We start from the raw sequence: 72089 nt of genomic DNA, 5'->3' as shown, positions 1-72089 counted from the left end.
GGACCCACCAAAAGTCGAAGCCGTCATCTCTCTGCGTATACGGAAGTATCGACCTGAGCTCTCACGGCCCTCGCACATAACCCCTTTACAGATATCATCTGTGGTATACTCACCTGTAAGACTGAATATTTGGGATCTGGATACGGGAGTATATTCAAGTGGAGTGATACACAATTAAGTTTAAGTCTCTAAAACATTAATATCGTATCTCGAATCGATTGAAATTTGTGTTGAAAATTTAAGTGGACAAATATACTGACAATCTAGGCAAATTGTTTAGAACTTAGTATGTTTAAAGCTTAATGGTGTTGGTGATTTGTCTCAAAACTGATATGATCCTCTTGCACGAGCTCACAAAAAATATTGTTTGTAAATAGTTTATTTCTGCATTTTAGTTTCTTTATTTCAAAATACAAAAAGATTTTTGGTGTGTTTTAGCATAAATTTTTGAAAATTCAAAAAGATTTTCGACAACTGATGTTGAATAGCTGATTTTCAAAATTCTGAGTGCTAAACATGATGAGCAATACTTGAGGGGGGGTGTGTGTGTGAAATTAAATGTTTTCATATTCTAACCTTTTCAAGTGGTTCATCAAAATCTGTGTTTGTTTTGAATGAGAATCTGGATTGGTGCAAGTTCATATGTTTAAAATATGTATGTGAAAGAAATTTACTCTAAGGTAGAGTTTATGCAGGAAAGCCAGACGTCGATCCTGAAGATGTTGCTGAAGATCAAAGGAATGCCAGCAAATCGAGAGGGGGAGTCTGAAGATAGAGAGAGAGTAGTCCAAAGACTGTTAAAGACTAAAGTCGTTGAAGACTTGACACTTTAGACTCGTCAACATCTGAGGGGGAGTCTGTTGGTGCAGTCATCTGTCGACTAAGTCTAATGTCGAGTTCGGGTTGCGTTGCGGATCTGGTCAAGCATGATGTCATCATGCTTAATGATGACATCATGTGACATCATCAATCAACAACAACTAACGACAAAAAGGATATATGAAGTCAAAAGTTTTTATATCAAGATTGATGTTGATTGGACCAACATGAGGTCCAATGGAAGGTTGTCATCTTGAGGGCCAATGAAGAAAGTTTAATGTGTTATCTAAAGTTGTCTTGATGCATCGGTTTAGAGTATATCATGTGAACCGCCTCTATGTCAACACGTCAACATGGGAACCGTTTTAAGGAACATGTGGATCGCTTTTAGAGCATGACCTGGATCGCGTTTACGTCTCGAGCTGAACCGCTTTTCTGATCATGTCTGAACCGCTTTAACGTCAGTCCATTGGAGCGGTTCACAATGTATATAAATAGGTTGTTTGTCATGTCATTTGTAACGTTGTTCAGAATTAATACCGAGGTGTTGCCGGTATTTCCTCTTACTGTAATCGTTTGTAATATCAATATACAAGAGGATTAAAGTGTGAAACAAGCTGTGTATATGTTCGTTTCTTTGTTTCCGCCGCTGAAACGGATTTGAGCTCTTCCGAACGACTCATTTAGGTCGAAGTCCGATCCTACACGTTCACCACAATTAAAGCACTTAACAGCCTACTTATCGAACCCATACTTGGTGTCTTTCTTGCTTTCCAAGCTGGTTCTGCCCGTTCTCTCCATGAAATCCTTTGCTCGCCTAACAGCACTGGCGAAGGCCCACTTGATGTCCATCATCTCCATCTCCTCCTTATCGATCTGTTGATAGTCTTCTTGTGTCAGATTAATGTTGCCAATCTGACCTTCCACTAACCCACAGTACGCACTCACTAAAGTGTTTAGCAGCTCCATGTGTTCCTTTGCTACTTCCACACTAACTTTTGAAAAGCTTGAAGTGTCAAGCTGTACTGTATTTGGCTTTGATGGCTGACCAGCAGATGATTTGCTTCCATAACAAGCTTGTTGTTGAATAGGAGGTGGTTGAAGTGGATTTCCATACAAGTCTGTGGTGGGAGCTGGCTTAGCAGGAACTTGTATTTGATTACCATATAAGTCTATGCTTGTGACAAACGCCGTTTGAACTGGAGCATGTGAACCGGGTCTTGCAGACGAAGTACTAGAAGTTCCATAATACATTTCAGGATTTTGTGGCACTGGAACTCTTTTTGCCTTTAAGGTTTCTTCCTGATCTTTATTCTCTAAAAGCTGCACGAAGTCGTTGATGTTTGTTGTAGCCAAAACCCCGTTGTATTTCAGAATCTCCAAGAAGCTATTCCACTGGGGTGGCAATGCATCAGCAAACTTCTTTACTACCTCCACTGGAGTCGTCACAACCCCAAAATTACCCAACCCTGTAAGCAAATGATAGAACCGACTTGTCATGTCTCCCAACGATTCCTTATCCATACACGTGAAGCCATCGAATTCTTTCTTGAGTAGGTCGTGTCGCAGTTGACGTGTTGCTTCATTACCTACCCCTCTGGTCTTCAACGCATCCCACAACTTCTTCGTTGTTTTGAAACTAACAAACTGATGGTAGATATCTTTGCTTAAGGCCTGAGTAAGAATGGCGTATGCTTTCTTTTCCAGATCATACGTCTTCTTTTGATCTTCAGGAAGATTGGCAAACGTAGCAGCAGATGAAGCGGCAACCTCTATCGTTTGATCAAAATCTGTGGTGAAACGTAGCCATAATTCTGTATTTTGCCCTAGCACGTAAGTGTAGAACCTATCAACCCATCCCGGATATTCGTTTAGGTGCATCAACTTTGGAGGTCGATTCAAGCTTCCGGTTTCGCTCTCGCTTAATAAAATGCTTTGAATACTGGGCGTCTGATTTGATACAAAAGCCCATTGACCGGTAGTTATAGCATTTGCTTGCGAAGAAGTAGATACGGGAGATGCGGCCCACGAGGGAGATGAACTAGTATTCCTGTACTTTCCCTCGTCTGGAGACGGAGTTCCCCACCAACTTGGATTCATTTTAAATGCTTGATGATGAATACCTAATCAACACACTTGAAACAGACGGTTAAAACACTTATGTAACTGTATTTTTTTTATTATTTTTTTTTAAAAAATTTGACGAAACAAAGTCCCACGAAACAAGGATCCGACGAAATAGGTCTTGAATGTCGATGAAACAGAATCCCAAACAGAACCCCAATTTTATGTTGTGCGAGCCCAATACTTCTTGTGCGACTAATCAGATCTTGTGCGCGTAAACAAATCTTGTGCGATTAAAATATCTTGTGCGACCAGACAAAGACTTGTGCGATTAAAATATCTTGTGCGAGCAGACAAAGACTTGTGCGATTAAAATATCTTGTGCGAGCAGACAAAGACTTGTGCGATTAAAATATCTTGTGCGAGCCCACTAACTTGTGCAATTATATATCTTGTGCAAATAAATAACTTTGTGCGACTGGAGCCCAAAAGAAGTCCAACAGAAGCCCACTTGAAGGTCCGATATAATCAGAACCCCAAATCGGAACCCAGTTCTTGTGAGATCCCAATATCTTGTGCGACCAACTGAATGTTGTGCGATTGCATATTTTAAGCAACTGATTGTACTGACTTTCTATCCTCCTGACACAAAGTAAGGTTACTTTTTGTAACGCCCTAAAACGTAATACCTTAAAATGACGCAGCGGAAAATTTGGGCCTTTAAAATTTCTTTCTATCTTAGTCATGTATCATACTTGGGGTTCGTTACTAGAAATATTTAAAGTTAATTAAAGGATTTACATCGTTCGTTCTGAATTTTCACATCAATTACATATACGCGTTTGAGCTATGTGACTACTCTTCCCGTACAATTCTTGCCCTTGACTCGATCTTCAATCCTCCAATACTTTAAACCGACGATAGACCGTGTAACCTACATTCACCACAAACATGCACATCATTAAAATTTGATAATCTACATTCATAATCTATCATACATAATTAATTGACCACGCCGCAATCTATCTATGTGTGCCAGACTTTTCGATTATCCTTCCGAGTACAATCTTGCATTCCAATTCCTCAAAACTTCACGATGGACTACCATAGCATACCTGCAAATCTCATTTCATTCTCAAGGCACATGATTAGTAACTTAGTGCTCAAACATATTAAGGCTATGTACACATATATACAAGCCCCATTCCCTCATGTACAATTAATACTACAGCGTACCTACGCACATCCGTATGTGCACTTTTGGTCACATACTACACACACACATCCTACGTACGTACATACTTACATGTACCCGCGCTTACCCCCATACCTCAAAACATACATGCCTACATTCATTCGTATCTTCATATATTCACCAATACACTTCTACACATGTACCTACTTTCATGCGTTCCTACATTCATGTCTACGATCACACGTACTCCTATGCATACACTAATACACATTTGCATACGCACACACATTTCTATGCTTTCACATATATACATACATACACTTCCACATACGCACTTACATTCGTACATCTCTACACACATGCATACATACACATCTACATACGAACATATCTCTCCTACATCTTAACATACAAGCATATTCTATACATACTTTTATACATACATATATACACATCTACACACATACATACCCTTCATACATTGTTACATGCGTGCATATTCTCGTACATATCTATACACTTCTACATACGTACCTACATTCATATCTCTACTTGCATGCATACATACACATCTACATATGAACATACCTCCCCGCGATCTTTACACACATGCATATACTTATACATATCTTTATACACACGCACATACTTTAACGATCATGTACTAGATCACACGTACCTCTTACATAATCATATGTTATTAATATGGGTCTTAGTCTTAGCTTTTTGGCCTATCAACATTTAAGAACCATCAGAATCATGTTTGGAAAGTCCGCCGTAGTCCACGGATATCAAACCGAAGCCCACGGTACGTCAATTAACTTAAATAACGAAGTTTCAGCTTTTGGGACTTGGGAAGGCCGTCGCCGACGCCCCTAGGGCCGTCGGCGACGGGCCTTGCATTTACCCGTAGCCCAAAAACCCGTAGACAGGAAATTAACCCGTCAGCACAAAAACTGATTTTCTAGAGCCCGTCGGCGACGCCCCCATGCCCGTCGGCTACGCCCTCTAGATTTTGCATTTTTCTGCAGCTCCGTTTCGTCGTCCGTACGCACTAAAACGCGCATAACTTTTGAACCGTTTACCCGTTTAACCTCCCGTTTCTTCCTACATGCTTGTAAATTCATATTCTATCATATGAACTTAAAATCCCATATCCGGATTAAGGAAATTCTTAACTTACACTATCGGCTTATTATTCACTTATGAATTATTCGACCCGTTATGGGTATTTATACATTAAAAGGTCTATAACATACAAAACCCTATACTTTACTTTCATAATAGACAAAGACATTACCCTAATCGAATAACTCACTTCCAAATAACTTTTAAGGTCGTTTACCCGAAATACCTATCAAGGGTATTTTAGTCAACTATGCTCTACCCTTAATAACAAAGGATTTCCTTACATAAGAAACCAATTCCACTACTTAGCTACAATTTCTTAGTCACACCTACCTTGCTCGGATCAAAACTAAGATCCGTTTAATACTTCATTGACATCATAAAATTCATTCCTATTTCACCTCAATTATCACATATAATTAAATTGCATATAACATTACATGAACAACTAAGAAGTGATTACGGAATCACTTACCTTATGCGTCCGTGCTCGTATCCGATTCCTCGCCTTTTCTTGACCCGTTATCCCTTCATGCTTGAGTCCGTCTTGACATGATTCCTATACTCTCTTTTCATCAAGATCACACTCCTATTAGCATATGCATTCGTACATGATAACAATCATATCAATCACATATTTCACACTTAACCTTCATTAATCATTTCTAACAAACATAACTCATATAATCATATCCGTATACGTTTAAACTCATGTAACTCATCATGTCATTACATTTAACACGGATTGCTATAACATGTACCATACGACTTCCCATCAACCTACATTTACGACAACGAGTCAAATCATGTTTCTTATACTTAGTTGACTTTCTAGAAAGTCAACTATTAAACGTGCAAGTTCTCATCCTTATAACGATACGGTTACGTTGATAAAGTTAACCATACTAATAACACTATATGCATTTCATACTCATGTTCTAGGACACACGTATGCGCATATAATTACTTACACACACATATATGTAATACATTTCATTCATACTAGCATTTTCATGTCTCTACAACTAACACTATAACACATATTAGCTAAACCAATATCGTTCCAATATTACTCCTTTATACAAATCTCATATGCTTCACATTTAGTGTACATTTACTCCATGATTTCAATTAAGAAATTATTCAAACATATGATGAACATCATACCACTTCAGCCTAGAGTACAACCTTCTAATGCACACCTTTTTACCAAATCATATAACCAACCAAAAATCATACATGTATTTCATCTAAAATATATTTCTCATGTTCAATTATAACCAATTACATGACATCCAAATATTATACATTTTCATCCATTACATGGATTCAATCTCATCTAGAAATCTCACCTAGACATTTCATCAAACACTTGGTGTGCATACCACTATCTAAGCATAATGTACAAGTATTTCATGCCTCACTTCCAACTTCATGATTTCATTCATCAACACCACTAAACATCAAGTAACTCATATCATGCTCAATTTATCTAACAAGAATTCATCATATACCACATCATACATCAAAATTACACAAGAATTGAACATGGATAATTCATTCATATCACCATCCTTACTACTACAAGTGGGTTTTATGTCAAAGCATCAAATGACATCAAAATCTTGTATAATTCATGTTCTACATGATGCTTATAACATATATTCAGACCCAATTCATACTAATTCGTGACTCCATCATAACCCACTTCATACGAAATTACCAAATCATAAATTACAACTTACCAAGTGATTTATAGGGCTAGATGATCATGAATTCATGTACATGCATTAGATCCGAGCTGAATTTCCCTCTCAATTTGATGATTTTCTTGAATTAGGGTTTCACCCCTTTCTTCCTCTTCTCCTGATCGATCTCACGCACACACACTCCTTGTGTGTGTGTGATTTTTGTTTTAATTAAATTAAATTTCACATTTGGCAATTCTAGTCCCTCAAGTTTGTCACACCATCATAGTTGCCACAAGTTTCATTCCTTTACTTATTTTGTTAGGCTTTTAACTAAGTTTAATAACCTAGTTATTGTATTTCATTTAATTAACATGGCAACGTACCTACGTATTAATAATACGAGTTTTGGGGTGTTACAAATCTACCCCCCTTAAATTAGGTTTCGTCCCCGAAACCTTTCTCATTTTCGTTTATACACAAATCTATGTTTGACTTCTTCTTATCAAATCTATACTTTCCATGCCATACTTCCATGTAACCTTCTCATTTCCTTGACCGGTTAGTAAAAGTTCATCGTCCCTATATATTCAAACTTATACTAATGCTTACTTATAAAGGCAACCATTACATCCTTTTATGTTTTAAATCCGTCCCACGGATTTAAACGTAACTTCCATACCCTTCATTCCTTCTATGTTTGAATCCATCTAGCGGTTTCAAACATATCATTCGTACCTTTTCTTTCTTACATGTGTTTAACAAAAACTTAAGGTTTTACCTGCCTTCAGCAACTAGGTTTTAAGGTTAGTCATCTTAGTTGTCGAATCATAATTACTTCATTTTAGTTCTATCCATATATGAGTTTTCTTCTTCCTTACACATTCAACTACCCAAGTAAATGGGGTTCGGCATAAACACTCTCAATGAGAGTTAAGCATTCACATTCGACTACCCAAATAATTGGGTTTCGGCATAAACACTCTCAAGGAGAGTTAAGCATACACATTCCACTACCCAAATAATTGGGTTTGGCATAAACACTCTCAACGAGAGTTAAGCATACACATTCGACTACCCAAATAATTGGGTTTCGGCATAAACACTCTCAAGGAGAGTTAAGCATACACATTCCACTACCCAAATAATTGGGTTTGGCATAAACACTCTCAATGAGAGTTAAGCATTCACATTCGACTACCCAAATAATTGGGTCTTTCGCTTTTAATCATAACTTCTTCTTTCAATCCGTATAACGGATTAAGCTTCTAGCATTCATTAGAGCATTCAATATCACCCGTTCAAAACGGATGGTAGCTTATTCTTATTCGACTTGTTCGCTAGAACCGGTCGACTCGCATAACTTTTCATAACCTTCGTTAGCATAACCAAATCCGCAATGGATTTGCTATTTCGCACTCGCTACAACATAGCGCCCACCTGCTACCCAGTTCTACCGGACATACCTGCAATAATTGCCACGGTCTCACGAACGTCATATGCTTCTTGCGTACTGGCCAGGTGCGCAATTCACACACTAGTTTCGTGCCTTCGTGTAATCATCGACTTATGCCCGAGAATTGGGTTTCAGTTTCGTGCACATTTCTAAAACTTCCCCAAGACTACATCATTGTCTTTCGTTTAATAATTACCCTCCCAAGGAGACCCCTTCCTTTTTCTTTTGACATCGGTACTCATACATATTAGTAGTGTGTACCTGGGGTTAATTTGCCTATTTGCACCTTTGCCCGCCTTAGCGTTCATCCTATTTTGCATTCACGGATCATCCTCTCCCAATTCTTAAGCTTACCTTGCACATAACATACTATTAGTTCCCTTCAAATACATAACCTAACACATACTTACATTTGCTTTTGCCTTTAGGCCTCGATCGAGTCTTGGATTGTACGGGTTCTTGGTCACGAGAGCACACCGGTTTGAGTTCAAGCATTTGCCTCCTTTTACTTGATTCTCTCAAACCAGGGCTCTGATACCAACTTGTAACGCCCTAAAACGTAATACCTTAAAATGACGCAGCGGAAAATTTGGGCCTTTAAAATTTCTTTCTATCTTAGTCATGTATCATACTTGGGGTTCGTTACTAGAAATATTTAAAGTTAATTAAAGGATTTACATCGTTCGTTCTGAATTTTCACATCAATTACATATACGCGTTTGAGCTATGTGACTACTCTTCCCGTACAATTCTTGCCCTTGACTCGATCTTCAATCCTCCAATACTTTAAACCGACGATAGACCGTGTAACCTACATTCACCACAAACATGCACATCATTAAAATTTGATAATCTACATTCATAATCTATCATACATAATTAATTGACCACGCCGCAATCTATCTATGTGTGCCAGACTTTTCGATTATCCTTCCGAGTACAATCTTGCATTCCAATTCCTCAAAACTTCACGATGGACTACCATAGCATACCTGCAAATCTCATTTCATTCTCAAGGCACATGATTAGTAACTTAGTGCTCAAACATATTAAGGCTATGTACACATATATACAAGCCCCATTCCCTCATGTACAATTAATACTACAGCGTACCTACGCACATCCGTATGTGCACTTTTGGTCACATACTACACACACACATCCTACGTACGTACATACTTACATGTACCCGCGCTTACCCCCATACCTCAAAACATACATGCCTACATTCATTCGTATCTTCATATATTCACCAATACACTTCTACACATGTACCTACTTTCATGCGTTCCTACATTCATGTCTACGATCACACGTACTCCTATGCATACACTAATACACATTTGCATACGCACACACATTTCTATGCTTTCACATATATACATACATACACTTCCACATACGCACTTACATTCGTACATCTCTACACACATGCATACATACACATCTACATACGAACATATCTCTCCTACATCTTAACATACAAGCATATTCTATACATACTTTTATACATACATATATACACATCTACACACATACATACCCTTCATACATTGTTACATGCGTGCATATTCTCGTACATATCTATACACTTCTACATACGTACCTACATTCATATCTCTACTTGCATGCATACATACACATCTACATATGAACATACCTCCCCGCGATCTTTACACACATGCATATACTTATACATATCTTTATACACACGCACATACTTTAACGATCATGTACTAGATCACACGTACCTCTTACATAATCATATGTTATTAATATGGGTCTTAGTCTTAGCTTTTTGGCCTATCAACATTTAAGAACCATCAGAATCATGTTTGGAAAGTCCGCCGTAGTCCACGGATATCAAACCGAAGCCCACGGTACGTCAATTAACTTAAATAACGAAGTTTCAGCTTTTGGGACTTGGGAAGGCCGTCGCCGACGCCCCTAGGGCCGTCGGCGACGGGCCTTGCATTTACCCGTAGCCCAAAAACCCGTAGACAGGAAATTAACCCGTCAGCACAAAAACTGATTTTCTAGAGCCCGTCGGCGACGCCCCCATGCCCGTCGGCTACGCCCTCTAGATTTTGCATTTTTCTGCAGCTCCGTTTCGTCGTCCGTACGCACTAAAACGCGCATAACTTTTGAACCGTTTACCCGTTTAACCTCCCGTTTCTTCCTACATGCTTGTAAATTCATATTCTATCATATGAACTTAAAATCCCATATCCGGATTAAGGAAATTCTTAACTTACACTATCGGCTTATTATTCACTTATGAATTATTCGACCCGTTATGGGTATTTATACATTAAAAGGTCTATAACATACAAAACCCTATACTTTACTTTCATAATAGACAAAGACATTACCCTAATCGAATAACTCACTTCCAAATAACTTTTAAGGTCGTTTACCCGAAATACCTATCAAGGGTATTTTAGTCAACTATGCTCTACCCTTAATAACAAAGGATTTCCTTACATAAGAAACCAATTCCACTACTTAGCTACAATTTCTTAGTCACACCTACCTTGCTCGGATCAAAACTAAGATCCGTTTAATACTTCATTGACATCATAAAATTCATTCCTATTTCACCTCAATTATCACATATAATTAAATTGCATATAACATTACATGAACAACTAAGAAGTGATTACGGAATCACTTACCTTATGCGTCCGTGCTCGTATCCGATTCCTCGCCTTTTCTTGACCCGTTATCCCTTCATGCTTGAGTCCGTCTTGACATGATTCCTATACTCTCTTTTCATCAAGATCACACTCCTATTAGCATATGCATTCGTACATGATAACAATCATATCAATCACATATTTCACACTTAACCTTCATTAATCATTTCTAACAAACATAACTCATATAATCATATCCGTATACGTTTAAACTCATGTAACTCATCATGTCATTACATTTAACACGGATTGCTATAACATGTACCATACGACTTCCCATCAACCTACATTTACGACAACGAGTCAAATCATGTTTCTTATACTTAGTTGACTTTCTAGAAAGTCAACTATTAAACGTGCAAGTTCTCATCCTTATAACGATACGGTTACGTTGATAAAGTTAACCATACTAATAACACTATATGCATTTCATACTCATGTTCTAGGACACACGTATGCGCATATAATTACTTGCACACACATATATGTAATACATTTCATTCATACTAGCATTTTCATGTCTCTACAACTAACACTATAACACATATTAGCTAAACCAATATCGTTCCAATATTACTCCTTTATACAAATCTCATATGCTTCACATTTAGTGTACATTTACTCCATGATTTCAATTAAGAAATTATTCAAACATATGATGAACATCATACCACTTCAGCCTAGAGTACAACCTTCTAATGCACACCTTTTTACCAAATCATATAACCAACCAAAAATCATACATGTATTTCATCTAAAATATATTTCTCATGTTCAATTATAACCAATTACATGACATCCAAATATTATACATTTTCATCCATTACATGGATTCAATCTCATCTAGAAATCTCACCTAGACATTTCATCAAACACTTGGTGTGCATACCACTATCTAAGCATAATGTACAAGTATTTCATGCCTCACTTCCAACTTCATGATTTCATTCATCAACACCACTAAACATCAAGTAACTCATATCATGCTCAATTTATCTAACAAGAATTCATCATATACCACATCATACATCAAAATTACACAAGAATTGAACATGGATAATTCATTCATATCACCATCCTTACTACTACAAGTGGGTTTTATGTCAAAGCATCAAATGACATCAAAATCTTGTATAATTCATGTTCTACATGATGCTTATAACATATATTCAGACCCAATTCATACTAATTCGTGACTCCATCATAACCCACTTCATACGAAATTACCAAATCATAAATTACAACTTACCAAGTGATTTATAGGGCTAGATGATCATGAATTCATGTACATGCATTAGATCCGAGCTGAATTTCCCTCTCAATTTGATGATTTTCTTGAATTAGGGTTTCACCCCTTTCTTCCTCTTCTCCTGATCGATCTCACGCACACACACTCCTTGTGTGTGTGTGATTTTTGTTTTAATTAAATTAAATTTCACATTTGGCAATTCTAGTCCCTCAAGTTTGTCACACCATCATAGTTGCCACAAGTTTCATTCCTTTACTTATTTTGTTAGGCTTTTAACTAAGTTTAATAACCTAGTTATTGTATTTCATTTAATTAACATGGCAACGTACCTACGTATTAATAATACGAGTTTTGGGGTGTTACACTTTTACAACACAACTTTCGGCTCTCTTCACTGTTTCCAAGTAAACATCATGATGCCTTGTACACAACTTCCAACCTTAACATTATATTTAATAACTACAATAATTCAAACCCAAATCAGATCAAAACAAGGATAATGTTCACAAACAAATATGAAGATTAGATGAATACACGAGGAACAACCCAGAAAGTTTAAATTTTCCGGCAAAATTATGAGTTTTCCGGTGAACCGACAAATTTCCGAACACAAATTTTTGCAAGAAACTTCACTAAAAACCAACTTTTAACATGTGAAAATGAAGAATGAAGTGGTTTTTATAAGAACTTTCAGCAAAATACCATAATTTTCCAGATTTAAGACTAATTTTCAGAAAAATATGAACTTCAAAAATCTGAAACACACCCGAAAACTACTCGGTTTTAACAAGGAGAAGAGCCAAGGCTCTGATACCACTTGTAGGTCCGGCTAGGGGAGGATCTAGCCGCCTAATCCTTGTGTACAAACACACCCGGTTGTGCGGAATCCAACCGGAGATGCAAACCGAGTTAGAACACGACAAGAACACGAGAAGGAGACCGAGACTCAATGATTAACACCAATGTATTAATACTTGAAACTGTTACAAATCAATGTTTACAAATTAATCTTTGCAAACTCTCACTAGTTCACTCGGTTGGATGTTCTTCCTTGTGCACTCCTTCTCTTGTCAGTGTATCTCAACCGAAATCACTTGATCTCCTCATTTATATTTTCTTCACATGTGGTTTCATATGCGGTTCGGCCCATGTGAGTTGTATCAGCCCAAAATTAATTTGATTGGCCCAAATTCATTTCCCATGCACGTCTATTGTGATCAAATATGCAGATTGTAGATATTAGACAACACATGACATCATCATAATGATGTGATGATGATGTGGCAGCGGGAATCGGCTCGCGGCGCTTCGTGCTTCGTGTGTCGAACTCTGGGACGCAGGACGGAGGAATGTCGTGACGTTGGGCTTGAGTCGAACCGAACCGAGTCGTGTCCACATAATATGTATCAACAAGTGTCTGTATAGAATGGGCTTGTAGAGTATGGGCTTATTTGAGTTTTTGTTGAATAAATTTGGGCCATGTGCATGTAAGAGTGTAAGAACATCGATCCTTGAATCTTGTAATTTTTTATTTAGATGGCAATCAATATCAGGCTTGTTTATGTTCATCTTTTAAATTTAGTTATTACTAATTAAATTTAAAAATCTATTTAATTTTCTTTATCATCCCATAACTGGTTTTGACTTTCCGATTTCAAAACTTTCTTTTATATGATATTAATATATTTGATTTATATTTTCCAATTTAAAAGCAATATTTTCTATCATATGAAACATGAATTAAGGTTTACGTATATTTAGGTTCTTCTTCTCCTCTACTATTGCTATACAATTCAAAACCTTGTTCAATTATGTTCGTTATAATTTGTTATGTTCTTTTATTTTCGATTATGTGTGTTTGTGTGCGTTTATGTTCGTGTACCGTTTGTTTATACTTTTCGCGAACGAACATAAACGAACATAAACATGTTCATTTTCTTAACAAACGAACACGAACAAGAAAATCCGTTCATTTAAATGTTCGTGTCCGATCGTTTGTTCGGTTAAAGGTAAATGAACGAACGTGAACATGCCCCGTTCGTGTTTGTTCAGTTCATTATTAAGCCATTTGTGAAGGAGATAAGAAATTTCAAATTTTGGATAGCATTATCATTCCGCTTTATGTGGCCTTGAAATAGGTTCATTAGTTTTTTGTCCACTCGTGTAAAATTGCAAACCAAAAATTTGATTAATGATAAACGCCAACACTGACAGTTTCTTCAACAAAGTATGGTTAATTGGGATGTTAAATCTTTTTCTAAACCCTTAATTGGATATTTTTTTCTAAATTTTGTATCTACTTATGTTAAAGTTCAAACATTTTACTGTTTATGAGAAACTAAAACATATGACGAAGCTTTTTTAGTGGAACTGATTAAAACATATAAATCATTCACATCCAATGCAGCTTCATCACCTATTAAGATCACAAATTAAAGGTTGACAATCACCCTCTTTGGAAGTAGCGTCACTGATATTCTCATATCTCGTTAATATTTTGTTCTAAAAAAGAATCCAAGGCAACCAAAAATTTGCTTCTCATCTTCTTTTAGAATGGCATTCCTACTTTATTCTCTTGTTGTTGTAACAATATTTCTTACCACACCAACCATCTCTACTTCCTATGGTGGAAATGAGACTGATCATCAGGCTTTGTTGTCGTTTAAGTCGATGATTACCCATGATCCAAACGGATCTCTAACCTCATGGAACTCTTCCGTTCATTTCTGTGATTGGAATGGTGTCACGTGTGGGAAACGGCATAGAAGAGTGACTGTTATACAACTAGAGTCACGAGGCCTAACAGGCTCTTTGCCTCCTCATGTGGGAAACCTCAGCTTCCTTCGCCAGCTTAATCTCACGAACAACAGCTTTCATGGAAGCATCCCTGATGAACTTGGTCGTCTTTCCAGGCTACGCGTCCTTCGTCTTGGTGACAACAAATTCAGCGGAGTCATTCCAACTAATTTGTCCGCTTGTTCCAACCTTAAAGAGCTCTCTCTTTGGGGTAATAGGCTAGTTGGAAGTATACCCAAAGAGATAAGTTTTCTTTCTGAACTTACTGATATTGAACTTGATGATAATGATTTAACAGGTGGAATCCCACCATTTTTGGGGAATATCTCATCAGTGGAAGTATTCTCTGTTTCGGGAAATCCATTTGGTGGGAGCGTTCCAGACACCTTAGGTCGTTGGAAAAACTTAAGAGTTTTTACCGCTGGTGAATGTAACTTACATGGCTCCATCCCTCATTCCATTTTTAACCTCTCACTCCTTACTGGGTTTTCTTTAGCTGAGAATCAACTTACTGGTAGTCTTCCTCTAGCCATGGGTACAATGCTCCCTCATCTTGTCTTCCTTCAATTAAGGAATAACAATCTGACTGGACTTATTCCACCCTCTATATCTAACTGTTCGAAATTACAAGTTCTTGAAATGAGCATAAACGATTTTAATGGGAAGTTGACAATCGACTTTTCAGAACTAAAAGATATTTATGCAATATTCTTAAATGATAACAAACTTGGCGGACACGGAGAAGCTGATGAAATGAAGTTTATTGATTCTTTGAAAAACTGCAGCAAGTTAGAGATATTGAATCTTAATACCTGCAACTTTCAAGTAGAGCTCCCAATATCAATAGGTAATCTTTCAAAGCATCTCTCGTTTCTGAATTTAGCAATAAATCAGTTGCATGGGAACCTTCCTTTAAGTATAGGTAATCTAGTTGGCCTGACCGTTTTACATTTAGGAGGTAACAGATTCACAGGAAAAATCCCATTTACCATTGGTAAGCTTCAAAATCTAGGAGTTCTTACGATGTACGATAATCAATTAGCAGGTTTGATTCCAGATGCCGTCGGGAACTTATTGATGTTGATTGGACTTGATCTAAGTACCAATAGACTAGAAGGGCATATACCATCTAGCTTGGGAAATTGTCATCATCTATCCCTTTTGGACCTTTCTAACAATTTACTCGTCCGTAAAATACCTAAACAAATTCTTCAACTTCCATCTCTAACCATATGGTTAGATCTTTCTCAAAACAGCCTTTCTGGTTCACTCCCAACATATGTTGGAGACCTCAAGATGTTGACTTATCTGGTTTTATCTTTTAATAATCTATCTGGTAATATTCCTAGTAGCCTTGGCAGTTGCACTAGCCTTTCATTATTATTCCTCGATGACAACTTATTTGATGGTGAGATACCACAATCATTAAGTTCTTTAAAAGGAGTGGAGGGACTTGATTTTGCTCATAATAATTTATCGGGGCAAATTCCACAATTCTTAGAACGGTTTTTGTTAGAATTTATAGACCTAAGCTATAACGATTTTGTGGGCAAAGTGCCGGTGCTAGGAGTGTTTGCCAATAGAAGTAAGTTCTCGATTTTGGGGAATAGTAGACTTTGTGGCGGCTTTGTTGAACTTGGGTTACCCAAATGCAAGGAGATCAAGAAAAAAAATGGTTTCCTTTGTTCATTATAGTCATTTTGAGTGCATTCGCAATCTTCGCCACATTATGCTTTGTGTATTGTTGGATTAAGAAAAAAGGCAACACCCTAACGTCTCAATCATCAAGGAAAGGGTTGTTCTTGAAAGTCTCTTACAATCAACTTCTCAAGGCTACTGATGGCTTCTCTGAAGCGAATTTGATTGGACAAGGTGGGTTCAGCTCTGTTTACAAAGGTACCCTTAATGATGAGGATGGCAACAAAATATTTGTTGCAGTGAAAATTCTCCATCTCCAAAATCAAGGAGCTTACAAAAGCTTTATGAGAGAGTGTGAAGTATGGCGAAGTATGGCACCGGAATTTGTTGAAGATAATAACTTCATGTTCAAGTGTTGACTTTGAAGGCAACGATTTCAAGGCTTTGGTTTACGAGTTCATGCCCAACGAGAGTTTACATGATTGGTTACATTCAAGCACAAGTACACAGAGACTCAGCCTTCTTCAAAGAATAAATATTCTTATCGATGTTGCAATTGCAGTTAATTATCTTCACAATCACTGCCCAATAACCATTTCTCACGGTGACTTAAAGCCTAGCAATATTCTACTCGATGATGATATGGTGGCCCATGTTGGAGACTTCGGTTTAGCTCAAATCCTTGGAACAGATTCCAACAACAACTCAACTGGGGTTAAAGGAACTATTGGATATGCACCTCCAGGTAAAATTTATATACTCCAGCATGCCCTTATATTTGCTTTACAGTGTTACAATTTTTTTATTGAAGTAATTGCTTACATGTGACAGAGTATGGTCTTGGGAGTGAGATGAGAAGTAGCGGGGATGTCTATAGTTTTGGAATAACATTGTTGGAGGTGATGACCGGGAAAAAGCCAACAGACGACATCTTCAATGAAGACCTTAGCCTACATAAATTTGCATCAATGTCATTGCCAGACCAAGTGGTCAATATTATTGATGATGCTGCAATTGTTGAGCAAAGAACAGAAGTAAAAGCAAAGAAAATGGAGGAATGTTTGGTTTCAACCATACATATTGGAGTATCATGCTCTATGGATTCTCCCACACAGCGGATGAGTATTGAACATGTTGTCCATGAATTGCAGCATATTCTAGATGTTCTTCAAAGTATTTGAGGTGCACTCTTCTCTCATATTACTTAACATGTTAGAACTGTTTGCGTGGATTATTTGCATCTCTGGTTTCACTGAATCTTATTTTACATGTATACATACTCACTCAGCTTTAACCCCATGGTGCAACTGCAACAAGGAGTGGTGTGTGACGTTGTCAAAAAGTTTTTACTCTGTCAAACACGTTTATTTTCTGATTTTAATTCGAGGTGACATAAATGTATGATTATTGTCTTGTAATAAACTAAGTAGTTTAATTTTGTATTGTTGGGATTATATCTAAGTGCGAATTATCGAGATGCTTTTGTTTTAGTTTCAACATATGCATATGTTGAACCTCGCGAATTATCTAACTGTAAGTTGAGGCTATCATTTGTAGTTTATCTTATGTATTGTTAGTTTATTATATGGTGTCTCTAATGCCTGCATTGCTAATGTTTTTTTTTTTGTTGGTTTTCAGGCCCCACTCCACACTCACAACACACACTCTATCCACACACACTGAAACTCACGTAGAATGTGAATGTAAAATTGTAAGTGAAGAAGGAAGGCTATTATATTCTATTAAACAAAAGGCCAATATATATCCATACAATATGAAGTGCACGTGAGAATATAAAATGGAATAAACTAATATTCTATCCTAAAGAACCGTACAACCTCCAAACTCGGTCAAACCCATTTAACTAGGATGATCCATAACCATCACCCATGACCCGTTCGAACTCCTAACCAGCTGACCCGTACCCATGATCTGTTTTACGAACCGTAACATCAAGATTATTCCCAACATTCACCCCCATAATCTTGATGTTGGTTCTTGTTAGTTGCTTGCGTTCTTTCTTGCGGACTTGTTTTCGAAACTTGCCATTCTTGCTTACTAACTCTTGTTGATCTTGCGTCTTACTTGCTGACCATGCTACTTGCTACAAGCCACACATGACATACTTGCTACACGAACCTCGTAGGTTCGCTCTAGTTTCGGTCTTCTCTTTCTTTCTAACGTGAACTCTTTTGGTCTTCGGTTCACGACTCGGTCAAATGTGAACTCTCGGTCTTTGTTCACAATTTCGGTCTTGCGGTCTAAGCTTTCTTTCGATGAAAGCTTTCTTCGGTCTATCATGGTGCAAACCTCCTGTCACTATCACACCCACGGTCTCGGTCTGGTCTGATGTGAACCTCTTCAGTCTTGGTCTTTGGTTCACAATATCGGTCTACGGTCTTTCTGCAGCAACCGCCGGTCTCGATCTACATTGGTGTGATACTCCGGTCATGGTCATTATCGCACCTACGGTCTCTCTTCCGGCAAGAAGAACTGGTTCGGTCTTGGCCGTTCAATCTGTCCCGGCGTTGGTTCTTCTTCTCCGGTAACGGTCTTTCGTACGCCGGTATCTCCTTTCCGGCAACGGTCTCTCTCGTTCTTACTTTCTTTCGATCTGGTCGACAACCGCCACCGTCTTCTTTCTCTTTCTCGCGGCGCGGCTATGGCCTTCTTTCTTTCTCTTTCTTGCTGATCTAATAATCCAACTTTCTGACTTGTCCTTCTTCTTTCTTTTGATCACCGGGCGTGATCACCCTTGCACCTTCCTTCTTCGTTTTCAGCCTTGCAGCCAAAAGGCTGCTCCACCTCTCGAAGCGACTCTCAAAACGGCCCTCGTCTCTCACCCACTCTGATACCAATTGTTGGTTTTCAGGCCCCACTCCACACTCACAACACACACTCTATCTACACACTGAAACTCACGTAGAATGTGAATGTAAAATTGTAAGTGAAGAAGCAATATTACTTCAGAGAAAATGGAAGGCTATTATATTCTATTAAACAAAATGCCAATATATAGCCATACAATATGAAGTGCACATGCGAATATAAAATGGAATAAACTAACATTCTATCCTAAAGAACCGTACAACCTCCAAACTCGGTCAAACCCATTTAACTAGGATGATCCATAACCATCACCCATGACCCGTTCGAACTCCTAACCAGCTGACCCGTACCCATGATCTGTTTTACGAACCGTAACATCAAGATTATTCCCAACATTTTTCAGCTATCAAAGGATATATATAATGAAAATGAAGATATTTCTCACACGTGGGTTCGTGAATATCATTGAAATTGGTGGTTGTCTTATTTTTATTTTTTAAAAGGGTATTTTGGTGATTTAAAAAAATGTAATTGAGAAAATTAACAGGATTAGTAATTTGGACTCAAAAGGTTATAAAATCAAAATTCAGGTATTTGGGACGTTAAACTTTTTTATTTTGTACTCAAATTGTTAAAACCACTAAAGTAGAAGGACTCAAAAAGGAAATTACTCTCATACAACCAACTTCTCAAGGCAACCGATCGCTTCTCCGAAGCAAATTTGATTGGACAAGGTGGGTACAACTTTGTTTACAAAGGAATCCTTGATGATGCTAAGGCCATGTGTAGTCATAAAGCCCTTTGTGGGGCGTTACGCGATAAGTAGCGAAGCGCGTAAGAGAGGGGCTTTATATCACAAGAGAGTGTGGTGGTAAGGGGGTTATATAACCCATTCAATTATACATACATATGAATATATATATATATATATATGTGTGTGTGTGTGTGTGTGTGTGTGTTGGGTAAAATGGGTCACGCCGCTATGTAGCTTGCGGGGATCCAAAATTGAACCCCCATAGCACCTGCCGTAATGGTGTTCGGCGGCGCTATGGGGCGCTATAGCCCTTCTCCCGTGATGTGCCGCCCCATTACACAACCTCTAATAATAGAGATGTTGCAGTCAAAGTTCTCCATCTTAATGAAGGAGCTCACAGAAGCTTTATGAGAGAGTGTGAAGCGTGGCGAAGTATCCGACGCCGGAATCTGTTGAAGATAATAACTTCGTGTTCAAGTGTTGACCATCAAGGCAATGATTTCAAAGCTTTGGTCTATGAGTTCATGCCCAATAGGAGTTTACATGATTGGTTGCATTCAAGTACAAGTACATCCAGACTAGACCTTGTTCAAAGAATAAGTATCCTCATGGATGTTGCAATTGTTGTTAATTATCTTCACAATCATTGCCTAGAAACCATTGTTCATGGTGACTTGAAGCCTAGCAACATTCTACTTAATGAGGATATGGTGGCCCTTGTTGGAGACTTTGGTATAGCTCGGTTTCCTGGAAGAGTTTCAAACCAAAACAACTCAACTGGTGTTAAAGGAACAGTTGGTTATACACCTCCAGGTAAGATTCTTATACCCTATATGCCTTTATATATGCGAAAATTGTTTCTTTGTTTTAAGTAGTTTCTTATAAGTGGCAGAGTATGGTCTTGGGAGTGAGATGACAAGTAATGGGGATGTCTATAGTTTTGGCATATTATTATTGGAGGTGATGACTGGGAAAAAGCCAACGACATCTTCAATGAAGACCTCAGCTTACATAAATTTGCTTCGACATCATTTCCAGACCAAGTGATTGACGTTATTGATGGTAGTGTAATTGTTGAGCAAAGTACAGAAGCAAAGGCAAAGAAAATGGAAGAATGCTTGATTTCAATCATACAGATTGGAGTATCATGCTCTATGGATTCTCCGCCACAACGAATGAGTATTGAAGATGTTGTCCATGAGTTGCAGCATATTTTAGACGTGCTTCGTATTTGACATGTCCGCTTATCTTTTTAACTTAATATGGTTGAAACTCTTCATGTTATTATTTGTATCTCTGGTTTCATTGAATGTTATTTTACATATGTACACACTCTGTCTCAGCTCTAACGCCATGCTTACATTTATGGAGAGTTAATGGAAACTATAAGGTGTAGTGAATAACGATGTTAGATAACTTTTACTAAATCAAACATGTTTTTAATGCATGAAATGGATAAAATAACATTTTATATAATCATAATCCATCCCAATAATGTTACAAGCAAAAAAAAGGCATACAGGTAAATATTAAAAGGATTAAGAAGTAACAGATTGAAGAACCATAGTCAATGATACGGCTCGACCATGGATCAGCCTTAGTAAGATGCGCATCAAACTACAAGTTGGTTTTGTCTAGTTCTAAAATTTGGACCGGGTGTTGGCCGGAATCTACCCCAACCTTCTATCCACTAGAAGATATGCTTTTCAGGTTGTTTTCTTGTCAGAATGCACCTGGACTACCACGTGGCGTTTTCCTGTGTTGCGCCTCGCCTGAGTGCCCTGCGTGCCCTTAAAAACTATGGCCCAAATTTATAAGGTTTGTAAGTTGTTATAGCAAAGTTATTACTTATTCAACTCGTTGTCATCTTATAGTGAACATCAATAAGTGTCTTTAAAATTGATTTTTGGCTTATGTTAAATAATTTTGGCTTTTAGAATATGGGCCATGTGAGCAGGTCTCGGAGACCATCCTTGGATCTTGTAAATTTTTAGTCTAGGTTGACAGGCAATCACCAACTGTGAGCAACTATGAACGATTCTAAAATTTGTAAGTTTGAAAATTGAAATACTTTGACATGCTTACAAATATTACAAAAGAATATTAATATTAGCATAACCAATGTGACACACATGTGTTATAGATAAGTACTCGTTAATTTAATATAGTTTTACTATTTATGTAGAGAAATAACTTCTTATATCCGGCCATTTAACAAAATATATCACATGTGATTCTATTTAAGAAGAAATAAAATATGTTGAAGCAAATTTTTAATCCAATAACTTGATTGACAAAATAATCATGTTTGGTTTGTATGTTTGTTATAAAGTTAGATGTGGTAGTAGGGTTGGTGACCTCAGTTGTGATGGCAATTGTGTTGGGCCGTTGGCGGCGGTTGTGGTGTTGGAGAAAATGGTGGGGATCGGCGGCACGGCAGTGGTGGTTGTCTGTGTATGGTGGTTGTGGCAGCAACGATGGTGATGGGAACAATGACGATGCAAACCACGATTGTTATTGTTGTAGTGGTAGTTATTTTAGATGCGATTGTGGTGGCGATGGTGTAGAAATGAAATATACCAAATTGATTGAAATTCTTCACTTTGTAAAAGTTGTTAACTAGAAAAGAAATTTGAGAGAAATTCTTAGTTTCACTTTTCTTTGAGAGAAATTCTTAGTTTTAAATTCAAACAAACTACTATTAAGTTTCCCAACGTTGCGATGGGGTGTAAAACGGTGCCAAATAGCACCAATGCAATATCATCATCAACGACCACCAACGTTCAAGTTGCGGCGTGTTAATGCGTATATATTAGACCGAACCATAAAATATAGAAAATAAACTAAGTCAATCTAAGACCCATGCGTTGCGACGAACATGTCAAACGGGAAAAATAGATGACATAAAAATGTTGAATCACACAAGCACGTTGTGCCATATAAACTCGCAAAATTTAGAACGTATGAAGCGTAAAACGAAACATAAAAACATTGGACCACACACACGTGTTAAGTTATGTTAATTTACAAAATTTAGAACCAAACGTAAAACAAAGAATTTGCAAAAAATGAAAAGTATAGGAGACGAAAGTTGAAAGTAAAACGTTGTGAGGTTCAATTGCAAAAAATGAAAACTTTTAAGTTAAAAGTAAAAAATCAAATAGTTTTGGTAAAAATTAATAAAGTAAATAGTTTTGAGTTAAAAGTAAAAAAACAATTTTTTTTAAAACATCCCTAAGCATTAAGTACAACATCTTTATGCACAAAAGTGTTCTAAATTTATACTATGTAAAACGTAAAACGAAGAATTTATAAAAGATGAAAAGTATAGGAGGCGAAAGTTGAAAGTAAAACTTTATGAGGTTCAATTACAAAAAATGAAAACTTTTAAGTTAAAAGTAAAAAAAAATCAAATAGTTTTGGTTAAAAATTAATAAAGTAAATAGTTTTGAGTTAAAAGTAAAAAATCAATTTTTTTAAAACATCACTAAGCATTAAGTAGAGCATCTTTATGCACAAAAGTGTTCTAAATTTATACTATGTAAATTTTACAAACCAAACAAATAAAAAATATAACTCTTACTTGGGAAATTTACTAAGTTTTAGGGACCCAATTATACAATTTTAATATTTACACAATCAAAATAAAAAAGTCCGGTCGGGTAAGGCTACAATATAAAATTTAAAAAAAAAACTTTTTCTGGTAAATAAATAGTTGATTGCGTCACGTATTACTATTCTGTGAGTACAAGATCTTTTTTCCGTTTATCTTATTTCACCCCTTCAGATTATATTTCTTAATTTAAAAAATTAAAAAAAAAAACAGAAGTAATAAAGCATAATATAATATAATATATTAAATTTATTAGTTAGTACTTAGCTATACATAATTTTAATTGTATTTTGTATCTCAAAATAATATTTTTATAAATTCTAAATTTCCATTACTGACTATTTAACGTGTTAGTTATTCTATTAATATAATACATGGGTTTCTAACCTATTAAATAATAAAAAAGATAATAAATTTAAGTTACATAAATTGAAGCGTAGATAAAGATATCTTCTATACTATATAATAAAAGAAACCTGATTTTGAACACGTGTCATTCATTGAAGATGTCTACATTTGTAATTTTCTACCTTTTCATACTTAATATTATTATTTACCAAATTGACACTTTTTTATTTAGTTTACCCTTATCTCGTATTTTATGAAAAAAAAAATATCGATTATTCTGTCTCTTATTTTCATATTGCATTTTTTTTAAATTTAGTTTGTACTTATCTTTTCCGTTCAAATGAGACAGAAGTAAAATTATTGGGTTTCACATTTGTAATTAGTTAATTTTTTTTATTAAGATGCTATCGTTCTATTTGCCCATGTTCAAAATGATCAGAAAAAAAAAACTCAGTTGTTTTTGTTTCTAGGAAATCATAATTCTTTTATTTGATTCAATCATTCTAGAAGTTTTAAAACTAAAATATAATCTATCATAATCAAATTCACATTTCAAAACCCTCAAAATTCAACCATTCAATAATCACAATTACTCCCACGTATAAGCCCATATATAATCTAACCTACTTTTAATAAAGGATTCCAATTAATTCTACGTGAAATTTATAAAGACTTTTTTGTTATACACTTAATTTCATATATAATCTAATCTAACTTTTAATAATGTATATATGTGTGGACGCCCGGAAGGCAAAAGTGAAATTGCACTAATTTTAACCTTATTTCACTAAATTTGTGAAAATAACGTTAAAAGCGGCGGACGGTTAATCATGCATCATCATCATGTGGTGGCGTTGATAGCAGAAAGACAAAAGAGAACATGCACTAATCGGTCTTTGTCCCGATTGCTAAGTGTTATGTGTCTTATGTCCAAAGCTTGATGCAAAACTACTATCGAGTCGCGGGTCTTACTGAAAGCAGCCTCTACATCTTACTCTCCTCAGACTCTACCTTAGCTTTGCTATTTGTGGTATTTACTGAGTATGATGATGATGATGATTTAGTATATATAATTAGATTTATTCAACCCGTATAATACACGGGGTTTATAAAGATATAATTTTTTTTATTATTTAGTTTATAAAATTACATTTATCCAACCCGTGTAATATACAAGGTTACAAAATTATATTTATTTAACCCGTGTAATACACAGTGTTTTTAAAGATATAACGTTTTTTTATTATTTAGTATATATAGTTAGATTTATTCAACCCGTACAATACACGGGTTTTTATTATTTGGTATATAAAATTACATTTATTCAGTACAATACATGAGGTTCTTAGAGATATAATTTTTTTATTATTTAATATATAAAATTACATTTGTTCAACCCGTGTAATAAACGAGATTCTTAAAGAATAATTGTTTTAATTTAGTATATAAAATTATATTTATTCAACCCGTGTAATACACGGGGTTCTAACCTAGTTATTTGATATAAAAAGATAATAAATTTAAGTAAAAAAAAGGTTAGAAGTTAAGTTGTATCATTCCATTGTTTAACCCTAAGAATCTAAAAGTTAACTATTATTTGATATAAACTTTTACTATAAAGACTTGAAACATATAGTTATCATCTAGAAACAATGTGACTTTCATTATGCTACCCCTAATATACTTGAACATATATTGACGTTTGACTTTAGATTTCAATTGTTGGGTTCTACATTCTAACATCCAATACTCATGTATCATGTATGTTGTGTTTTTTTATTAGACTAGTGGGTATGGAGAGGCTCATTCCCATGAGGATGGGTCGTCACTTAGGCGTCACATCACCATCCCATGGAGGATGGGCCTCCTCCATTTTTCAGGGGGGTGGAGGATGGGGCTACCCCACCTAGTTATTTAATAATTTTCTAAGTTTTTTTTAACTTAATAAAAACTATATAAAAATTAAAAAAATACAACATAAAACAACATAAATAAATTCATTTCATAACATAAAAAAGAATTATATTTCCTAAAAATAAAAATAAAAATACATTTCCTACAAATAAAAAGAAAAAACCTACGACGCCCATTTTTTCTTCACATCTTCTTTCATCCTCCGATACACCTCTCGTTCATCCTCCGGAACCGAGTCGAGATCCAACCTCATAATCCTAAAATCCTCTGCTCGAGCATAGTCAGCCGACACGGTTTTCTTGTGACTATACTTTTCGGCCGCGAACTCTTTCAACGAACGGAATTCGTTTATCAACTCGTCCATTTTCGAAGACGCCTTCGAGCCGCCCTCTCTACCCGAGCCGCCCCCTCCACTCGAGCCGGCCCCTTTGCGCTTTCCGGCCGCCTCTTTTTTTGCTTTGTCCCTTCCGGTGGGACGTTCCGACTCGTGAACGAGCAACACATCCTCGTTATATATCGGGTCGTCGTTTATGTCGATTTAACAACGAGCGGTGGAGCCTCCCGCACTATAACTTCCGGACTCGGAAGTTTTAGTCCGTTTGGCGGTTGCGACCTCATTTGGAACCGGCATCCATTTTGGTTCTTTCTTTAAAACGTTCCATGCTCGGAGGTGCGGGAAAGGCGCCGGATTTTTTGAATCTCATTTAGCCATCGCAAGGTTAAGAATGTCCTCGTCGTTGCTCCCACTAGGAGGACAAGCGTAAATTGTGTTATGATACCCGCAAAATTCATTGACGATCTTGTTCATTTTCCGCCACTTGCCCGATACAGATTCGATATTACGCATCGGGCCTTGCCCCATAAGCTCGTTAAATCTATCCGTTGTCGCCTTCCAAAAACTAGAACCCGTTTGATTGTTCCCTAAAATTAAAAAAAAATGCATTAGTAAAACTAAAAAATAAATCTTTTTAAATTTTAAATTAAAAAAATAAACTTTTGTTCATACCAACAATCGGGCAAGTTGAGGACTTAACATACGTAATTGCTAGCGTCTCCTCCTCTACTTTTGTCCATTGTCTCGGCTTTGCTCTCGAACCGCTTTTTTTTGCGGTTGGGAAGTTGGCGATTCGGGGACGACTTCATCATCATCGTCAAGTTGAACCGGGGGTTGCGGTTGGGAAGTTGGCGGTTGCGATTGGAATTGATCAAGTTGAACCGAGTTGCGTTGCATGAATTGTTGGAGTGCTTGGTATTGTTGCATTTGTTGAACTTGGGACATATGGGAGAAGGCGGTAGGTGATTGTTGGAAACCCGAAAACGTAAATTGTGGAGACACCCACGAAGGATCTATAGTCGGAGTGTAAGCGGGTTGGGGTTGTTTGGGTTGAATGGATTCATGATTGTATAAAAAATGGGGAGTGTTTTTTATAAAAATGGATAAGAATGAGAGAAGAATGGAAGAAATATTGAGGAAATGGTATAAAAAATGGATGAAAGTGGTATATATTTAAAGTGAAAAGGTTTATTTTTTTATTAAATCTAGCCGTTACCAACGGCTATTATTTTGAAAATTGGCCCGTCGAATTCGTCTATGAGGAGCCGGAAAGGACGGGACGGAAAGAGGGGGCGGTGTGGGGGACCGGCGCCAGGCCTAAGCCAGCCCCCATACCGCTTGGTCTTAGAGGCATAAAAGTCTTCCATATATCACATGTTTGACCTTCTGCCAGAAATAATTGACTTTATGTAGTTAACTTTGACTTTTCTACCTTCAAATTTCGTTGTACTTACATTATGTAAGTTACATATGTGATATTGTAATAAAACATTGACTTTTCTACCTTCAAATCTCCTTTTCTCAGAATACTAATCGCTGAAAACACTACTAAAATCCAAAAGGTAAAAACTAACCATATCTTAATACGATTATAAGGTGTTTGTTTAGATTATGGTTGGTATATAAGGTTGTGTAATTATGGATATTTTTAAATGCATAGATTCGCTTAGCATTGTACACTATTATTATATATAGTATAGATTAGGTTATAAACTCATTTATTACATGGGTTAAATAAAAAAAAATATTAAATGGTCAGCTATATAGATTTAGGAATTATCAAACGATATTTTAAGATAAGATATGATTAACTTTTTTTAATTAAGAAATAAAATATGATGGGGTGAAATAAGAGGAGCAGCAAAAAGAATCTTAGGTGTTATTTGTTTATTTAAAAAAAGATTTATGCAGACTCTTCTGTCTGCGTCGCGTAGACCATGCGCAGACATTGTCATCAGCAGACTGTTTGTTTCTCCGAAGACGTTTCATTAAAAAGCGTTTGCACGAGCTCTTCTTGGTGCAAACTTGGCCCAGTCACTTTTAAAATCTTCTAAGGACTGCAGAGGGTTAACAACACCGTCCACGTCTACCACCCAGCACCACCACCACCACCCACCGTCCATTTCCACCACCCACCACCACCGTCCACCACTCAACCCCACCGTCCGTACACCACCACAAATTTATTTTAGAAGTATACATACCTTAAAAAACAAACAGTCTTCCTATTGTATACTGCAGATGTTTGGTCAATCTCTTCTTCTACAGATGTCTGCGGATATAGTCCACAGACTGCAGACATTTTATCTCTTAAAAAACAAATTGAACCTTAGGCTTATAGAATTGTGACACATGACTCCTTAGTCTTATAGAATTGTGAAGCATGACACATCTAACTAATTATTTATTAGGTACTAGTGCTAATACCCGCGAATTTCACGGTGTTGAAAAATGATATATTTGTTACTTTTGGAAAAAAAATTACGTTATATAACATAAAGAAATTGTACGCGTGAATTTATTATGGCAATCTGAAGTTAGAATTTTGGATTTATAGATTGTAGATTTTAGAATTTTTGTTTATTATCATTATGTCTTTTATTTATTATTGTGTATTTTCTATATTTGCGTCATTGTGTCTTTTTTGCGACTCATTGTATCTTTTTTCTTGACATTGTGTTATATTATTCGGCATTGTGTTATATTTTGCTCGACATTGTGTCAAATTGTGCGATCCGTTGTGTCTTTGTACACTTTTATTTTTAGGAGAGTTTGTAGAATAATTTAACCCATATATAATATTAATCACAAGATGAAAGATCCATACAAAGATTAACAAATCAAATTATACTCTTATACAATTAGTAACTTAGGGTGCGTTTAAACAATCATCGTATCACTTCATCACAAGTCACCGATTGCATCATCCCACCATGCACCGTTTACATTATCCCGCTGTTAAATGTGTGGCATTAAAACCACATCGTTTGATGTATCCCACCGTTTGCAAGGTTGACAACATAAAAAAAATATTTTTACAATAATGTTTCCATGATCCCACCTTTTGAAATTAACCTTTCCTCCATTTTCTACTCTAAATAATCTACATATATACCCTATTAATTAATAAACTATAATCTGCCACATATTTTCACGTATACCATATTAATAATCATACTATTTGTTACACCCTTTAATATTTGAAGGAATTTGGGCGACGGAATACTCGGAACCGGCAGACATGGCAAATTGCAAATCGGCGCACACATTTTCCTTTGTGAATTGTCATACATATTAGAACCGGTAGAATTTCCTAATCGGTACTTGATTCCCACAAGAGTCGCAACGATTTGTGCAAATGGTCAACGCGGATACCATCACTTCCGTCAATAAACAGACGCGGCCATTGAAAAAATAAAATACAGTTACCAACAGACCGACACAGATACGGAACCGACAAGAAAACACAGTAATGGAATCGACACTATGTTCCATTTCAAATACCATCGCCATACCGTTAATAACAAAACCGCCGCATTTGTTGCACACCATATATAACCCCAACAGCCACCAATCAATCAAATGCCAACCGATAACATCCTTCGTTCGCAACATACTTTGAATGGTGCCTTTTTTTCCTTCTATCCAGAGAAAAAAAAAACAGTGGTAGGATCTAGCGGTGGCAATGGTCCAGGTGATGACCATATACGACGACAAATGATCCGGATACTCAGATCCGACGAATCGACTGCATCCGGTTCAGATGGTTCCAAATCCAAACGACGTAGAATTATACCGGTAGCATTTTGGTGTTTATATTACGAAATATGTTATTTTTTATTTAACAAAGCATTTTTTTCTTTCTTTCTTTTATTTACAACTTTTTTTTTCTTTTGCAAAACGCTAAACTTTGTCACGGTTTAAGATGCCACAACGACTCTAGGCCGATGAAAGTTGCGTTAGTGTTTTAAAATTTTCAATCACCATTTATGGGTTGTATGCGCTCATCTTGCCTGGAGTACAATGATTGAGAAACGTACAACCCTCTTTCCTTGAAAAAGAGAGAAATACAGAGAGAGATAAAGCAATGCTCATCATTAACAATGTGTCAATGTGATGAGAGGGATAGAGAGAGTGACAGAAAGGAAGCATTTGTTGATTCAGTTCTCTTTAAACATAATGGAAAACATGAATACATACCTTTGATTGCATCAGTACAGGCCAGCAGAGAATCCAGATGTAGATGCAGCAATAGTGTTTGACATAGTTGTCAGTTTGGTCTGGTTCCTCCTTAGGGTGCAATCTAATGATGGTGACTAAGAAAACCGAAAAGGGTATCGGCCGTAGGAGAGGGAGGTCGAACATTATGATGTTATGGCTAACAGGGTGTCTGATTGTGTAACTGTCTAACCCCTTAACCTCCACATAAGTCTCCTTATATAAGCACCCAGGAGGAAACCTAATTAGTTAATAAGGGTAATATGGTCCATCAACAATTACCAACTAATTATTAATAGGTTGTTATATATTTTGATCCATATAATGTAAATGATTATAATGGCTACTAGATTAAATATTAAATCATAATATATTTAATCTTACATTCTCCCACTTAGCCGAGTAATCATTTACTATGAGTATTAGATAAGCCTGGTCAGGAGTTAACACTCATTTTAGCCTTAAACAAGTACTATAGCAGAGAAATACAGCCGTTGAATCATTATGCGACTCAGGACCCCCATTAATCATACTATAGCCTTAATTTAAAACCTAATCGTCATGATCAAAATACGCGTAAGCCCTTTGTTTAATTTGTAACTATATTTGTCTATATGCCATTATGCTAGCTTGACATATTCTTAGAGACATACAAAATCAAACTGATGAGGAAAATTAACTAATACTTAGTCATTCATAGTACGATATGCAATTGCGCACGACCATTAATTAATACTCGTCTATGAGCTCTCTTAATAAGACTTATGGGTAATAGGCCTTCAGTTATAGGATCCTTAAGCATATCATGAATGTATTCGATACAAAACTTAGTTTCCTCAATTCGTTCATAAACGAATAATTAATTGCGTATCGAAACTTAATGCAGCACCTCTTGAACTATTACTGTTCAATGAGTTATGGTAGCTGACTTTATCACACTAATTCTTCAAAACATTAATGATATGGAGTTAATAAACTTATGAGTACACTGATAAATTTCCAACAACATTTAGTGACTATATTATGTCGTTATAACTTAGGTTGTTAATATCAGTGCATTATGACTCCTCCATGAAATAGGTTTTGTCTGCTGACATAAAGATATACCCGAAATTACATTTTATCATCTTTGAATATCTCAAAGTTAGAGTAATAAACCGGTTTTAATTCTCACTTCTTCTTTAAATTGTAGTCTCTCGTTTCTTTTAAAGATATTGTAATACTCCATTAGATGCTACACATTAATCTAGACATATCTAGTGTGTTGCAATGTGAGTAATATCTAAACGAGTATAAACTTAAACTTACATAAGGCTTCTAATTAATGAAGCGTAAGGAAATAATCTCATTTATCCTATTATCCTCTAAAGGAGAGCAAAATTGTTTGTTACATGTGTGAGGACCCATTTAAGGTTAAACTTATGGAACGGAACTAATATCCCATTGGGTCTATCTCAGTATGTTATGATATCAATCACATAAGAGATATCTCTGAGATTTATTATATCAAAGTTTGTGTTAACAATGCTTTGACTTATGTAACATATACTTGTCAAGAGAATATCATCTATATAGACAAGTTTATCTTAGTTGCTCCCACTCATCTTGAGGTAGGTACATTAATCCACTTGATTCTTGATGAAAATAATTACGTTAGCTTTTCATCACATTATGATGTTTGCATTAACCCATACATGGATATTATTGGCTTACAAATAAAGTGTTCTTTAACCTTCAGTTTGAAACTTTAGGTTGTTATCTAATGAACATGTAAATGTGTCAGCCATTTATTAGGGAAAATCGTTTTTAATGTTCATCTAATGTAGCTTAAAACTATTATAAGCTACTAGAACAGTGATGATCCTCAAAGAAATCTTTTGTTAGATATGTAATAAAGATTCTTTAATAATTTATCTCTTTCTGAGTACAACCTTTGACAACCAATCATGCCTCTTTGTGTCTTAACGCTTATATTAGGATTTGATTTAGTTATGAACACTCTTAGGTAATTCAATCAAATCTCAAACGTTACACGAACACATAAAATCAGTTTTACTAGAAAACTGTTTTATTCCATTCAAATGATTGATTGACACTAATGGCTTAATTTGAAGAGATAGGATCAGTAAACTTTTCCAAAATCCATTTCAACTTCAATTAGGGAGGTTATGTAATCATCAAAGTTAGTAGGCTTTTAAACCTAGATGACCTCCTGAGTTGATTATTGGGTTCATTAGAAGTTTCAGTTTTATGGATTAGCTCTTGGTTAGGTTGCTATCATTTTCATTCTAAGTTTGTAAGGGTTGGTGCAGTATGGTATACAAGAGGTGTAATCGGAGTTAAATTCGGAGTGAAATTTAATGACACTCTTCCCCCCGCCTCTTGTATTCCTTGCAAATCATGATAAGGACTTTGTCTGCTCCCACCGAGCTTAGAAATCTTTAGGAACTCAGCATGCGTAGGGTCAATATGTAACGACCAACAAATTCTAATAAAGAAACAAGTTAATGACGTTAGTCGTTGTAGTTTCTCTTGTTGAGGATTATGTTAGTTTAGGTAAGAAATCTAAGTGCACCCACAATTAGGCAACAATGAAACTTTTGTAAGAGTAGCATTAGGTTTAAGGAGATAAGGTTTGATAGAACAGTGTCGTGATGGAGCGATGTCTTGTACAAGAGGTGTAAATTTAAAATTTTCACTCCCCCACCTCTTGCAACTATTGCAAGTTATTATTAAGACACTTAATGCTCCCACTGATCTTTAATATCTCTAGAATGCTACAAGAGAAGTTTCAATGAGCTACGTGACGTAGGAACCTATCACATATACGTTAGACTTTATTTGATTTCTTTAATGTCCAGATATCAGAAGAAACTTTAGGGACATATCTAATAGAAATCTTATTAAGTATATATATGAATAGATTTCTTCTAAGACCGTGTGCCATATGCGACAAAAGTTAGATATAAGTTGATAGTCTTTCAAATGATAAATGAATTATGTCTGAATATTCCATTTGGAATAAGTTCCACGAATGTCAATGAATGACTTATGATGGACCCATACTTATTCCTTAAGCCAAGTCATATTTTAGGGCTTTAACGTCATGATTTAAAATCACTTAAAATGAGATTAGATGAAAAAATCATCCTCATTAACCATGTTATGATTTCTCATGAATTTTGGTTATAATGGATGAAATTTATAAGTCTCATTTTCCTTTTGTCAAATTCTCATTTGCATGATGACAAAAGTTGTGAAAAAAAAATAAGGTATCATCTAGTTTCATCTTAGTAATGTTTCTATCCAGATATTTAGAACAAATAAGAGGAGAGTTTAAGATAAGTGTGACTTTATGTTGACTATGCAAACCTCACAACCTTCATAACATTGCTTAAGCATGATACTATATTCTGATTAATCTTCAGAATATATAAGGTATCGAAAGGCGTTGTTAGAAGACTGCTTATTATGGTTCTTATAGCCTTAACAATTAATTTTGTCACTAACTCTCATGTTAGTTATTTGTCGAATTCTGGTAAGGAAACGTATGGAACTAGAGTCAACTAATCATGTGTTAATTGGAATATTAAAAAATTATCAGACTTAAATATCATTAGGAAATGACTACATAATTAACTTTTCCAACTGTTCTTTAGAATAATGGATAGTCTCGTTGCTTATGCCTAGTCTAATGGCATAATTATGCAGTGAGATTTTTCCCTTGAAGAACCTTAGAGGTGGAATTAACACTTGTAATTTGTCTATGGACCTTAGAACAATCCTCTTTTAAAGTTTTAGTGGTTGTAAGGTGAATAACATCTTATTTTCCAGTTTCAAACATTTATTTCTATGCACATATGTTGCTTATCAACACACTCGTTATACTTTGGTACTTTTGAGTGTTATAGCTGATTTATAATGCATCAAATTGTACAAATGAAAACTTAGTATGTAATGTACTGGAAAATGTACTTATTTCCATGCGTAAGCCCTTAACTTTATGGGTCATGGTATTGTACATTATAATATATTCACATATACCACTTAACCTTATAATTTATAATTTTAAATGAAGACATGCACCTTAGGAGTTCTTGTGATTATTCCACAATTATAGATTAGTCTTAGGAAAAACTTAATCTGGAATAACTTTAGTGATAGCAATTATGTTAGAGAGTTCTTGATTATCATAAGAGACATCATGTTCGATTTATCCTAATCATCATGCTCTACTTTTCTTCTGTAGTGCCTTATCAGAAGAGAGCAATAGGGTTATCGTGTCTTAAGAGATAATCAAGGATTTAATTTAAGAGCTAATTCTTATAGAAACTTTAAATAAAGCAAAACATTTTAGGCTTAGGAATTAGAGTGGATGAGATATAGATTTATAGAAGAAAATTATAGTGAGTAAAAAAATTATGGGTACTAAGAATAAGGCAGACAAACTGATCACAAAAATTAATTAAGGATCATTAATATAAGGATCATTATGTGAAGATGTTGTGATATGTCTATTACTAACATCAAAATAATAGACTACTTAAAGTTCTACTTAAACGAAGACAAAACAGCTTTGGCCAGAAGTGTAATCATTTAAGCATGTGTGCAAAGTGGTTGTAACAAATCAGCTTTGGCCAGAAATTGAGACAATCACTTTAGTTATGCACTTGTTAAGTATGCCATCTATGAAGGAATTAAATCAGCTTTGGCCAGATATTAAAACATTCATGCTTATGATGCACATATAACATAGCTTTCGTAATACTTGAACGATAAGTAGATGTATCAAGTCAGCTTTGGCCAGAAATGATATATCAAAAACTCATTCAAGTTAAGCCATTTTGGTTTTGTAAAACATTATTTGATCCTCATCAATTAACTAAATAATTACAAAACCAATCATTTAATAGCAAACCACCTGTTAGCGCGGATCGAACTGAGTTATGAGATCTCGAGTCAGGTCTCGACTGAGTTATGAGATCTCGAGTCAGTTATGAGGTCTCGAGTCGCAACCTTGTTGTCACGAGTCGGAACCATGGTCTCGACTACTATATCTTATGAGATCTCGAGTCATGATGAGGTCTCGAGTCGCAACCACGGTCTCGAGTCGCAACCTTATGGTCTCGAGTTATGACGTTATGGTCTCGAGTCGAGACCTTTGTCTCGAGTTGTAGACCTTTGATGCCCTTATGATTTCGAGTCGAGACCTTATGGTCTCGAGTCGAGATCTGTTGGTCTCGAGTTGTGAAGGTTTAAAGACCTGATGATTTCGAGTCGAGACTGATGGTCTCGAGTCGTAATCTGATGATCTCGAAGCTTCCTGTTAACAGCTGTTTATTGTGATAACATAACTGAAAATTCGAAATCTAAGGGATTATGAGATATTATTTCCTGTTTTAAGATGATCTAATTTTATCAGCATATTTCGAAAATTATAATTGTTTATCTAATAACAGTTTTCGAATAAACTTAAAAGATAAAATTGGATCAAACATGGAAAAAACACTCATTAATCCTAAAACATTCCAAAACATAATAGAATTTTCGAATTTTCCTAAGAACATGATAAACCCTAAAAAACATAAAACATAAATTCTGGAACCCGAAACCTGAATTTTAATAGTTTTTCTAGACAGGTTTCGGTTAAAACATAACCCAGTTGAAATCGAGTGAACATATAATTAGAGAAAGTATAATGTACTTCAAGGCTTAACCTACATTAACATACATGACAAAAAATATAACGTGCGTTATTATCATAGAACGTGCGTGATTATAATCCCATGCGTGATTATGTGGTCCCATGCGTGATTATGTGGTCCCATGTGTAATTATGTGGTCCCATGCGTGATTATACCTCTGATCCAACGGTTACCATTGTCTCCTACGTGATGTATGATAAGGCTTTTTGTATGTTAACCTTACTCCATATAATTAATCCTTTTTCCCGAAAACAGAGATCTCGAGTCGATCTTCATGACTCGAAACCGGCTGTCACCGTTTTAAAGTTACAAAAAATCCGTTTTCCAAGTTTCAATCCCAGAATTATGGATACGAAAACAGAACTGACTAATCGACATATGCTCTGATACCACATGTTGATTCAGTTCTGTTTAAACATAATGGAAAACATGAATACATACCTTTGATTGCATCAGTACAGGCCAACAGAGAATCCAGATGTAGATGCAGCAATAGTGTTTGACATAGTTGTCAGTTTGGTCTGGTTCCTCCTTAGGGTGCAATCTAATGATGGTGACTAAGAAAACCGAAAAGGGTATCGGCCGTAGGAGAGGGAGGTCGAACATTATGATGTTATGGCTAACAGGATGTCTGATTGTGTAACTGTCTAACCCCTTAACCTCCACATAAGTCTCCTTATATAAGCACCCAGGAGGAAACCTAATTAGTTAATAAGGGTAATATGGTCCATCAACAATTACCAACTAATTATTAATAGGTTATTATATATTTTGATCCATATAATGTAAATGATTATAATGGCTACTAGATTAAATATTAAATCATAATATATTTAATCTTACAGCATTGACCGAGTTACATCAGTAGTGTTGTCATCAACTTAGTTGGCACTATCGTTGACTCAGTTGTCCCGCCGCAACGCGCGGGTTATCGTTAACTCGTTCAAGATGAAAGACCAACCAATCATTTTTTGAAAATGCTTCTCAAATGGTATTAGCTTACATGTGACCTTTCTAGATGCTTTAAATCAATGTTTCCAAAATGGAATTGCGTGTGATTGGGAACCTTAACCTAGTGCATACCGACCATTAAGTTGTGGTCCTTGTTTTTGTTTTTGTTTTTCTATAAATTCAACATCTGTCCATACTTAACACTAACATCCGAAAAAGGAAAATAGGGTGAGTGAGAAAATAAGAAGAAATATAATCAAGAATCATGAATTGATTGATAGAAAAGGGAATCGTACCTTGTTGAAGGGATTCATTTTTGAGATGAATGAGAGGGAGATATAAGATTGAAGATGTAGAAACCCTAGATGCGAACGAACTCTGTTTTTGTAACGGGTTATAACGTATAAATACCCTATATCGTTTTTTACCCGAATTAGTAAAACGGGTCCTTCAAAGTGGTTGCACCAAAGGGAATTGTGTTGCGTTTTTGGTGGGAAAACAAAAAATTGAGGCTCTAAATGGATGTTATGTGTTCCTTAGGTATGAACTTTATTAAGTATGATAGATGATAGATGTTGAAAATTATAGTATTTAGTAATTAGTAATAATGAATAAGATATGAGTTTATGAAAATTAAAATCTAGAAAAATCAAGAAGAATGATTGTTATATAATCAACCTTATATTATACATTTATACGTGTTAACACATCACAAAATGTACAAAAACATTACGATAGTATTAGTAAGAATATTATATGATATGTGTTGACTATTGACTGGTCCAACTATATGGCTGACCCCCCAGGCGCAGGCGGCGGCTTCTTCATTGCCATGTGGATACCTCAAGCATGCATTCACCCTACAAATGGCTCAAGCCACGTGAAAAATATTTTTCTTTTCTTTTTCTATTATTATTATTATTATTATTATTATTATTATTATTATTATTATTATTATTATTATTATTATTATATATAATATATAATGATATCAAAAGAAAGCGATGGGGTATGATGCATGGGATGGTACTACTAACATTTGTTCGAGATATTTAATTTTCCGTGGACGATGAAATTGTCTTTATATAAAATTTATTTTAAGTTATTAAAAACACGTATAGGGGTTGTTCTACATGATAAGTGTATTTGTATATCTTATACTAGGTTATAACCCGTGGTATCAACGGGTTGCTCTATTTTTAAGGATATTAATATTTTATTAATTTTATTACAAAGGTTCGTTTTATAAAATTTGTGAGGATATATAATATGATTCAATGTTAATCGTATATAACAATATATGCAAACAATGTGATTTACAATGGTAACAATTACCATATAATTTTCAACATATTACCAGATAATTTTCTACGTATGTAGAATGATTCAGACCAAGATGAAAGGATGATAGTCCGTCTCGCCATTCTCCGGATACAATTACCTGATGTGTCAAGCTATTATATATAGTTTTGAATTTATAACGCAATTTCCTTCATTAAATAGCCTGTTAAGCTTGTTACCTCTAATGTTTCGAAATACCCATACAAAATTTTATATTGTTTGTTTTTAAGTTATATTATATTATTCTTTTAGTTGAATTTTCAACTAATAAAATTCATAAACATATTATAAACAACGTTTTTTTAGGAAATTTTATATATTTTGTTTTTTTTTTCTTTTATTAAGACTCATCGATTAATGTCAAACTTAGTACTTTGATCATTGTGATGAAATCCTTACACGACAAATGATAAGTTGCTTAAGTTGGATTTAAATCATAACCCAATGCTTTTCCTATTTTTATATAAAAGTAGTTATCTCTTACCTAAAAAAAATGTTTAAATTTACATATGTATGCTAAGGTTTGAGGCAATTTCAAAACATAAATAGTTGAGGGAAATAAAAATTTAAGAAAAAAAAAGTACATAAACAACACTTTGAACCTCTAAAGTATCCTCTTTCCTTTCTCGACCACAAATTTTTAGTTCGGTTTCATAAGTATCACAACTTTGCCTCCATATGTATTCAAAGTTTTCATGTAAAGCTAATTCCTTATAATTCATAATGAGACCTTTGTATAAGAATTTTTTCGAAACCCATACGCCTAAGAAGACACGCCATGGTGGATGAATAGCCAAAGGAGACTATTGCCCATAACTTTTTTGGATCACATCAATTATTTAATTCAACGATATTTTTCCGATCATCATCAAAAGTAAAATAACTATATATGAAGTCAAACTTTATCATAATAACAAAATTATAAAACTACGGTGTTAAATGAGCATCACATGTAAAAGAACCCGTAGAATGTCCAGTTGTAATACACCGGTGGCTCAAATTAAATTATATTAAAAATTCTTTATATGTCACATTTGTTATTTTATCTATAAGTTTATCATCGTTTTCTAATATTAGTAATTTGACTCCATCTTTTGTTTTACCTTTAATAAAGCGACATACAACTGTCCATGGGACAATGGGTGACAATGTTAGACTTCTTCAAAACGGGTTTAATAACGAAAACAATATAATCATAACTATGTGAATATTTCTTTTGACTTACATTATATATAACATACCGAAAACTATGTGAATATTTCTTTTGACTTACATTATATATAACATACCGAATAAGTATCAACATGTATAAGTCTATAAATAAATAAATGTTGCATTAAATCTATTAAATTTAGAATTGCATTTAAATCATAATATACATAATATCATTTAATCAATAAACAGAATGAAGCTGATTCTCAGTTCCATTCCATGCTATGTATATATATATGTTATACCAACTAATTCCCGCACGCATACAAAGTAACATTTGGGATATGAGCAAACACAATCGAAAAGGGAGCAACACTTATGGGCTCTGAAGAATCCACATTCACAGGCTCGAATTGTGGTATCTCGCCATTTGAATTTACTCCTAGTTCTTTACCATTAAGAATGATCACTTGACTGTGTAGATCCCCGTCTTTAGCGGTTAAATGGTATTCTTCTTGTGTTTTTGTTCCACTAATCTTGGAATGGCGCGGTTTGTTTGATTTATGACGATGATAATGAACATGCGAGTTTAGTTTATGTAAACTCCAAGCGCTATCTAGAGACAAGCTTACATCAACTGTAATTTTGCTGTCTAGATTGATCAATAGTAGTGTTATTCCCTCCTGCAATAGATATTAGAAGCTTCGTGAGAAATGACTTTATTACCCTTTCGAGTTTCGTTGCAATTTTCATAGATAAATGGGACATGTCAAGTTGGGCTAACCCGTCAACATTTTTTGCAGGGGTGACAGGTCGTGTTCGTAGGTTGGTGGGTTCAACCCGACCCGAACCTGAAAATTTTAGACAAACCTGAACACGACCCGTTCAACATGAATTTTTTATCTTTTAATTTTTTTCCGCAAATTAGTATCTTAATATTAAAATTTACTACAAAATACACAATTGCATATAATATGATTACATTTAAATTATAAATTTTATGTCAAAATCATTTTTAAGTTATAATTACGACATAAAGTACACACCCAATTTAATTTATGGCATAAAACGTATTGTAAAAAATATACTAAAATATAAAAGGGTTAAACAGGTCAACCCGCCAACCCGACTCGTTGAACCGAACCCGACCCGTTTAGCTAAACAGGTTCGCGGATTCAACCTAAAAATGACCCGAACCTGTTTAGACTAAACCCAAACACGCAAATTTCGTGTTATGTTCGTGTCGTGTTTCCCGTCATGTCAGAAATTCAAACCCCTAATTTTTTGTTTTAAAAATAAGAATAGAAAAACTACAGTATTCAAATACTATAGGAAGCTTACAGATTCTTTGGCGCAATGCGCATACAATCGTATTTTGTTTGTCCCGTTAAAGTTTACAGAAAGAACTTTTTGACCCATCAAACGATGCCAAAGTAGAGCGCAGAAAAGAAAGAACAAAATCCCATCATAATATATAACTTTGACCTCAAAAGTCAAAGCATAATGCAAAAATAAGTTATATAAACCTGTAGTAATCCGAATTTGGCTCAAAAGTTGTAGTATTAAGCAAACCATAGTTTCCTCCAATCAACATCTGCCTGGAGTACGTTTTCGTGTCATGAACAGATGACATTCCGAGCTGATCCAAGTACCTATACCAAACAACATCCCATGACAGTTATCCTTTTGTAATTAAAGTGCAACTTGCTTAAAAAATGATCACCCGATCTACTCATTTTAGAAATCATATGTTATATCGTCATCCTTTATCCTTTATGGGACCATCATTTTCATCCTAAAAATCACCGGCAACCCATAATTTTACATTGGCCCCTGCAACATAGTACTCTTATTTTAGAAATCATCTGTGTTGTTGCCAACCTTTATTCTTTCATAACCCCCCCCCCCCCCCAAAAAAAAAAATAATAGTAATAATAACAACAAACAATAAACAGATCAAGGTCTTTTTTATTTGTATTCTATTTTTGTTGACAATTATATACATAAGAGATTTCATACTCACCTTCAATGTGATAACTCACTTGGTCATCTAAAGAATTTCTCTGCTCTTGATAGCTTTTGTCTCCTATAATCAAATAGTATGTACAACTTAATACAAAGTTTCTTACCGAATACCTAAGGTGAACCTATAACCGTATTTATACTCTGCTCCCTTTAACAACAACAACAACAATAATAATAAATAAATAAATAAAATATATATAAGTATTTTTATCTAATAAATAATGACACACACAGGTGGATAGCTTGGAAGTTGACATCACACCAAAATATATATCATTCTTGTATCAGCCACCATATTTAAACACCATATAGGTTTCTTTCCATTTTTGAACACGGTATAGCCACCTATCCTGTAAACTATGACCAGTAAGCATAGGAAAGAAACAAATGCCAGTAAGGACGGGTCATTCCAGTCACTTTTCATGCATGCAGATAGAGCCAACATGTTTATGATGGCTGTTGGATTAATCGGTGCCGTTGGCGATGGACTCGGGACTCCAGCCATGTTGTTCTTCACCGGCACCATCATGAAAACCATTGGAGCCGCTTCTTCTGTATCCGCCAACGTCTACACACACAAAATCAATAAGGTTATTAATATTAGATATAATCAACCTAGTACTGATCTAAATGGCTTTTTTTTTATTTCTTGTTCACAGAATGCTGTTTGTCTCTGTTACTTGTCTATCGCAAAGTGGGTTGCATGTTTTCTTGGTAGGATTTGTTTTGGTTAATAATCATTTTTTATTAAAGGCATGTAGGGACATGTGTCCCAAACCTTATTCACAATAGGAATACTCACATAGGAATATCTCGTGGCTTATGATCCGAAAGAAGATCACGTGCACGTGTGTGAATAGGCTTACAAGTACAAGAATCACTTGAGTGTTTTTTGTTACCTTTTTCTTTTTCGCGTATTTATTTGACTGCTTTAATTTTAGTACTTTAACTCGTAGCTTTCCCGGGCTGTAGCCCAAGTTGAACTTTACTCCAGCTAGCCTACAAGCAGCCCAGCTGTCCCATGAACACAGCACCTCACAACGTAACAAAAGTAAAGTAACATAAAGAAAATAAGAAATAAAATAAAGTACTACATATGAAAGTGACCTACATATGTTGTCTTTAGACCAAATAGTTTAATCAGGTTAATTTCATAGTCTTTTGACCAACATATATGAAAGTGACCTACATATGTTGTCTTTTGACCCAATTACCAAATCGGCCGATCCCATGTGGAATTACCTGGGGGCGTCCAGGTTTCCCACCCCTCACCACCCTAACTAATTAACCAATAATGTAATCCTGGGCAGCAACCAACTTTACATATAACAAAAAAAGATGTTATCACACTATATGTGTAACAAAACACACATTTTGATGAACCACACCCTTTTAGACTTGACTCAGCTATGCAAGCCAGGAGGTCTTCACCACTCAAAATAAGAAGAGGGTTACCTCCAGCGTCATCATACTCCACACGGAATGTTTGGTGTTCTAATTCCAGAAATCTCTTTTTGACTTCCCTGTGCAGGTCTGTGATATCAGCTAAAAGGGGCAGCGTAAACCTGATCAAATAACTATCATATTCAACTTTTATCGTCTTCCCCATATAACCGGATTTTAAGCCCTAATCCTGCAAAAGCTATTAATCTTACTTGTCATCATTAACATAATATATACATAGAAGCTATTAGTGTTACTTGTCTAGTAAGAGCATTACCATAGGTTAAGGAAGTTGTTGCCCTTGTTTGTTTTTCCTCACAATCTATAGAGGGGTCTCAAAATATGTTAGTTTTCATGCAACTACGAAAGTACTACTTGTTGCATTCTTCATATTAACCACACTCAAATTCTCTCACCCCATCAACTTCTGCCGCAACACCACCACTTACCAGCAGCCACATACTACCAACATTGTCGCTGAGAGAATAGTAGCTCCATTTCCTTACGCCGCACCAGCTTTGTCACTGTCGCACCTCCGTGCCACCACCGCTGCTAGTCACCACTGAATCACACCACCTTTACTATTGTTGTGTTCAACCACCGTTTATCGCTGCCGAACTTAATTCCGTGACCACCACACTTTTCGGATCACCTGTGATATGTCATCACGTATTAGTTCACTAAGAGACGATGGGTCCATGTCAAAAACAATTTGTGCCTCATGACTGAAAATCTGTACATGCATTAGGAAGATGCACAACTTTTTTTAAACAAATTTTTACACCTAAGATACTGCGCATGACAAAATAATTGCATATTGTATGACAAAAACTTGTATAAATGTCACATGATAGCTTACATGAAAGTAGGAACCGAAAGAAGCTCCTTTGGTATCCATCCACTAAAATGATGGTTTGCAATATTTCTATGATAAAGACAAAGAGATAAGATGACTGCCACAAATCACGCTTTTAACCAAAAAGAGAAATTTTTAGTGTAATACCTATTTATGTCATACGATCCACAAAAGAACAAACATCAAAAATCATGATTTCAGCTATACAGTGCATTTTTTTTCTTAGAATGATCAAAAAAGTTGAACGAATGGATTTAGCCCACTTCATGAGTTTAATCAAGGAAAGCAATCAGTTAACCCATTTCACTTAGTTGTCATAAATTTTACAGATTGATGAATCAACAAAATTAACATGTTTCTAGAGTTCTCATATGCTATCAGTTTTCATCATTGTAGCCATAAGGATGGTTCCAATAGATGGATAATATCACAAACCATATAACTGAATAACGATATAAATGTTAATTACCTGAGTCTCCCAAGGCAAGTTTTCTGCGATGCTCCATCGTGGCACTATTTCTAGTTGTGAATCACGCTTGTTTGATCTGATTTAGATTGAATTCCACTGTAGTCGTATTGTAGTATTAGAATAAAATGGTAATTTCCCATTCCACTTACCTAAAAAGAGTATCAACAGATAAATAATATCATAAATCATATAATTGAAGAATTTTTGCAGTTCACTCATTAAAATATACAAATTAGCTAACCTGATCCATGAAGAGGAGTGGATGACTGAGTTGTGTGTGGTTGAACTGCTGCCGATCGCACGATAACAAAACAAACAACCAATTTATAAGTTTCGATAATTATATTGCATCACTTGAACCACAATTACTAAATTAAATGTTTTGTGAAGCAAATCACATAATAGTATCCTTCAATGAACCAGAAGAACTTTTGATCGCCTATTTCTTCGATTTCTCTGTCAAATTGTGAGGTTAAATAATTTCAAGATTCATTTATACTTACTGAAACATGCCCATGCCCACTCAATGAAGACTATTGCTTATAACATAGAGTCTTTTTATTATTTCCTGACCAATCCATTTTCATCAACTACTGCCATGCCATCATGCCAAAACAGAACAAAAAAGTAATCCACACTGTTTCATAGCTTACCAGGCTGAAATACTGGATATTTCGCTCACAATCAGCTACAAACTTCCCAAGCCCCACATTGAGACACATATACTATCATGACACATCAATTTGCACGACCTGTAACCTGTCAACACTTTGTTGGGGCAAAAATTAAGCCTAACTCGATGAAAATATCCGCACTTCATTTTTTTAGGTTTGAATATTTGAAATAAATCAGTGGCCACTAATATCGTTTTCTCAATCAATTTCTTAAACCTCGACATTAAATTCGGTTCCACCATTTTAACAATTAACAATAAAATGATATAAATAGGTAAATAACATTATCCATTTGTTTCATGAAGAAGATTAAGATTTTATAAATAAATAAAAAACTACATGCAAAACTCAGACATAAATCAAGAATGAATACCACGGAAGTAGGCTGTAGGTCAAGAAAAAACATAATCAAACCCAAATGAAATCGAGCAATTAACAGAATCCAAAAGATGATCATTTTACACAACACACAACCAAAATTGAAGTAACCTGATGCAACGCCCTTGTCTGTGCTTCCCACTACTGGTGCTACATTACCCTAAAGAAACGAAAATACATCTGAAGCCGAAAATACATCTGAAGCAACTAACCTTCGGTGGCCTGGGCTTCATCTTTAGACTACATCGGCTATAAAAATGCTGCCTGAATCACACCATCCTCCCAACACATCCCTCTTCCGACACTACACATATAGACGCTCGTTCAGGACATAACCAGTTATATGTACAGAACCCTTACAAGAAATACTTACAAAAAATAGCCTAATAAGTTGATTAAGTTGGATTTAAATCAACCAATATCAAGAGATACTTACAAAAAATTCATTCTCGGAAAAATTGTGGTCATGTATCTGATTTGTAGCCACAAACCCTTCAGCGACAATCATAGAGTGAAAGACACGAATCCAATCAATTCATAATCAAAATCAAGATCAAACATAATCAGATCGACATACTGAAATAATAAAGGGAAAAGATAAACCCTAAACTCTGGATCAAAAGCACCCCAAGCCCGTAGAAAGATTGAACGTACATGTTGAATTCGAATGAATAATAAAATGGCTATAGATTTTAGGGTTTCCAGAGAGAAGAAACCGATTAGGAAGAATAAATAGTACGTGCAGGAGGCGATTAGAAATTAGGGTTTGATTGCAAAAAGAAGAAAAAAACTCAAACTTAGGAAACGTGAAGGTGAAGATACAATCTAGGGTTTGAGAGCAAGAAGAATCGAATAAAGGTATAAAATCCATATCAAATACAAAATCAACATACCTGGAAGAACTGAGATGTGAATGAGAAGAATGAAGCGGCTGAAGAATTTAGGTCACAAAGTTGCGGACCATTCATAAAAGGAAAACATTTTGAAGAGAAGATCAGTTACTTGGAATGGAGATGGAGAATGGAGACGGAGGCTCTCTAGGGTTTTGGAAAATGAACACAGATATCGTACAAATGGAAGTCGGGTCAAAATTAAAGGAAATGGATCCCGCGTTAACCCATATACACGAATTTTTATGACCCGAATTTTCGAGCCAAAACCAATTTCTAGAGTGCCTATGGTGATGCCACATCATTTTCCAAGCCCTTATATCATGACACATCAGCCCTTATTTATCATGTTTATATATATATATAGATTTGAGTGACGCGCTACATATTTTCGAATCATATATTTTCAGACGATAACATTGTAAGTTTGAAAGAAAGAGAATCGAGAGGATTTAATAATTTTTTTTTGGCTTTTACCGTAAGTGTCACACCCCCAAAATACCACCTAGGGAATGTCCCTGTTAGGTGTGTGACGTACCAACAACGAGCCACTAATTACATGGAACCCATTCAAGTTTATAAATAAAATCCCCAATTATTAATGAAAAATCTCATCAACAAGTTTAAATGAAAACCAACATGTTCAGCGGAAGCAATTAATAAACTAAAGTTAAACTGTTTCGAAACCAATGTATGGTATTAATAATTCCATCACATGAATTCTTCCAGTCGACCCATGACCACTCCAGCTACTCCAGACAGCAAGTTCCCAAATCCAAGATATCTAACGACCTGCAAGCATGCAGACAAGTGTGTCAGACGACGCTGGTGAGTTCAAAGTTTTGTTAACACGTTTAGTTACCAGGTATGTGTTTAAAACAGTTCAACAGTTCAATAGTTTGATTTGATGTTGTTATTAACTCGATTACCGTATGTGGCGACTAGATGTGAATGCCCAACCCCAATGCCTCCATTTAGGCATTGGTCATGATGTCAAGGTATCAAACAACCTTGAATAGATGTAAGGGGTCTTATATGTACACGATGTGAACGCCCAACCCCAATGCCTCTAACTAGGCATTGGTCATGAAGTACAGGTAATTAGTTCACGCCCGTCCTTTCGGCCCGGTGTGAGGGTGCCAAACCTAATAGCGCTATCAACTAAATACCTCGTTGCTTCTTCAGCAACACGGTAGATGTACGGGGTCTTACATGATTTATACTGTGTTCAATAACCAACATCCCAGTTAAACATTTTACCCAGTATTCCCTTCAGAAACGTTTACCAGATGTCCCAAACCACCGGGACGCATGCTTAGAAAAGTGCAGTGAACTCACCTTTGCTTTGCTCGGCAGACAATTTACTTGTGTTACGTTGGTCAACCATACCCTATTATGGTTACCAATATTTGTTAGGTTTTTGGCTATGCAAATAGTTCACGTATTTGTACACATAATTAACAAATAGCACGTAGTCATCATGTATTACATATCAAAGCATACGGATTCGTTTTTAAGTCCGATAACTAAACATCAACATGAACAGTCTAAGTGCATTAATAGTACGCGGTTCAATTATGAAGTTAGTCCATTCGAAGTGTGCGGCCCAATACTTTTAACGGCCCAATAAGAGTGTGTGGTGTCCATTTGATCCAAACAGTAGTCAATCATGTTCATGCGACTAAAATACTCAAACACACCATCTTTACATCATTCCCTAATATGATATTCCTCATACATCCTCCTACATAGGTAGGTCCGTACACATCATCATCAGGCAATCATCAATACAGGCTCATTCTTAAATATTCTACACCTTTTATCATTGTTTGACCAATACACAAATCAGATTTAGGATTCCCAAGAATTATAGTTTTAATTAATTATCATCAATCAAATTATTATATTTTTTATAGACTCCACCAACATATAGAATTCGTCCAACTGAATACGTGATTTAGATTATATTATTAATACCCATTTTATCATCTCACCAATAATCATCACATAAGTTACGGAAATCATCTATACATCTAGTGATATGGAAACTCCTATTTCTTTAACACTCAGTCAGTCAACAACATGGAAACAAGGTGTTCAAACTTGTATATATATTCAAAAACCACAGAGATTCCGAGACAATGGTGATGTTAACTTCTTACCAACCGGTGAACTACGAACGAGCTGGTGTATGCTGCCACCACTTACGGGCCTGAATCAGCACTCTGACAGCCGCCGCTGCCGTTGGTTGCACCACCACCGATAATCATTGCTTCGAACACCACCATCGTCGCAACTTCTAGTCGCCGGAGAAGCCGGCGCTGCCGTTACTGCCACTCGAATCTAACGTGAACCTCCACACTTCCTCCGCCTCGATCCACCACCGTGTCTGACACCGCATTCTGCGACTGATGTTGTCGTGCGCCGCCACCACCCACCGGTGGTCGGCCGTTTCTTCATCAGAGAGAGAGAAGTGAGGGTTGGAGAGAGGGAGATGGATGAACGGCTTGGTTTTGTTGGGTGTGACTTGCCGGAAAAGCGGCGCCGGAAACCCCTTCTCTGGTTGCCGGAAAGTCAGATGAGGGAGAGGGTGGGGGAGCTGGTGTATATGTGCGACTGATGAGTTGAATTTAGGGTTTTTTTTTTCTATTTAATAATGAAGGGGAATTATATTTATATAAGTTAGGGTTTAGGTTTAGAGAGTTGGGTTGGGCCTGACCCATGTGCACTAGCCCGTTGAGTGTTCGTGTTTTATTTATAAGCTCGGTTCGTTTAAATCACATGAATAAACACACTGTTTATTATATATACGTACGTATGCGCGTTAAATTAATTACATTATTTTCTATTTATTAGTTAAACAGTTCGATTCTCTCATCGCGTGTTATTATTCTTTAGTAAATGATAATAGTAATAATAATAATAATAATAATAATAATAATAATAAATTTTCGATTGGGATCGAGAGCACGGGTTGTCACATCATCCCCAACTTAAAAGAAATTTCGTCTCGAAATTTGATGAGCAAACCAAAAGTGACACGGTATACCAAAAGTAACACAAAGGGGCAAAGTGTTAGATTAGGATATTAGAAGTTCCCCAACTTGAAAAGGAATTTCGTCCCGAAATTCGCCAATGATATTAGAAGTTGATGCAACCGCTTGAACAACTGAGGATGCTAGAGCTTATTCCGATCATTGTGTTCCTGCGTTAACTCCAGTCCACGTCTTGAGTTCCTACGAACTCCCATGATTGGAATTCGACTATGCTAACGAATCTTGACGTCTTGGTCCAAGATTTCAGGGGGTTCTTCAACAACTGCTACTTGTCTTTAACCTCCGACTCTAATAAGGGTATTACAAGCTTTCCATCGAACAACACTGGCTTAGATTCGAGACATAAACATCGCCGCGAGCGTTATCCAATTCATCAATTAACTCGAGTTTTGTGAGCCGTGTCACCGATTCGTTCCAGAAATCCGAATGTCCCAACGCATCATAAACTTAGCTTGCCACGTTTTCTATAGCGTACCACACCCTCCCAGGGTGAAACTTTCGATTATGACATGTTCGCCTACAGCGAACTCCTAGTGCCTCCTAAGCTTACCATCTCTCCTGAAGGTCTCGCGTTGCCGCCAAGCGATTTCCAATCCAAACATCCTTCCCAATAGTTTCGAGCACAAGTCCTGGACATGCGGTTAGGTTGTCATCCACCTTAATCCAACAAGGAGGTTAGCGTTACTGTCCGTGCAATACCTTAAACCGAGCTGTATGTATACTAATACGGTAACGGCTGCAGTGGAGCTCACCCAAAGATAAGTGTCCTTCCGAATGTTTACTAAAGTCAACACGCACATGCTCGCAGCATGTCTTTGTGTGCCAGGATGGTTCGTTACTCTGTTTAGTTGTCCTATAGTGATAAGTAATGCTCATGTCTAAATGTGAGCCAAGGGTGTTATGTATTGCCTGTCATAAATCAGGTATAACTTAAAATCAAAGGTAACAGGAGTTGGCACCTCGTGCCTAAAAGCCGCCTCTCCCAGAGGAATATTCACAAGCTATGACGACTCGTCAGTTTCCTTGATTGCAATAAAGGGTGCTGGTTACGTGAGACAATTCAACGATCACCCAGATGATATCGTTTCCGTTTCGAGTTGAAAGTAGACTAGCGACAAAATCCATGGCAGTCTGTTTTCATTTTCATATGGGTGTTTCTGGTTGCTGACACAAACCAGAAGGTTTCTGATATTCCACCTTGACTTTCGCACAAGTCAAACATCGCTCACATACATGAGGACCTTCATGCCCGGTCACCAGTACAAGATCTTTAGATCCTAATATCTCTTATCAAAACACAGACAACTAGAATATCGAGGCTGGTGTGCTTCGCTCAACACAAGTTCACTACGGTTGCCGTATAGTGGGACCCATTTTCGTTCCATGAAGTAGCGAATATCGTTCGACTTGTCAAAAGTTGATTTTCCATGCCCCGCATGGATTCAACTTGAAAATTCTCTTCCTTCAGTGCTTCGGTTTGGGCAGTGCGAATCTGATCAGGTAGGCTAGAGTCGATGGTGAGCTGCAAAGCTCGTACGCGATTAGGTTTTATAGTCGTAATCGTTCGAGAGTTCCATCTAGCGATGCCATCACATGCTTAGCTTTCTCGAAACAAAGGTACACGGGAGGCCCTTGTGATCGGTCTAAGTGGTGCATCTGGTACCGTCCAAGTAGTGCCTCCAACTTAAATCCAAAGACCATGGTTCCCACCGCAGGTTGTGACTCATGCCACTCTTCTTGTAACTCCACTATGTAAGCCATCACCATCTAGTGTTGCATCGGCGTGTAACTTGGACTCTGATTCGAACCATCATGGTATACCTCTAAATTACCTGTACCCTCGGGTAAAGACGATGCTCAGCGCACTGCAGCGTTGGGTTTCAAAAGCTGAAAAGATGTTCTCCTATTTGTATCCCACGAATACATAGCACCCTGATGTGCTAAAGTGATTGAAGCTGCGAAGTCCTCGAAAGTCCTGTGATGAATCTACGATAGTAACTAGCTAAACCAAGAAATTACTGTATCCCCGATGGACTATTTGGTGCCGATCAATATCTAAAGAAATGGATCTCTAGCGAGATCTGCATGTGTCCCCACTTTGTTGACTACGTGACCAAGAAAGTGTACCTCCCAAATCCTGAAGTCACACTTTGCTAGAGTTCGCGTGAAGTTGCTCCTCCCCTAGGAGCTCTAGGACAAAATACAGGTGTCGTTCATGGTGTTCCTTTCCCCTGGTAGTGATTCAAAACGTCATCAAAACACGGTCGATTCATGTGATCCGTAAAGCTGTTGATGTGTTGATTACCCTAAAGGTCATGGACTACAAAGTCATATGGCCATACTGCGTTTGATATGCCGCTTTGGGAACATTCTCCCCTTGGACTTCCATCTGATGATAGCCCGTTCGTAAATCAATCCTCGAATGAAAGCTTGTCCCTCGCAACTAGTCGACAGGTTGTCACTACATGGTTGAGGCAAACGGTTCTTAACTGTCACCTTGTTAAGTTCCCGATAATCAGTACACGCACGAAAAGGCTAGGTCCGTTTAAACTTCCGTCCAATAGCTCCTGAAGTTGATTAGGCAGCTCTTGCAACCCTCCTGGTGCAAGACGGTAAGAGTATGAGTATTCAGAGCGGCATCTAGCGTGAAATCAAACTGAGATTCTGCCTAACAGTTGTGGAAGTAAACCTGGAAGTTCCTTGGGTAGCACACCGAAGAATCACGAATGGTTTGTGGATCCTCAATCCGCTGTCTCCTTAGCCCTAACATCAGTAACGCTTGCTAGTATGGCGGAGTAATCCCTCCGTAGACACTTCTGGCCTTCATAGCTGAAATGACGCTAACCTTTGCACCACTCTGACGCTTTAGAACAAATAACGATTCTCCACGCAAGATTTTCCCCTCACTGGTGTATCTGCGCGATCTCTGGATAACCAATCCACATTAACTACTGTATTGCAACCATCAAGGGTAGTGGAAGGAAGGTCGATGTCGAACACCTGTCCCCCAAGGTCGAGTTTGCATCCCAACGAACATATAAGGCTTCAATTGACTTGCATCAGCCGGCTCCACAGCAGGTTCGGTTTCAAGAAGCATCAGGGTTAAACAGAACAGAGACGAAGCGAATAGCTACCCATCCAAGCTATCGTGTTGCTATTACGTCTGGTATAGCCTATGCCAATACTAAATGTCCTTCCATGAGCTTCATTTCCAGTGTTGTTTTCGTCACGAGAATTTCCAGTACTGCCATGGTTCCCTTGGTTGTCGTCACCTTGACTTAACACAGTCAATCCTTGTCGAAGTCACCTTCGCTTCCATATTGTAAGCTACGACCACGAGTACCTTGTTGTTTCCGCAACTGTTGCCTCTAATATTGTTTCCTGAAAAGGTGTCCTGCGTCCTTTCACCAACAAGGTCCATCTTTTCACATTCCGTGCCACGTCCTAAGGCAATACTCATGGTGCGGGCGGTTACCCAGTCCGCTCTACAGTCAATCATCATCGATTTTGTCTCGATTGGTTCGTAAGAGTCGACTCCCATGAGTCGCTGGCTGGGGTTAAGGATTCGATTGGAGTCAAATCGCTGTTGTTCGTTGTCGGTAACTAGGGTCGTTCAAATGCCGAAGTCGGTAAGGTACTACGTTTACCCTCTTGTCCATCGTTCTTGCAAGTTGACCGAGTAATACACGGTATGTCGCGAGAGTGTTGCAGAAGTGATTGCACTTCGGGATCTAAGGCATCAACACGCTAAGTTCCAGCAAACAAAGATAAGTGAGGAAAGTATAGTCCAACCATTTGATGCTGAGCCATCCAACTCAGGGTCGTTCATACTAGCACCTAACATTCTACACAGTTCACTAGGTGTTCAGATGTGTGATCAGGTGATACTCGATAGCATCGAGATTCGTAAGGATTCAGAAAGGGGTGAAAAGATCATGTTCGAGTAGGAGACAATCACTGCTATGATTCCTATAGATTGTTGTGTTCTAACATAACATTAATTAACAGAGCGGAACCCCTCTCACACTCGTTAAACCTCACTGGGACTCACATGCACCCCACATTATTATTATGTGTGCACCCATAATAATAAGGCAATTTGCATGCTTATCTCAGTGCCTCTTAACTCGCGCTAAAAGGTTCCCTTGAATTCAAGCAACATGACCAATGACATCACAACATAGAGCATGTAAGTTCAAGAAGAGTCCCTCTCTTAACACACGTAACATGGGTGGGTAACATAGAAACTCATACTGTAGTGCCAAGTGTGCATTCGCATGTGATGTTAATCATAAGCAAACACTAGATATACTATGCAATAGTAAACAAGAGACGAACCTTGCAGTCTGGAGCATAGTGTCATGGTCGATTTCGGATCAGTTCGGTTATAGTCTGGTTTTATAAAAACGTTTTAAAACCAAGTTCACTATAACCAGTGGCTCTGATACCAAACTGTCACACCCCCAAAATACCACCTAGGGAATGTCCCTGTTAGGTGTGTGACGTACCAACAACGAGCCACTAATTACATGGAACCCATTCAAGTTTATAAATAAAATCCCCAATTATTAATGAAAAATCTCATCAACAAGTTTAAATGAAAACCAACATGTTCAGCGGAAGCAATTAATAAACTAAAGTTAAACTGTTTCGAAACCAATGTATGGTATTAATAATTCCATCACATGAATTCTTCCAGTCGACCCATGACCACTCCAGCTACTCCAGACAGCAAGTTCCCAAATCCAAGATATCTAACGACCTGCAAGCATGCAGACAAGTGTGTCAGACGACGCTGGTGAGTTCAAAGTTTTGTTAACACGTTTAGTTACCAGGTATGTGTTTAAAACAGTTCAACAGTTCAATAGTTTGATTTGATGTTGTTATTAACTCGATTACCGTATGTGGCGACTAGATGTGAATGCCCAACCCCAATGCCTCCATTTAGGCATTGGTCATGATGTCAAGGTATCAAACAACCTTGAATAGATGTAAGGGGTCTTATATGTACACGATGTGAATGCCCAACCCCAATGCCTCTAACTAGGCATTGGTCATGAAGTACAGGTAATTAGTTCACGCCCGTCCTTTCGGCCCGGTGTGAGGGTGCCAAACCTAATAGCGCTGTCAACTAAATACCTCGTTGCTTCTTCAGCAACACGGTAGATGTACGGGGTCTTACATGATTTATACTGTGTTCAATAACCAACATCCCAATTAAACATTTTACCCAGTATTCCCTTCAGAAACGTTTACCAGATGTCCCAAACCACCGGGACGCATGCTTAGAAAAGTGCAGTGAACTCACCTTTGCTTTGCTCGGCAGACAATTTACTTGTGTTACGTTGGTCAACCATACCCTATTATGGTTACCAATATTTGTTAGGTTTTTGGCTATGCAAATAGTTCACGTATTTGTACACATAATTAACAAATAGCACGTAGTCATCATGTATTACATATCAAAGCATACGGATTCGTTTTTAAGTCCGATAACTAAACATCAACATGAACAGTCCAAGTGCATTAATAGTACGCGGTTCAATTATGAAGTTAGTCCATTCGAAGTGTGCGGCCCAATACTTTTAACGGCCCAATAAGAGTGTGTGGTGTCCATTTGATCCAAACAGTAGTCAATCATGTTCATGCGACTAAAATAATCAAACACACCATCTTTACATCATTCCCTAATATGATATTCCTCATACATCCTCCTACATAGGTAGGTCCGTACACATCATCATCAGGCAATCATCAATACAGGCTCATGCTTAAATATTCTACACCTTGTATCATTGTTTGACCAATACACAAATCAGATTTAGGATTCCCAAGAATTATAGTTTTAATTAATTATCATCAATCAAATTATTATATTTTTTTATAGACTCCACCAACATATAGAATTCGTCCAACTGAATACGTGATTTAGATTATATTATTAATACCCATTTTATCATCTCACCAATAATCATCACATAAGTTACGGAAATCATCTATACATCTAGTGATATGGAAACTCCTATTTCTTTAACACTCAGTCAGTCAACAACATGGAAACAAGGTGTTCAAACTTGTATATATATTCAAAAACCACAGAGATTCCGAGACAATGGTGATGTTAACTTCTTACCAACCGGTGAACTACGAACGAGCTGGTGTATGCTGCCACCACTTACGGGCCTGAATCAGCACTCTGACAGCCGCCGCTGCCGTTGGTTGCACCACCACCGATAATCATTGCTTCGAACACCACCATCGTCGCAACTTCTAGTCGCCGGAGAAGCCGGCGCTGCCGTTACTGCCACTCGAATCTAACGTGAACCTCCACACTTCCTCCGCCTCGATCCACCACCGTGTCTGACACCGCATTCTGCGACTGATGTTGTCGTGCGCCGCCACCACCCACCGGTGGTCGGCCGTTTCTTCATCAGAGAGAGAGAAGTGAGGGTTGGAGAGAGGGAGATGGATGAACGGCTTGGTTTTGTTGGGTGTGACTTGCCGGGAAAGCGGCGCCGGAAACCCCTTCTCTGGTTGCCAGAAAGTCAGATGAGGGAGAGGGTGGGGGAGCTGGTGTATATGTGCGACTGATGAGTTGAATTTAGGGTTTTTTTTCTATTTAATAATGAAGGGGAATTATATTTATATAAGTTAGGGTTTAGGTTTAGAGAGTTGGGTTGGGCCTGACCCATGTGCACTAGCCCGTTGAGTGTTCGTGTTTTATTTATAAGCTCGGTTCGTTTAAATCACATGAATAAACGCACTGTTTATTATATATACGTACGTATGCGCGTTAAATTAATTACATTATTTTCTATTTATTAGTTAAACAGTTCGATTCTCTCATCGCGTGTTATTATTCTTTAGTAAATGATAATAGTAATAATAATAATAATAATAATAATAATAATAATAATAATAATAATAATAATAAATTTTCGATTGGGATCGAGAGCATGGGTTGTCACAGTAAGCTTAATCAAAACACTGTTTATATGATTATCATTCTAATTATATCTATTTTTTAACCATTAAGTGTATATTATCATTGCAATCTGGTTAATTTCAGAGACCTTAATCGGGGTAAAATTTATCGAATATCTAGAAACCAAAACATGATATATGTGTGAATTTGAAACCACATCAATAAGTATACCCACCTACCCATATGGAAAATGCCTTGCAAATTGAGCCGGACGACTCTAGGTCAAGTTCAGTCTCACAACCTCTTGACTCTTACTTTGTAAGGTTATTCGGGAGCCAAGCTTGAATGGAGATAGAAACCAAACTACTATTTGAACCGCCTCCAACTCAAGTCACCTCGTGGTTTGACAAGTTGTCTCGGTTTTTAAACTCGACTATTAATAGAGACATCTAGACTACTAATTATGGTGTCTTATAATGATCAAAGAGGTACATATTTTTGCCACCGCACACGCTATTAACAAGTTATTGAAAGGAAAGGTTGGTACATATATGGTGTACTTTTATCAAGACACTTCATATTGTGGCAAAGTAGATTATAAAACAATTACAATTTATTGTAAAACCAAAACTTGATATCAAAGCAATCATGTTCTAAAAGCTTTGGCGCCATATGTAAGAACGTAGACTTCAAAAGTGATGCTGAAGGGGTATGGCCCCACAAAGCCGCGCAAACCTTCATCAAGGCCGCGCGCGAGGCCATACTCCTTATTCAACAAATTCTCTTACTGGCAACCTAGCGCGGGTAACACCACATCCCATGAAGAGGCGCGAGGTCCAGCCAGAAGAGAACTACAATTTCGACACTTAGCAATCTGATAAGAGTCTTCACTACCTGTAAAACTGCGCAACCTGGTTTCATGCCCAGCAAGAATCACATGAAGGTTGCAGCGCAAGACCAGATTATGAAGGTACAAAAGGTACAAGTGGCAGGAAAAAGGAGTCAATGAACATCCTGCAGGCTCTGTTCAATCGTGGGCCACGATCATCTGACGTGCAGAAGACGAAAAGTACATAAGGACGCCTACGTGGCACCAATCAGAGGACAGAGACATCTGTCCCACGATCTCCACTTGTCTGCTGATGGCAGAAGGACAACAAGGCCGACAACAGTGACACGTGGCTCCAATCAAGGCACGCCAACGCCGGAGAACTTCTAGAAGCCACTCACGGTCAGCACCAGTGGGACAAGGAGCATATCCGCTATGTTGTCGCCTTCCGGCCCAAGGCCCATCAGCCCACATCCTCTTACACCTCTCCGGCTATAAATAGGGACCTTACTTCACAGGTTAAACATTCCATTCCCTCTACTCTCACTCTTAATACTTAATTATCTTCCCCAAAGCAGCCGCTTATTCTCACGCCGGAGCCCGGTTAAGAGGGAAACCCCCATATTCCCCTCTTAACGAGTAACGGTGTTCTGTTTTGCAGGATTAGACGTTCCAGACGAAGCTTAGACAATCATTAGAAGATTAACCATCATGATAGGAACATAAACCCAACTGATTAGCCTCATAATTAGTTCTGTGTTTCTTCAGATGCATAGCATTATCTAACCAGCTATAACTGCTCAAGTTTCTTTGATTAGGTTTTGGATAATATACCAAGTGTCTAACAAGCTAGAGAACTAAAATATGAAATGTGCAACTATAGGAAACTTTACCGCTACTTGTCTATTTTGGAATATTGGATTTTAATAATCTCAACTATTCGTTGTTGATCGCCAACAGTTCTAACTTAAAAAATAACCATTAGCAGTCCCAACCATTAACATATTGGCCTCCGACCCTGACTAACGGAACGCTAACGTTGTTAGTCTCCAGTCGTCGGAAAACATTTTTGGACGGAAAACTTAACCTTTTCGTCTCAACCCTCTTTTTAACCTTATTACGGATCTTTAGGAATCTTTTTCTAGGAAAAGCCCCAATTATTGAAGTTGCCGAAAACTCCTTTTTCGCCGAAAAACTTCTTTTTGGCCGGAAAACTCAACATTTTCGTCTCAAACCTCTTTGTAATAGATCGGACCTTTAGGAACCTTTTTCTAGCCAAAAACGGTTTTCCTGTGACTGGAGACTAACGACGTTAGGGTTCTGTTAGTCATGGTCTATTAGAAGTCAATATGTTAATTGTTGGGACTGCCAGTGGTAAAACAATTGACAAGTTCAACCTTTATCTCGTGTATTAACCCTTGCATATGTTTATCACAATCTAACGATTGAGCAAGTAGAGCAGTTACGCTTGTCGTAGTTAATTTTTCTAATATATTTAGAAATCAAATTATTTATTTCAAGTTCACTAGATAAGGGCAGGCGGGGTGGGAGGAGATTTCCTCCGTGATGGATTTCTTCGCGCGTGATAACAACGAACACACCACCCCCACCCCTCAATTTCCACGCGTTAAACTTAATTTGCGTGATAAACTTCACGCATGATGTGATGACCATTTGAAAAGGTTGTGAGTGTTGTGAGTGATGGGTATTGTTGGGTGTTGTGAGTGATGACCATTTCTACTAAAAAAGGTTGTGAGTGATAGAATAATGGTTGATGACATGACGAAACTTGATTGGATGCAGTGGCGGACCCAGGAATTTTTCCATGGGGGTGCGGAACATTTTTAAAAATTTTAGGCCCCTAAGTATATAAGTAAAAAATCGGTTCGTATCGGGTCGGGTCGGGTCGGGTCGGGTAATATAAAATAAACGAACATCAAACTAAATTTATATAATCATCAAAAATATGTCAAACCTTGTTACAAACATAATTAAAACGTCGACGCCCTACGGGTTTTCATTTTTTGAAATCTATACAAAATATTATCTAAAACTAATTTCTTAAGCAATTCTTTCTTTATATAATATAAGTTCATCGCTCCATAACATAATGTTTCAATTTTAGCTTTCAACTATTCAAGCCCTAGAAATCATAACGTAAGTTGTAATCACCCTAAAAATATATAAACAACATAATCATCCTAAAAATATATAAACAACATAATCACCCTAAAAATCATCTAAACAACCATAAACAATGTCAAAACACATAAAATTTCAAACCTATTTAACAACTTTATTACCCTTTTTTCTCCTATAATATCAACCAAAATCATCAAAATAACAAAGAAACTTACCCGTGTTCGGATTCCGGTTAGATTTGGTGTCAAACGACGGTGGTATGGTGGCTGATTACGGTGGTTGCTGGCTGCTGGACTGTTGTCGCTGGGTGATGTTGTTCGTTGGCAGTGCAGGGACGCAAGAGAGAGAGCGGGAGAGAATTTCTAAAGGTTTTGGGCTTTAATTATTTTATTATAGTTTGAAATATTGTTGGGTTTGGTTAATGGGCTAAGACTTAGTGGGCTAGCTAGTTAGGAATTATAAGTAGGTAAAGGTATGGGTATTTGGGTTTAAAATATAAATTGATAACACTTTTTACCCAAGGGGTGCGGACGAAAAATTTCAAGGTTGCAGTCGAAAAAATCCAAGGGGTGCGGACGAAAAATTCCAAGGGGTGCGGACGGGATTTTCGACGGAATTTAGCACTAAATTTTTTTTCCCCCGAGGGTGCGCCCGCCCACCTTGGGTTGACTTTAGGTCCGCCCTTGATTGGATGTTGTGAGTGATTAGTGATCACCACCCCTTCCCCCTAATACCTTATAAAGTTAGCCAACCTTTATGGTAACAAGTGTAATCACATTAGATGTGTGGACCTATTGTTTCTTAATAGATTAACAAAGACATTTTTATGTTATATCCATGCACGTGTACCACCACATATTAGACAAGTGAGAAGATTCAATTAAACACCTTCAAAATATCAAGAATCGTGAGAACCGATCATAACCCTTAGATGAGTTTGATCAATGGATAAACGTGATTGGTGGTATTGTGAGTGGTGACTCAATACTAGACATTTGTAATCTTATAAGTTGTATCCAATATCCTTTGGTAACCGACAAAAATATCGTTTGTAAACCGTTTCAGTTATATTTTTTAACGATAACTTTTTAGTCACTAATAACAGATATAATATATGGTGGATCAATCAATTTAGTGGTGGCTCCTGTCTTCCTCGTAGCTCGCCTTTGTGTAAGCATACGTGTTTGTTTGTATATTATTATTTATTTGTTTTGAAATTGGTTTGAAAAGTTATGTTAGGAGGTGTTAGGTTAGATTTGACGGTATGAGAAATAAAACAACCTTTCTTACCTCACATTCCACGTTAGGTGGCTACTTTTGACACCCTCCAGGACAACGAAGATAACCTTAATTAATCAATGATATAATTAAGAAGAATCGAATGAATTATATGTAAGGTTTTGTTAACCATAAAGGCTTTTTGTTTAGCTCTTAATAGAGCTCCTAATGGTTCAAACATCTTAGACATCTTTACTGGTTCAGCACCTAATGATTCAGAGTGTTTGTTTCGCGAGCAGATGTCTGAATGGTTCAGATATTTGCATGTGCGTTGTTAAACATTATATTGAGGGGCAGTTTGACAACTTCTGAATGTTTAAGTGTTGAACGAATAAAAGGTCTGAACCATTAAGTGTTGAACCAGTAAGAGGTCTGAACCAGAACCATTAAGAATCAGTACAATGCTTAACCGTTCATAGGCAAATGTCTGGTCAATTCAGATTAGAGGTCTTAACAATTCAGATATCTGCTCGTGAAACAAACAGTCTGAACCATTAAGTGTTGAACCAGTAAGAGGTCTTAACCATTAAGAACCTCATTAAGAGCTAAACAAACAGCCCTTGAGTCTGGATGGTTAAGACCTCTAATCTGAATTTGTCAGACATTTGCCTCTGAACGGTTAAGCATAATATTGGCTCTTAATGGTTCAGATCTCTTACTGATTCAGCACTTAATGGTTCAGACATCTTACTGGTTCACATTCAAAAATTGACAAACAACCCCTCATAAGAGCTAGATTAAGAGTGACGGTTATGTAAGACAGCCATGTGTTAGTAATATATCCTTAGGTAGAAATAATTTGATGGTCAGAAATAGGGCGGACAATTTATAACGCACTCAGTTAACATGCTATAATTCGATATGAAGTTAAATAATTTCTAGTTATAAACAGGTCGTCACATTAATGACGCACTAAAAACGTGTCTAAACGAGTTTGATCCGCTTAACCCGTTTATGTCACGCATAACACATTAACCTATTATTTAAGTAGGTGAATAGGAGCACGTTTATAACCGGTTTATTAAGACCACACATGGTTTTATAGTTTTAATAAAATTAAATTGTGTTATTATTAAATATGGATTCATCATTTTGGTAAATTTTGTTTTATCCTAATAATTGTATCTTCTTATTTTTCAATTGTGTCTAGTGATTTGTGTCAATAATTATATTAAAATAGTCTTGTGATTCATGTAACTAAACTGGTTATATTAATTTTGTTATAACATGCGTCGCGACATTCTTTTTAAAAACTGGTTATTAAACATGTTTGTGTTAGCGTTAATACAATGACATGCTTAATAATGTATCATGTTCAGATTCAGCAGTTATACTAAATATTTTGTGTCATGTTCGACATGTGTAACATAACACGACTCATTTTACTAGGTCTTGTCGAATTTAGAGAGGGTCGTTTGAGATAGGACACATATTCATTTGCATAGGATGCATGCGATTTAAAGTATTGCAAAATACATAAAAATATATATGACATCGGTGCTAGTTCTCAATCAGTCAGTCAATTGTCATACACTAATTAACACATAAAAACAAACATCAAATACCATATATATTATCACGCAACTACCATCTTATAATTGCACCAAACTCATTATTTTGCAATATTAGATAAGTATGATTGCATAAATAAATCAAATGCATCCAAGTTAATAACTCGGTGTCATCTTGGAAGTTATATGATTTCGAACACTTTAGTATCTTGGAAGTTATTTGATTTCGAACACTTTAGTGACATTTGTCTTTTCCTCCTTACAATAACAATAAGCATTTCCAACTCAACCAATGCAACACATTATAATAACATAACTTGACAGATAATATTTAATAATCAATAATATACTGAAGGGGTATGGTCCCAGATCTCGCGTCAGCATCAACCGCGAGTGACCATTACCCTTATCAAAACCCCCACTAGCTAACAACCCACTTGTGCCCATGCGGGAACGCATCGACACAAGGGTTGAACCCAATCTATCTAGTAACAAAGGAGGACTTACATGGAACAGGAGAACGGTAGAGTGATGCGACATAGCATCACATTTGGTGTACGAAAACGGAAGTATTCACAGCAACGCGGCATCGCACCGCGTCCAGTGAACACTTCTATCAATACAGGAAAGCCTTACCTTAGGCATAGAAGAAGATGAACGTAGTGGTACGGCTGACACCGCACCATACGGACATTTTCGTCACGACAAGGGATGCAGGCAAGACGACGATGCGGCTAGCACCGCATCTCGCGTATTCCTTGATCACAAGTAGGAGACGCGGTAACTTCAGATGTTACCGCACGTAGCGATGCGGCTTGCACCGCATCCTATGTACTCAAGCAAGTGGTACTGACACCACAGTGCAAGTGGCACCAATGACAGTTACCTGTCAGAGCTACGTAAGCAATGGACTGACGTGGCGTAACCTCCATAACCGACGAGCCTGACACACCTGAAAAGGGGCAGCACGTTGTCAGTCCATCCATCATCATCCTCCTCCACTCCTCGGCTATAAATACCAACCCCAAACCAGGTTTGAGGTATCTTCTCACAACTCTCTCACTACGACTACTATCTTACTTTGCTTCCCAAGCAAACTACTGATTCTCACGCCGGAGAGTGGTAACAAGGAGCACCCCCCACCCCATCCTCCTTGTTACGAGTCACGGCTTGTTTCCTTGTGCAGGAGATCAACCACCGGTGATCCAGCCAGCGATCCTCGAGAGGAAGGGATTAACCCTTCTTGACGAGACCAGTGAGTTAACCCTGCCCGGTTAACCATTGTTTCATCATTGGCGCCCACCGCTACTCTTAGCATTTTCTAATCCATCACTTTTTCCTCTCACGATCATGACTGATCACCAAAACAATACTGCGGATAACCAAATCCCTCCAATCCCAAACCCGGTAGGGGTCAATGCTTCGACCTCCCAACCCGGACACATTGGCACGTCCACACAAAGGAGCCCCTCCTTTATGTTCGGACATGACTTATCACAGTTCCCATCTGTGATCCCACCAGGCACGACCATTCATGCCTGGTACGAGCAGCAGGCAGCTACGCTGACTGCAGCATACAACCGCGCTTGTACTGAAGCGAATATACGAGCTGGGCTTCCCCCAGCACCGCACACCCCTGTTGAGCGTATTTTACAATACGACGGCAGGATCCATTCACGCCCGGCTTCAAGAAGCCGGCGTGAAGAAAGGGGATCGTCTTACTGTTCGGTCCACACCCTCAACGAGGATGATTCCTCATACGGGTCCCACACCAGAGGACCGGTACACACCCGCCTTGGCCCCCATGGCGAGGACAGGAGGCGATCAACCTCCAGACGCGGCCCCGGCATTCAGAGCCGATTGGGCCCACAACCATACACCGAAGGGTACGGTCATACCGACCCTGACGACCATAGCTACCGCGGTGATTCGCATGACACCAGTAGCAGACCGGGAGGACGCAACTATGTTCCTCCCAGTCACCCCCGCAACACATACCTTAGGGCGGCAAAGCGCCCTACAAACGAACCATACAGGCCAAAGGCAGCGGCCGAAAATTCCAAGTTCGGCACGCGGATTGCCAACGCCCATGTCACCACGACAAAGTTCCCATTCAACGTTGGGAAATACAATGGTTCGACCGACCCGGACGACCACATGAACGTCTTCATGGGCGCGGGCATCAACGGCCAGTGGGATGAACCCACTTGGTGCAATTTTTTCCCCCAGACCCTTACGGGCCTGGCCAGGGCATGGTTCGATTCTTTGCCAGTGGGATCACTGGATTCATTCGAGGACTTGCGTACCAAGTTCCTCGCACATTTTTGCCAGCAGCGACGCCACGAACGAGATTCGTGTGACGTCATGAACATCTGGCGAAGGAACGACGAATCGCTCGAAGCATTCGTCGTCCGTTATAATAAAGAATGCCTGGAGATAGGTGACGTGGCAGACCAAATGGCACGAAACCACTTCATCCGGGCCGTCAAAGACAGAGAGATGATCATGACCATCTCTGGCAAGGAGGGCTTGCCCAAAAAATGGGAAGATGTCATGACTGCGGTCAAGAAATACGCCCAGAGCGTCTATTTCAGGCCAACTGGCACACTACTGCACCGAGCGTCTATTCATCGACCCGGGCAGTACATCTGATATAATCTACGAACAATGCTTCAACCAGTTCGACCAGGAGGACAAAGATCGGTTGCAAGCAGTAGATTACCCGTTAACCGGGTTCGCAGGGGAAACTGTCTTTCCCCTGGGCCAGATTACTTTTCCTGTGCGTCTTTCCAGCGGAAACCGCACAAGGACAGAAGAGGTAAACTTCATGGTTTTACCTCACACCTCCAAATATGACGTACTCCTCGGGAGAGAATCCCAAGGAGATTTCAATATGATTACGTCGGTCCCCCACTCTGCGGTTGGTTTCCCAACCGAATCGGGGGTCGCGATAATCTATGCCCGCAGGGACATCATGATGTCGGACGAAGTACGTCCGACCAAGGTCGCAAGGCCCACCCCAAATGACCAGCCAGAAAAATGGGTTCTCAACGCGAGATACCCAGAACAAAAGGTCACATTGGGTCACGCCTTGTCCCCGACCACCAAAGCGCAACTGAAGCAGCTCCTCTTCAGGAACCAAGACATCTTCGCGTGGACACCCGCAGACATGACCGGGGTCCCACGTGATATTGCGCAGCATCACTTGAATACCATGCCAGGTATCAAGCCAGGGATCCAAGGCCAACGCCACCTTGGGTCAGCTAAAAATCAGGCGATGCAAGAGCAGATCGAAGAACTGCTCTCCGCAGGCATCCTGCGGGAAGTTAAATACCAGACTTGGTTCTCCAACCCAGTCATGGTAGAAAAACCGTCCGGGGGCTGGCGCATGTGCGTCGATTACAAAGACCTTAACAAAGCCTGCCCCAAGGATTGTTACGCGCTTCCAGAAATCGACGAAAAGGTCGATAATCTCGCACCATTCAGGTGGAAGTGTTTCCTCGATTGCTACAAAGGATACCATCAAGTACAAATGGCAATCGAGGATGAAGACAAAACGGCATTCCGGACTCTCACCGGAAATTACTGCTATACAAAAATGCCGTTTGGGTTGCGCAACGCGGGCTCAACCTACCAAAAGTTGATGAACGACACTTTCCGCGGCCAAATAAGCAAAAGTGTCGAAATCTACATGGACGACCTGGTCGTCATGAGCATGGAAGAAGATACCATGCTCACAGATATCGAAAGAACATTCCAAACTCTGCGAAGCGTTAACATAAAGCTCAATCCAGGGAAATGCTCGTTTGGAATGGAAGAAGGCAAGTTCCTTGGGTTCATCGTGACTAAAGATGGATTCAAGGTAAACCCGGAGAAGGTCCAGGCGATCGAGCGCATGCCATCGCCTTCATCGATGAAGGATATGCAACGGCTAGCCGGCAGGCTAGCGGCACTCAACAGATTCTTAGCCAACCACGCAGCTAAGTCTTATCCGTTCATCAAGACACTGCGGAGCTGTTCAAAGAAAGAACAATTCCAGTGGACCGCAGAGGCTGAACAGGCCTTCCGGGAAATGAAGGAGTGTTTGATACAACTCCCAACTTTAACCGCACCACGCAAAGATGAGCCACTCATACTATACCTATCCGCCGCGGACAACGCGGTGGGTGCGGTACTGATTGTGGAGCGGAAGGGGGTTCAAACACCCATCTATTACATCAGCAAGATGCTCAACGACCCAGAGACAAGGTACTCAATAATGGAGAAATTGGTGCTAGCACTAGTGCACGCTTCAAGACGGTTGCGACGCTACTTCGTAAACCACGTCATCACAGTGCTAACCAATTACAGGATCGGCCCGATCCTCTCCAAACCCGACATCTCTGGGCGATTAGCGAAATGGGCCATCGAGCTGGGCGCGCACACGATACATTATAAACCGCGCCCCGCAATTAAAGGCCAGATCTTAGCTGATTTCGCCGCCGAAGTACCGGTGAATCGCATCCAAGAATGCGAAGAAGCACAAACTCCTGCACCACCGCCACCCTCTTCAGAAACATGGGCACTCTTCACAGATGGTGCCTCCAACGATGAAGGAGCGGGTGCAGGTCTGCGACTCGTCAGCCCCGACGGCCAAGAACTCACATATGCAATCCGCCTCGAATTCAAAAGCACAAACAACGAGGCAGAATATGAGGCTCTGTTAGCGGGGCTACGTTTAGCAGTCAAAATCGGCGTGCAACATCTGGAAGCCCACGTCGACTCTTTGTTAGTTGCAGGCCAAGTACGCGGCGACTATGCCGCAAAGGGGAATATCATGATCCTCTACCTCGAGCAAGTACTGCAACTAAAATCCAAATTCGCTTCATTCAATATTCGCCATATTAATCGAAGCGAAAACAAGTCCGCAGATGCACTATCAAAACTTGCATCTACCAGCTTCCAACACTTGGCAAAGGAGATACGCATCGAAATCCTGCAAAATCCTTCGGTACCCCTGCGCCAAGTCAACGTCATTCAATACGGTTCAACATCATGGATGACACCTATTATCGCATATCTACAATCCGGTGTGACTCCCGAAAGCAAATCAGAAGCACGCAAACTACAATACAAAGCGTGCCATTATCAGATGGGAGACGGTATCTTATACCGCAAGTCATACCTCGGGCCACTACTACGATGCGTCAACCCCCAGGATGCCACATACCTCATTCGAGAGATACACGAGGGCATATGTGGCATACACGCTGGACCACGCATGGTAGTGGCCAAAATCATGAATGCCGGGTATTACTGGCCCGGCATGCACCTGGACGCCGTCAAAGAATTGCGCAAGTGCATCGACTGTCAACGTCATGCTCCAAAAACCTTGCGGCCAAAAAACAACTTAGTCCCCGTTACAACCGCATGGCCCTTTCAGAAATGGGCAATTGACGTTGTGGGACCTTTCCCTGACGCTCCAGGTGCGGTTAAATTTATCATAGTGGCGGTTGATTACTTCACCAAATGGGTAGAAGCAAAACCACTCGCCTCAACCACTGCTATGATAACAAGGAAATTCATTTGGGAACACATCATCTGCCGTTTCGGTCATTTTAACATATATAGGTCATTTTAAACCATCCTTATGAGCATTTTAACATTAAGTTAAGTTATACGTTCATACATGCTCGAGATTTTGTAAGAATAAAAAATTTCTTTATATAAAAATACACATGAATAAGAAGAAAAAGAAAATTATGAAGTGAGGATACACGAAAATATAAACAAAACAAAAATCACAAAATAGTTAGTTTTATATTTTATATCTTCATACACATGTCCAGAGCCGGTCCTGAGAATTCACGTGCTCTGTCCGAGACCGGAAAACACGCCCCTTAAGCTTTAACGAAATAGATAATATAAACTATTTTTTTAATCAACGATTAAAGTTATAGCTTATGTTATATTGGGCTGAAGTTATAAATTTTGAGATAGATAATTTTAATATATAAGTTTATGTTTTATATGGGTTTTATATTCAAGGGTAAGGGTAAAATGAAAATTTATACGAGTTGTGAGAACTTAAAGAACTCGGCCTTATGAAAGGTTTTATCAAAAAAAAAAAAAACCAAAAATCCTAAAAAACAACTTTTCCAAAAAAAATAAAAAAAAAACTCGTTTTTTTTTTCATTTACGGCAGCCACAAATGCTGTGAAAAGTTATCTCATACTTATGTCGTCAGCTTTTTACAGCTATTGTAAGGGGCCGAAAAACACCACTTTGAAAGAAAAAAAAAATAAACACTTTTTTACTTCAGTCTTTTCTAATATTTTAAGCTAGGGGTGTGAAAAAATGGGGGCAAAATTCGCACGGGAAGGCCGAGTTCTCTAAGTTCTCACAACTCGGAAGGGTTTTCTCTTGATCTTGATCCTTCTATTCAATATATATATATATATATATACATACACACACATATATACACACATATATATATATATATGTGTGTATTAGGGTAAGGGTAAAATGAAAACTCCTACGAGTTATGAGAACTTTAATAACTCAGCCAAAACGAAAGTTTTTTTCAAGAAAAAAACTTCTACCAAAATTCCTTAAAAAAACAATTTTTCAAGAAAAAAAATGTTGATTTACACCAGCGTAACACTAGTACATAAATGATTAAAAGAGGCTATGGGGGTTTTCAAAAGATGCGGTTCCCCTCTCTAACCCGCATCTTATGTATGTTTTGGAAAGAAAGTTAGCCAAAAGATGTGGTTCTTACGTAACCGCATCTTATGAGTGTTTAAAAAAAATCAAAAGCCAAAAGATGCGGTTCAAAAACCACATCTCTTGATAGAGTAATAAATAAAAATAAATAATAAAAAAACTAGTATTAAGTAAATACTACTACTGATTAATAAAAAAAACTAATATTAAAAAATAAGTAGATACTACTTGTATATATATAATTATTTTTTTATTAATGATACTAAATAAGAAAAATATATATAAAAAAACGTTTTCATATATAGTATTAACAATAAGAAACAAATAACTTTCGATAAATATTTTTTTTATGATTACAAATAATTATTTTTTATTTATTGATTTATTTGTATATAGGTAAGTACTTATTTATTAAGATGTACTATGTATTTGTTAGTGTATTTATATGTGTACCTATCGACGTATCCCTTAATGATTAATATAAAAAAGGTTTAAATATATGGCGATGACCATGTGCATGTTGTTTAAACATATACCGATGATGGTCAACTAAGGTTGTTCGTGAAACATTTTTGTCAATGAAGGTCGTTTAGGTTGATCAATGATCTATTAGGAGTATGGACAATGGTGGTCAACTAGGGCCACACATGCTCCATTTTTGTCAACGAAGGGCGTTAAAGATGATCAATGGTCCATTAGGATGATTGATAGGTCAAGTAGTGACCCTGGTAGTAAAGTAGGGTTGGTTATGCTCCATTTTTGTTAATGAAGGGCGTTTAGGATGATCAACGGTCCATTGGAACTTTCCTTATTTTAGAAAGTTTGGTTGTATTGTTATTTATAGAAACTTGTAACCTCTTTGTATTCGTTTTTCCTTTCCAAGCATTGTAATTCGAGACTTGAATTATAATAAAACTCGTTCACTTTATACATTGTTCGTACATACTTGTTATACATTCGTTACATACTCGTTATACATGCAACCTCTTATACGCAAACTCATACTTGTTATACATGCAAAATCAATTTATACATGTATTTATTTATACATTATACTTATACATTGCACTTGTATGCTTAAAACACTTAAAACCGGCTAAAATACGTGAAAACGGCAAACTTGAATCTTCGTGCAACTGAACAAGGCCCTTTGTGCGAAGTGGCCATCCCTCTTCGTGCGGGTGGCCCAGCCCAATCGCACAAAGGCCCATTCGACCCAAAGCCCATTCGCTCGAACATCCCTTTCAGCATATAAATACGACCTTCACCCTCATTTCTCACCTTCCACACTCCGAAATTCTGTCAAACTTACTAATTTCGTGCACTTCCAGTTGGGGCATTTACAGAAACTTCTGAGTGAGTTCCAAGCTCCATTTTTGTCAATGAAGGGCGTTTAGGATGATCAACGGACCACTAGGATGGTTAATGGGCCTATTAGGGCTAGTGATAGTCAACTAGGATTGTTCATGCTCCATTTTTGTCAATGATACTAAATAACAATATATATATATATGTGTGTGTGTGTATATATATAAATATATAAAGGTTTTCATATATTGTATTAATAATAAGAAGTAAATAACTTCTTATGGTACACATTTTTTTATGATTATAATTAGGTCAATGGTGGTCAACTAAGGTTGTTTAGGATGATCAATGGACCACTAGGATGGTTAATGGGAATCCGATGAGGAGTATGCGCTAAGACACGCTTGGATCGATGTGTCGGACGACTTCAAGACATATACGAACTCGGGACTAAACGTATGGAGGAGAACCACGAAGTGACCGAGATTATGCGGGATAGACAATGGGCTCACGACTTTGAGTTCTACTCGAAACCGCACGACTACCTAACGGGAAAAACATTAAAGATGGCGTTGGCACAAAAGGAGCGAATCGGAAAAATATATAACCTTTGATTGTGTAATGTTTTTTTTAATTTTATTCTAGTGTAATGTTTTTTTTATTTACTGTTTTTTTATTTTATTGTAATTTTTTTTATTTAATGAAATGATTTTTAATTTAAAAAAAAAACTTAGAAATTAATTAAAAAATAAAAATTAAATAATTGAGTAATGATGACGTAGGGGGCTTTATAACTACGGGCTCTTGTGACATAACGCCCCATAAAACCTCTGTGTGACGTGGCACGACACGTGTCGCATAACGCACACAAAGGGGCTTTATGGCTACGGATGGCCTAATTATTTGTATTTGATCATGGTTAAACATAATAAAATTTTATTCTCATTTTATATTTTATATTTTATAACTTACAATTATTTTCTACAAATAATTTTAATATCTTACCCAAAAAAAATTGTTTTTTTATTTGAAACGGATTCAAAAATTTTGATACTCCCACCTTTTTGTTATATGTTCCCTCCCTAATTTTTTGAGGTTTCCCCCAATTAATTTCCCTTTCGTACTTCAACTGCTACCCCTTATTCTTCTCCATTTACTTCTCCTTCTTGAATGTATCTTATTCACTGTTGTTCTCTGTTTCTAGTCGACTATCTCTTCTTCTCATCCAAAATTCGACCAAAATTTAAGTTGAAAAATGGTACAAAGCCAGCAACGATAGATAGAGGCGGTTATAAGGTATGATTACCACTTACGATCTTGTAAGTGGTTTTATTTTCTTTATTTCATTGTTCTTTACTTCTTTCTATCCGTATAATAGGAGTTCAACTATGATGTAGAGAAATTATTTTTTTACCAACGACTGCTGACCAATTGTTTGATGTATTGCTTATCACTAGGACCTGTTAGGTTGCATTTTTTTTTTCTCCATTTAAATGCTTTTATTTGTTTATGTTATTATTTAGGCATTGATTTGTTTCATTAAGGTTGTGAAAGATGGTACACTTGGAATTATAATGGTCTTTTATTTCACACTTGATGCACTATGCTCTCTGTATACTGATTCAACATGTTATTGATAATTTGAGGAATAACAAGAAGTTATTTTATGTGTTCTTATTTGTGTTTCTTTAACCTCTGTAATATATTTA

At 37.4% G+C, this 72089-nt stretch overlaps 2 protein-coding genes and 1 pseudogene across 37 annotated transcripts; 2 read left to right on the top strand and 1 right to left on the bottom strand.

The window, feature by feature from the left end:
* The first annotated feature begins 14848 nt into the window (after positions 1–14848).
* On the top strand, positions 14849–16674 carry LOC110867090 (receptor kinase-like protein Xa21). The gene is made up of 2 exons (XM_022116229.1): positions 14849–16596; positions 16647–16674. Exons 1-2 carry the CDS (start codon positions 14849–14851, stop codon positions 16672–16674), a joined length of 1776 nt encoding a protein of 591 aa, XP_021971921.1.
* LOC110868979 lies at positions 16606–21652 on the top strand (annotated as a pseudogene).
* Positions 21653–40057: 18405 nt separating this feature from the next.
* LOC118480489 (heparanase-like protein 3) lies at positions 40058–46824 on the bottom strand. Of its 36 annotated transcripts, XR_004862948.1 has the most exons (13): positions 46627–46824; positions 46170–46225; positions 45946–46037; positions 45335–45440; positions 44923–44970; positions 44682–44830; positions 44216–44281; positions 43634–44008; positions 43369–43555; positions 42813–42912; positions 41912–42481; positions 41415–41540; positions 40058–40571 (listed from the first exon to the last, which is right to left on the bottom strand). XR_004862948.1 is itself a non-coding variant. In XM_035975383.1 (2 exons), exons 1-2 carry the CDS (start codon positions 41305–41307, stop codon positions 40197–40199), a joined length of 453 nt encoding a protein of 150 aa, XP_035831276.1. In that variant the 5' UTR covers positions 41308–41387; the 3' UTR covers positions 40058–40196. The 36 variants fall into 36 exon arrangements, 1 of the variants encoding a protein (XP_035831276.1); XR_004862939.1 differs by having other exon boundaries at positions 41415–41721; positions 45335–46037; XR_004862956.1 differs by having other exon boundaries at positions 41415–41721; positions 44682–44757; positions 45335–46037.
* Between the last annotated feature and the right edge of the window lie 25265 nt (positions 46825–72089).

This window comes from Helianthus annuus, chromosome 7 (genome assembly GCF_002127325.2).
Source record: "Helianthus annuus cultivar XRQ/B chromosome 7, HanXRQr2.0-SUNRISE, whole genome shotgun sequence".
Lineage (NCBI taxonomy): Eukaryota > Viridiplantae > Streptophyta > Magnoliopsida > Asterales > Asteraceae > Helianthus > Helianthus annuus.
Note: the sequence above shows the minus strand (reverse complement) of the source record. Positions and strands in the feature narration are given on the sequence as shown.

Coding starts and splice junctions, on each gene's coding strand:
- LOC110867090 (XM_022116229.1), top strand. CDS start 14,849: ATGGCATTCCTACTTTATTCTCTTGTTGTTGTAACAATATTTCTTACC. Junction 16,597..16,646: donor ATTCCACAATTCTTAGAACG/GTTTTTGTTAGA, acceptor TTGTGGGCAAAG/TGCCGGTGCTAGGAGTGTTT.
- LOC118480489 (XM_035975383.1), bottom strand. CDS start 41,307: ATGGGTCAAAAAGTTCTTTCTGTAAACTTTAACGGGACAAACAAAATA. Junction 40,572..41,229: donor CGCATTGCGCCAAAGAATCT/GTAAGCTTCCTA, acceptor TATCTATTGCAG/GAGGGAATAACACTACTATT.